Source organism: Protobothrops mucrosquamatus, unplaced genomic scaffold (genome assembly GCF_001527695.2).
Source record: "Protobothrops mucrosquamatus isolate PMUCROS unplaced genomic scaffold, P.Mucros_1.0 scaffold1, whole genome shotgun sequence".
In the NCBI taxonomy this organism is placed as follows: domain Eukaryota; kingdom Metazoa; phylum Chordata; class Lepidosauria; order Squamata; family Viperidae; genus Protobothrops; species Protobothrops mucrosquamatus.
This window is the reverse complement of record NW_015386388.1, coordinates 4,975,729-5,047,817: the sequence shown is the minus strand read 5'-3', so window position 1 is coordinate 5,047,817 and position 72,089 is coordinate 4,975,729. Positions and strand designations below refer to the sequence as shown.

The window sequence follows — 72,089 nt, the reverse complement described above, 5'->3', positions numbered from 1 at the left end:
TCCGCAAAGACGGTGTTCTCTCAAAGGAGTGGAAAGCTACCACACAGCTTGTTGACTAATCACTGAATTTTTAAGAGAACAACTTGACATGGGTGCGGCTCAGTGGGAAGGAATGCAGAAGCCTTGACATCCACGCCTGTCCTGTAATTAATTTTTTTTCAAGTTTCAACAAGCTTGATCTGGGGCTTGGTGAACGCTAGAGCAAGAAGGCTGAGACAAACAAAATGAGTGAGAAAAATTACCTGTTCCTTTCTGACATAGGTATGAGCTATGATTCAGAGGGATGAGATCTAATCTTTTTCATGGCAGGTGGTAAATCCTTTCATACTATTGGTTTTGGGCATATATCCAAACATAAATACACTTATCCCTCATTTATTGCAAGGAACAGTTCCCATAAGAAAGAACATTTTCACAGAGAGGGGATTTTTGATAGGAAAACATATTTATTTAAAATATTCCAAGGCTCAAGCTGAATAAAAACACCATCCAGTCCACTATCTGGTTCAGTTATGTCACTAAGAGATGATGTGGTTGGCTTGCTGAGGCTTAACTTATTATGTGAACTCAGCCAGGCATTGTGATCAGTAGACCATAGGTCAGTGATGGCAAACCTTTTAGAGACCAAGTGCCCAAACTGCAACCCAAAACCCACTTATTTATCGCTGGGTGCCAGGTAGGCATGGTCCACTGGGTGGGCGTGGCTGTGGTAGTCATGGCAGATTGGGTGGGTGTGAGTGGGCATGATCACCTTGATGTTGCTCATGGGGAGGGACATCTGTGGGGGCCGGGCAGGGTTGGGGGAAATCCAGGGGGTCTCTGGCAGGTGGGGCGGTGGGCAGGAGGCTCGTCCTGTGGGGTGAGGCAAGGTGAGGCAGGGCGGGGGTTCCATTGTCACAGGGCAAAGTGAGGCAGGGGCTGGGGCGATGGCTGTCTGACACCATCAGCCCCTGCACACAGAGGCCAGCGAGCGCATGGGTGCTGGGATGCATCCAGCCATGTGGGACCTTGGCGAGTTAGCAAACAGCTGGTTGAAGAGGGACGGTTACCATCTCCGGAGCATGGCGCACGTGCCCACAGAGAGGGCTCTGAGTGCCACTTCTGGCATGCGTGCCAGAGGTTCGCCACCACTGCCATAGGTAATACAGCACAATGTTTAAATACAAGTAATAACAACTTGATAGCAAATTATGATTATCCCACCCGAGGTTTGAACTCAGACACTGAGAAATCCAGCACTTTAACAAAACCGTACTTCTTCCCAGAAAGATCACAGATTTTGTCAGTGTAATTTTCTTTTTTCTTTGTTCCAGGTAAAAATGGCATGAGACTGTAGTGCAGTCTCACTCATGTATGAACTGAGCCATTCTATATTACAACAGTGAATGTGATTTTTCAGTTAACTAAGAGAATGCAGTTTATCATGTTAATACGAATGCTAAGTCAGAGCCAAAAAGCCCCAGTCCATATTATAGTTTAATAGGAAGGAACCCAGATGATATCTGATAGCTAGACTAGAAAGTTGTTGCATGTCTTAGTAGACAGTGCTAAATAGGTTTAGTTCAGCTTTTTTTCAACCTTCCCCTTAAATATGTTTTAATTCCTGGCTGGAATTTCTAGGAATTTTTGTGCATATTTGGAGACTACCAGATGAGGCAAGACAAATTCAGGTATACTAGTGATATGACTCCATATAAGGCAACTTTATGTATACATTGTGGCTTCATAAGTGACATATTTATTGTCCTTTGAGAATGAACACCAATATGCCTGCAAAACTTGAATCTTCTGTCTGCAAAATAAGGCCTTCCCAAAGGAAACTGAACCAATTTTCTTTTCACTTTTAACATGGTTTGCTTTAAGATTAATTCATTTCTGTTCCTAATTGACTTCATTTTTGAAGGCCAAATGTTCTTGTTTAAGAACAAGAACACTTTGTCTAAGGGGCTGCCATAAAGAAGAGGGGGGTCAACCTATTCTCCAAAGCACCTGAAGGCAGGATAAGAAGCAATGGATGGAAACTAATCAAGGAGAGAACCAACCTAGAACTAAGGAGAAATTTCCTGATATAACAATTAATCAGTGGAACAACTTGCCTCCAGAAGTTGTGAATACTCCAACACTGGAAGTTTTTAAGAAGAGATTGGGCAACAATTTGTCTCAAATGGTATAAGATTTCCTGCTTAAGCAGGGGGTTGGGCTAGAAGACCTCCAAAGTCCCTTCCATCTCTGTTATTCTGTTATTCTGTTTTCATGCACCACCTGAGGTTGTCAGATCAATGAACATTGGTGAAGAAAAGAGTCATGGAAGCAATCCATTGCAAAACTATCTGTACTATTAAGCTGGGTATAGTACAGAGATTCCCAATCTTGACAACTTTAAGACCTGTGGACTTCAACTCCCAGAATTCCCCAGCCAGCTATGCTGGTTGGGGAATTCTGGGAGTTGAAGTCCACAGGTCTTAAAATTGCCAAAGTTGGGAACCCCTGGTATAGTAGAACTGGCCACCTTTGAAAATGGAATGGGAGAAAAAATCCATGCATAACTAATGGTCACTCAAAGGGAATGTATAGGCTAAGATTAGGATCCTTGTGACCTGGCATATTTTAGAAACTGACCACAAGCAGATTATGAAATATAATATAGACATAAATAAAACAAACAACAAACTTCAAAAACTTGCAAGTACAGTTACAAACAGCTCCATATTAAAAATGGTTATGTGAATGTGATATAAAGGAGCATAGAAGTTTTGTCTCTGGTATCGTTCTAATATATAAAGATGAACCTTTCCCACTAGCAAGTTACTGCTTGATGATGTACTCATCAAAGGAGAGATGGAGGCATTACTCAACCAACCACAAGCATTTCTCTATTCTTGTTAGTTCAGGAGAGAAAAATCCAGAGACTTTTCTCATTCTATTTCTTCCTCCATGCCCATGAACATTGCACAGAGTCATTGCATGTGTTCAATTATTCTATGTATCCTTACAACAACTGCTCAGCCAAGAAAAGAAAAAGAGAGGGGATAGACAAAGCAAGAAAGGACAGCTGAAAATTACTCTCCAGGTTTTTTTTCCTTTTCTGTAGGTTTGGATATAACATGACACTTGGCTTGTTTAATAAACAAGCTACTAACCCATACCATAAATCAGAATTCAACTTGGAGTTGCAATTAAAAATCAAATGCTCTGTAGATGTGCTGATATTATGATGGCACTGCAGATGTGTCATAAACCATGTTCTTTAAGTCCTTGGGTTAAAACTAAACCATTTTGTTAATTACAGTTGGCTTTTCAGTAGTTAGGTTTAGCCATCTCTTTTTCTTTTTCTTATTGCAAGAATTGTTGTGAATAAATAATTGTCAGTCCAAGAATTATATCTCAGGAGTTCCAGATCAGGACAAAGTGCTATGTATTTTAAACTTCTTGCATTGGGACTTAGTTGAAAAGCTATTCCTTTCTGACCTCATAAATCATCATACAAAGTTTGTACTGAAATATTTCCATTTTGTAGCCTACCTTTGTCATAATTCTTAACTAATCATTCACCTTTAATCTTTAATTTGTGCTCTATCTAAACCAAATGCCATAATCTTACAATCTTATAATGGCAGTATTACCTCTATGCTTCGGTCAGCAAAATATTATACATTACAGAGCTAAAGAGATAGTAAATAAACATAGAACCAAATGTTTTCATTTTACTACTAGTGATATTCAGTTAAATGGCCAATTCATATACTTCACAGAACACGGTTCTGTTAAACATAAATATTTTCCCTAGGGTTATCTTGAATAACTAACTTGTTCTCTATTTTAGTTTCCCGTTTGACATCTCTTTTAAAGAAATCAGAATTAAGATGGTCTTGCATGCATGCATGAATTTGTACTATGCAGTTAATCCCCTAATTTATTTTTTCTCAGTGCATAATTTTTGTCCTGCTTGTGCAACTTTTGACGGATCTGTTTCTGTGACAGGTTGGCATAGTGCAGAGAGTAGAAATATTGCAGACGACACCAAGGTGGCAGGAATAGCCAACACTCCAGAAGACAGGCTTAAGATACAGGAGGACCTGGACAGACTTGAACATTGGGCACTATCTAACAAAATGAAATTCAATGGTGAAAAAAGTAAGGTCCTACATTTAGGCAAGAAAAAACAAATGTACAGTTATAGTATAGATGGTACATTGCTCAGTAGTAGCAACTGTGAGAGGGATCTCAGAGTCCTAGTGGACAATCATTTAGATATGAGCCAGCAGTGTGCTGCAGCTGCCAAAAAAGCCAACACAGTGCTAGGCTGCATTAACAGAGGGAATAGAATCAAGATCACATGAAAAGTTAATACCATTTTACAATGCCTTGGTAAGGCCACACTTAGTTCTAGGTTGCTTCTCTCTTTGGTTATAATAATTAATAAAAGTAATAAAGTTGGAAGGTACCTTGGAGGTCATCTAGTCCAACCCCCTGCTCAGGCAGGAAACCCTTTCAGATAAATGGCTGTCCAGTCTCTTCTTAAAAACTTCCAGTGTTGGAGCATTCACAGCTTCTGGGGACAGGTTGTTCCACTAGTTAATTGTTCTAACTGTCAGGAAATTTCTCCTTAGTTCTAGGTTGCTTCTCTCCTTGATTAGTTTCCATCTGTTACTTCTTGTCCTGCCTTCAGGCGCTTTGGAGAATAACTTGACTCCCTCGTCTTTGGCATACTGCATCCAGTTTTGGTCACTACATTGTAAAAAAGACGTTGAGACTCTAGAAAGAGTACAGAGAAGAGCAACAAAGATGATCAGGGGACTGGAGGCTAAAACATATAAGGAATGGTTGCTGGAATTGGGTATGTCTAGTTTAATGAAGAGAAGGATGATGGGGGACATGATAGCAGTGTTCCAATATCTCAGGGGCTGCCACAAAGAAGAGGGAGTCAAGCTATTCGGGACAAGAAGCAACGGATGGAAACTAACCAAAGAGAGAAGCAACCTAGAACTAAGGAGAAATTTCCTGACAGTTAGAACAATTAATCAGTGGAACAACCTGCCTCCAGAAGTTGTGAATGCTCCAACACTGGAAGTTTTTAAGAAGAGACTGGACAGCCATTTGTCTGAAATGGTATAGGATTTCCTGCCTGAGCAGGGGGTTGAACTAGATGACCTCCAAGTTACCTTCCAATTTTTATTTTTATTATTTTTATTATTATATGGATGCTTCACTAAAAAACAACTAGGTGTGTGTGTATGTCATTATTTATATCAAACATGATTGTGTGGTGAGGGATATAAATGAATCTGTATAATCCGTAGTAATTGACAGACTATTTTGATGTGAGCACCATTAGTTGCCCCAATCATAGTATCTTCAGGAAGGCGCACTGATCTTGGGAGATAAATTTGTGGTTTTATCAGTTTATTTCATTATGGTCAGAAGTACCACTGTTGATTTTGAGGAGAAAAATAAGTTAATCTTTTATATTTCTGTTCCTATCAACTTTACTGCTTTTAAGAAGGGGCATCAGCTTTCTTTATGAGTCTTTTTCATAAAAGGCTTCAAGTATCAGTCTGAAATTTTCCACAGATATTCCTTTTTACCGAGGCATTCTTGGTTGCAAAATAAAATGGAACATAACAAAACGGCCCTGTCAACCATTAAAAGAGGCTAATTTGGACGTTATTCTGATTTTTTTTTTACATTTGCCTCACTTATTTCTTTCAATGTGAAGCTTTTCACCTCGACCTGGTAAAAAGTAAGAGTCACAAAAGGAAGGCCATAATATTGACAGAAGCAGACAAGCTTCTCAAACTGGGTAGTAAGCTATAATTGACCTTTATGCCTCTCTATGACTGTAATAAATACTGTGTATAATCTGATTTATTAGCCTGGTCCCAATCAGCGCTGACTGGGTTACTGATATAACTCCACGCCTGGTTCTTGAAGCAGACATTGTGGTTTCTGCACACTCCTGTTAGAAATCTTTCTATTTTCTATATGTCATTTTAAGCTTATGTATTGATCATGTGGTTCCTCATTTTGCCAGCAATGTGGGCCAGCCTCTTTTGCCTTTGAAGCAGAAGTCTGGCACCATCTCTGGGTAAGAACTGGAATCGCACATATGCTTTGGTTTGCATTCCCATGCGGTACAAAAACTTTTTCCGGTAATTAAAGCAAAGCAAACAACAAAAGGTGGAAAGAGAGTTTAGAATTAACTTTGTAAAGCAGTCAGAGTTAAGAATATAAATAATTAAGTTTTATATTTCCAGAGACTGAGAGCCATTGTGATATAGTGGTTAAATTTCTGGATTAGGAACAGAAAGACCCAGGTGATTTTAGCCCTTCAAATTAGACTAGATTAGGAAACCAAATGAATGTTAGTGATACCTTTATTATAAGTTTATGGTAATAGAATCTTAAAAATTTGAAAGTGCCTGCCCTCTCCCTGACTATATATATACAAGAGAACAAGGGAAGGTCTTGCCAAGTTGCTTCCTCAGGATACAATTCTGCTCTGGATTCAGATTTCTTTTATCTGACTGTTGTCCTTGTAGTGACTCTTCCACTGATAGAAAGTAAGGAAGAAAAAAAAAGAAATCAAAGAAAAAGTAAAAGATGCTAGAAAGAGGGCCAAAAGTTAAAAAAAAAAATAGAAAAGAAAGAAAAACTACAAAGGAGAACCTTCTGATATTCTTCAAGTACTAGCATATTTTAACCTTTCTCTAAAGTTACACCACATAATTTTTTTTATAATCTACCCTAATCATCAAAACCATAAGTCACAAATTCATTTTTTCTTGCCCATTACAACTTCTAATTCTACTTTAATCATAGAAACCACCTGGGTAATCTTTGATCAGTCACTCTCTCTGATTCCTAATCACTGTCAGCTCTACAACAAAATGGGTAATAAGTAAAACTCCTTTTTGCATCAGACATCGAGAGCTTCACTCTAAGTGAGCAAAATGCAAAATACGGGTAATAATAATAATAATAGCATGAACTCTGCAACCACATGGGAAACATGTTTTTTAAAAAATCGTATTTCCAGTCTTTGCACAATGCAAATGATATCATATTCCTTTATCGATATGAGCAGATGCGACAGTAAATAGAGTTCCTTGTGTTAATATTATTTTTAATGAAATATGAATTATTATATACCAAAGTTGGACAATTTGAGACCAAACTGAGAGTAACCAGCTGGTTTCACACTGTGCCTTCCAGAAAAATCTCACTCCCTGGTTCTGTAGTTTCAGGCAATCGACATAGATGAGAGGTTTCTCAAGTACCTATTATGCTACGCTTAGCTTGTTAATCTGCAAATAGTGTTTGCTTTCATATGAGGGGTAGCCCAAGGTATTTTGCCTCCTGAAGCAAAGAATTAAAGAATGTGCCTTCCCCATTCTCTCTCTCTATATATATATATAAAGACCAACTGGACTTGCAAGTGAGAGACACTGTCTTCTGGCACTTGAATGTGGCAAGTTAGCAGAAGTAGCCAAATGGCATATGGCTGTTTCTTAAAAACTGTCCTATTATCTCCCAGTCCCTGCTTTCTGAGGAAATTATTTCAACTGACCACAGCTTTGATTCAGTTACTGTATTAGATTCTAGATTTCTCCTGGGATCCCCAAAGTAATGTCAGATAGCTCTTCTCTAAATCTTTCTGCCTTCACACAACAGAGCCAGCAGGACTGCTATGGAATATGGAATATGTATTTTAGATATGTGTGTTTATGTTTGTGTGTGTGTCGGGAATGCTAGATCCTCATTGCCTTCAGAAAAATAGTTGGTCATATGGCCTGGGACACAACATGTTTCTCCACATCCCAACTGCACTGAGCACAGTAGAGAAGAAACAGACTGGTGATGGTATATAACATTTCTGTTCCATTGTGGAAAGGATATTTTGTCTCATATTTTTGCAGTCTGTAAATTCAAACACAGAAAACAGCCTTAAACGTAATCAAGCCATTAGGCCATCTGGTTTAATGTTACCCATGTAGGCTGACAGAAACTTTGTGGGTCTAAAGATAGTACCTTTTCCTTGACTTCAATGAAGATGACAAGTAAAACTAGCATCTTCTTCAAGTAATTCATGACTTTTGTGCTATGGCTTTTACATATACATTTTTTTAGATGTTTTTGTTTTTTAGGATGATGTCATACTGAAATAATTTTATAAAATCACAGAGCAAAGACAACAACAGGTGGTATATATCAAAAATTTTAAAGAAAATTGTTTATACCTCTTGTCTGCAATTGCAATCTGGTTGTTTATACCTCTTGTCTGCAATTGCAATCTGGTACAGCTATACCCATTTAATCCTGGGTGATTTTAAAAAAATATAGTCTTGTATCTCTATTTCTGCTCATAGCAGACATTCAAGGTTATGAAATCCTTCTATTATCTGACACCAGACGAGGGAGCCCTTGATACACGTTTGGAGTTGCTGCTGATCATTTTTCCCTGAGATCAGATAGCCTGTTGGCATTATTTTAACTTTTTGGCTGTGTTTGTGTGATAGAAAATGAGTAAAAGTCAGAAACTGTACCTCTCAAGACCATAGAGCCACAAACAGGACCTCTGTTTGCCAGATGAAGCAGCAAGCACCTTCCAGATATCTTAAATTAAAACTCCCATTGTCTTTAGCCTGCAGTAAGGCTACTAGGTGGGAAGTCTGCTTCATAATGCTTGCAGGGATGGAAAAAATGGATGAGGAAACTACAGAGTAGTAGAAAAGAAAGTCATGATTCTAAAATAAGAATATGTTATCATTTTAAAAAGCAGGAAAAAATACAAGGTTTGATTGCATAATAAAAAGCCTCTGCATGGAAAGATGGAAGAATGTCCTTATTTTTAGTTCCATCCTCAACAGACAGATACATAGCATAATCCCGTGGTGGCGAACCTATGGCACGCATGCCACAGGTGGCACGCAGAGCCCTCTCTATGGGCACGCGTGCCGTCACCCCAGTTCTAGGCCTTCAGCTGGGTTTTATAAAACCTTTTCGCTTTAGGCTTCTGCTGCCATGTGCAAAAAAAAAAAAAGGTTTAATCAATCAATCAATCAATCAATTTCAACTTCTTGCGGGGAAAAAAAAGACCTCGCAAAGTTGGAATTTATTGATTGAACTTTTTAATCCCACCCAATCTGCCGTTACCACCGAAGCCATGCCCACCCAGTGGGCCACACCCACCCAATGGGCCATACCCACCTGGCACCTGACGATACATAAATGGGTTTTGGGTTGCAGTTTGGGCACTCGGTCTCTAAAAGGTTTGCCATCACTATAATCCTTTTGGGAATGCTCTAGGTTATATGTTTTATATATAACCATGCTTGATTGATATCAAGAGTTATTTTCTTCTTATTAATATGTACCAAGCCAGCAATAATAAGATCCAGAAACTGATTGTAAGTGAAGCATAGTGGCATTTTCTTCCAATGCACATGAAGAAGGTGTCTAATTTGGTGGGACTCTAGATTCACTATCCAGGCACATAAGTACTAAGAATCCAGTTGTGTTATAGGATCATATGGTATTGTTGGGGAATATGGAGAGAACCCTGAAGAAGGAATGCAAGGATAAGTATCAGCTTAGCCCGAAAGAGAGGAGAGGCTGAGCAAGAAACTCAACTGCTTCCATTTACTCTAATATAAAGCAGGGGTGGGAAACTATGGAGAAACCCTATCAGACGTGAATGTTTCTACTAATATATTCTGTAACAATAAAATTTCTACTAGTCCACTAGCCCTTGTGGATTATTACCTTGCCCAGTTTACGTTGAAGACAGAGAGGTACAAAACAAGAAGGAAATTTTGGAATGTAATTTAAGCAAGGCTGAAATGTCAAGCACTTCAGGGAACTTATAGAGCAAACTTGCCTGGAGCCTGCCAACATTTTAGTAGGATATGGGTTGGTCTTGGTTCCCATGTTAAAATGTGTACTGTATACATTCCGGTGCAGAAAGACATATGCAAAACTATATATTGCCAAATTCAGATCAATGAGTTTATGATACTAGACAAAACTGAAAAGCTTGCTAGGAGCTTTTGATGTACCAATACAGGAGAATGAATAACGCATAGTGAAGGATGACTCAGATCAAGAACCAGTTGCTGTGAGTTGATTGTGGGCACCTTGAATCATGAATCTCCTTTCATACGTTAGAGTTGTTGCGCTTATGTAGTTCTTGGATCCCTAACTTGGTGGTACTATATAATCTGATGCTCATGAATTCTTTTTTTTAAATTTTCAAGTAGGGCTTCATTCATAGTTAATTTAATTTTCCAGATTCTTTTATTTTTAAGCAGAAAGTTAGTGCGCTACAAAGTGAAGGGCAAAATTTCTGCATTAGATTTATACTGAAATTAGTTGTTTACTTCTCATAAGTCCCATAGATATTTTTAAACCACTAGTCCTAATGGCAATGGGAAACTACACTAAGAAATAATTATTGCTGCCATTTGTGATCTCTGTGATGTCCCAGGAGCAATGCTGGCAAATATGGTGCCCTTATTTGTAGTGTACAGAACAGGGATTCTCCTGACTTTGTTTTTCTCCCTTCCCATCAAACTTCAGTAGTCGATAGGAAAATGTCTACTAATATCTCTTCTTACATTGGGGTGTAGCTGGAGAAGACATATGTTCTGACAGAGGATTAGACCACTATAATAACTGATGTTGGACTACTTTTGAACATAAATTTAGTGCTATTCCAGATTAGCACTAACTCTCTATCCAAATTAGTTCTAACAACAATTGAAAGACATGGGAAGAGCTGATCCATGAAACTGAAGAGAGAGAGAGAGAGCTCTTCTGCTTAACCATGCAAACTCTTACAACAAGAGGGATGTTTGCAATGTATGGTCAACAAAGTCAAGATAGTGGTTGTGCCAGTGTGATTGAAATTCTGCCTTTTTATGTATATTGTACATAGAAGTAGAATAGAAGTATAACAGAACAGAACAGAACAGACCAGAACAGAGCAGAGCAGAGCAGAGCAGAGCAGAGCAGAGCAGAGCAGAGCAGAGCAGAACAGAACAGAATAGAATAGAATGTTTTATTTGGCCAAGTGTGATTAGACACACAAGGAATTGGTCTCTAGTGCAGAAACTTTCAATATACATGCAAATCAACAGAGTAATAATAATAATCACAATAAGAGAAGATAGCAGAGAAGGTGAAAAAGATAACAATAATACTACAGTCATACAACATGGTTAAATATACTTAAAATAAGACAGAACTATGAGGATTAGGTATTCAGCAGAATGATGGCATGTGGGAAAAATTATCTCTGTTTAGTTGTTTTGGCATGCAATGCCCTGTAGTAGTAGTGATGCATGTGATATACATTTTTAAAGGATCTTTGAATGTATTATCATAGCCACCATTCTGACTTTTTAAACCATACCTTGCAGATACTTCTGCACCATAATTTCTGGTGATCAGTTTTTCAAACTGATTCAGGTCTCCAAGTTGGGAATTAGCTCAGAAACTTGGCAAATGCAGAATGGAAGCTTGACTTGGAAGTACTGGACTCTCCTATTGATTTCAAAGCAGCATGGTCCTGAATCCAGTACCCAGGTGCCTAAGTTGATGCTATTAAGCCACTGGTGCTGACCAATAGGTCAGGGAATTGACCAATAGGTCCCAAGAGAATCTCATTTTCTGGGATTCATTTGTGACATTAGTCCAATGGTTACTAGACCATGGAAGACTACAGCTAAAACAGCAATGATTTTAATTTTTTTAAAGGGAAAATAATAGTCTAAACCAGATATAGACCAGCTAAAGATGACTTTAAGTTGCATCAGGTATGGGTTGTGAATGAGATGAAGAGAGATTGCGAGGTCATATTTATGTTATCATTGGGTGCAAATGGGTTTGGCTTTGGGTCTGAATTCTTGGGCTTAGATGGCTCTGGGTCCTAGCATCCTACAGGTTGCTAGCCAAGATTCATTGAAAATGAAAAAAGTCTACCTTCTTTTTATTGCTTCTCAGTGTTTTAGAACCACTGAAGATCTTAGGAACAAGGTATATTTGGAAATTTGCATTTCATTTTAGATGTCTGCAAAAATGGTTTTTGCATTCTAAGATCATTTCCTTCCAAACTATGCATATTTGTTCCCTCTTTGGCTGACATACGTTTTTCTTTAAGCATTTTCTCCTACTATAATACAGTATTGAGTAATTTTTTTCTCCAAAACATATTTGTATGCAAGTTTTTGTGTGTCTCTCTGTGTGTGTAAATTACATCCTGAAATTGAGAAATGCTCACATTTATATCATATTGAGTTTGTATATATTGTGAAAATATTCACACATTGTTTTTCATCACAATCATTTTATATTCAAATGGATTGATTATGAGCCATCAACAGAGAACATAATATTTCAGAATAAAAGAAAGGAGGTTACATATTTTACAAGAGGTTTTCTCTACAGAGAGTGCCAGCTTTTTGACATTATCAAGTGCAGGCTATGGCATTGATCATAACACTACCTGAAAGGTACTGTAAGTTCTTGAAATCCTGGTGATTTCATGGCCATTTCATACCTAGGTTCCTAGTAATTTCATGGGTATTATCTTTTTTTGGAATTTCTATTCCCAGTCCAATGTACAGCCTTATATGCTGATATTCTTCCATCAAAACATTAACAAGAGCCAAACCTGTTTAGTTTTCTGAGATAAACCAACGTCAGCTGGATGCACCACCCAGCTGAGGCAACTACCTAGAAGGTTGATACAGCTGAATATGGTGTTAAAGATAACCTGAACTTGAGATCATTATTTCTTTGTATATGACTGCCATCTCCTTGAACTTTACTTGGTAGCAGGCTGATAACCAATGCAGATTATTTCACATAGGCATAATGTGTTTAATGAGACACTCCAGTTAAGGACCTGACTATTGTATTCTGAACTGTCAATTTTTTTCGATTTTTTAAAATCCGTTTTGGGAGGTACACATTGGTCAGATTTTATTACACTAAAATAAGTTCCAAATTGTGATACAATTAGGTAATTCAATTGCAGGTGAACTTATGCAGAAAAGGTAGACTCATTTCTTAAAAGCTTTCAATCTAAATCACACCTGTAGGAAATATGAGGAAGTAAAGGATGTCTGACAACAAATACAATTCCCGTCACACTAGCCAAGGTTAGACATGAAGACAGAGACATCTTCATTTTTCAAGTTTGATTCACTTACTTTACAGGCTGTTGTTCGGAAGAATGAGTGTGGTGAGATGGGAAACACTTTGCATGTGAAGTAAGATTACATAAAGGCAATGTACTAATACGAGTACAGTGTTTGTGACACATTCATATAGCTTTTCTACCCAGCTGTGATTGTTGTGAACATGAAGTCATACACAATATAAGGAAATAAAAGGGCACCATTATTTTTTTTCCTAGGTAGGATGGTTTTCTTCACTGGAGAACAGTCATATGTGGTGAATGAACACGCAGCTCCACTCATGCAAGAAAGAAGCCTTTGGGGTGCTGCAAGTACAAGTGGGGCTGCGAGGACCAGCACCTGATGCTCATGTGGCCCAGTTGCAAATTATGTACTGATACTGAACCAGTTAGACATTTTTCTTAAAAAAATCTGAACTATCTCCAACTGAAACTAGATCTCTTTCAAATGTACTCTATGATAGACAGAGATTCACACTCAATCCACATTTATTTTGGGTTATAGGGAGAGGTAGGTAATCTCCATATGCTCAAAAGAGGTCCTACAAAACTCAACCCTATTAGATGCAAATTTGATGATGAGGAATTAATACATAAAAAGTTCAAACCACTGTCTCCTGTCTTCCTCTCAAATTCTTTCAGCCAGCATGGATAATACAAGTCTAATCCTGCAGGCTGACAATACTAGGCTGACCTCTGAGAATTTCAAGAGCTAGTAGGTCTCAATTTTCTTTCCCCCCAAATAATTTTATTAAGAATTATAAATGAGGAGAATAAGAGACAATAGAATACTAAATACAATAGAATACTAAAAAGAAAGAAGTGTGTGAAACAGAAAAAAAGGAAAATCAAAGGAGAAAATAATATCTTCCTCCTTCATTCCAACAGGTAAAAACAATTTTAAAAGCTTATCACTGTCTCAAAATAAAACATACTTTTCCTTCTTCCCATAGCTCATCTCTTAGATAAGGGGAAAAAAAGGCCCACGTGCTATGCCAATCAATCTTTGCCAGTAAATATAAATATGTACTAAATGCTATTACTAAATGTCTGATAAGGGCAACCAGATTTAACTATTTTCTTCTTTTAAATATGGTCAAACAAGCCAATTTTATAAATCTTCACAGATTTTTTAAAAAAATATTCTTTAATCTCTTCAAAAATATCTCAGAGATATTTTGTTGCCCATTTGTGTTTCAAAGCAAAAATTATTCAGAACAACTAACTGAGGAGCAAGTTCAATTAAAGATCTACAAGAAAGTAAGGAGGTCCCACAAGCAGAGTTCCTGAAGAAACATGTTGCTAAAATGGGAAAAGAGGCAGGAGCATTTATTGTGGGGTGAGGGAGTAAAAAAAAGTCAAAGCAGTGGTAGTGCAGTCTTGATCACAACCTTGAATTTTCTGATCTCTCACTGCCAATGGCTCTGATTTATTGTGCTGAAATAGTCAGAAATTTACATGTTTTCCCATTCCTGTATATGTAGGGGAAAATATTTATTTTTGATTATCCCGCTTTTCTTAGTATTCTGTTCCCAGCATTCCCTATATTTCACATTTTTAACACCATAACAATTTTATCAAAATCATTCTTAAAATTAACTTTCTACTTAACAGATACCTCTATTATTCAATTCTTGGAAACAATTAACTTATTCCACCTTAAAAGGAGATGGGTAAATAGATTACTTGTTATGATAGTCACATTGCCTCTGGGATCAGAGATATTGCACAATATCACTTTAAAACAACATTCCTTAATTTGATGTCTGTTTGTGAATTCTAAGACTTGTCCTTCAAGAATATGTGGAGGGCACTAGAAAACTAATACAGCCCAGGTGGCCAGAAAGGCCCAACAGAGACTCCACTTCCTCAGGGTTTTGCGGAAGAACAGGATAGAACGACGACTCATGACTTTCTTCTACCGGTTTACTATTGAAAGTGTTCTCACATATTGTATTGTGGTTTGGTATGCTGGCCTGACAGCCGCGGACAGGAAGGTATTGCAGAGGGGGGTGAGCATGGCACAAGACATCGTGGGCTGTTCCCTGACTCCACTGGATGACATCGCCAGGGCCCGTTGCCTTGGCAGAGTGAGGAAAATTCTCAGGGATGACTCACACCCTGGTTGGTACCTTTTTACTCTCTTACCATCGGGTAGGAGATACAGAAACATAGCCAGCCGTACCAACAGGCTGAAGAACAGCTTTTATCCATGGGCTGTCAGGCTTCTGAATGGGACATAACTTTATAACTTTATGCATGACAGAGTTGTGAGGCCGGCGTGATGTGCAATTAGTTCACAGGGTGAAATAAGTTGGGGGTTTGTAGTCACCGTCAGTTTGTGGTGAGGGGGTTGCACAGAGAGAGGCTCAGGAAATTTCACTGTATACATATTATACTTTGATAATAAAGGGTTTATTATTATTTTGAAAAAAACTAAACCTTGCAAATTTGAAAAATATTCTCAGCTGGCATTGGCACTGATACCTTGATAACTTTTCTATTACTGGAAATGAGAGGTCTCTAAAATTAAATATGTGGATAAATCATTATAAAAATAATGGCCAGTTCTAGCATGGACCTCACCAAGGCCTGACAGAAAAGCATGAAAAATATGAAAGCCTAATAGAAAAGAACTGGACAGATATTGACCATTCATCAACAAGTTTTCTTTGGATGAGTCAGTTTTCCCGGGAAATAATGCTGAATATTTTGATTCTTGTGTTATGATTGCTCAGTTTCCCATTCATTTCTTTGCAGACTGAGTTGCTGAATCAACAAGTTACCAGAAACACAGAGAAGTTGCAGTGTGGCAATCTGGAAGTATAGGCCTACTCTACAAGGCCTACTCTACAAGGCTTGCAGATAGAGCTATAGGATTTGATCAGTATGATATGAAAATCTGTCAGTCTTTCTATTTTTTTTCCAGCCCCGAAATAAGACTTGTACAAGAAAAGACAATATCCACTGAAACTGTTTTATCCTGAGATTCACTGCAGTTCTAGTATAATGATGATGATGATGATGATGATGATGATGATGATGATGATGATGATGATGAATGGATGGATGGATGGATGGATGGATGGATGGGTGAAAAAGCCTCCAAAGTTGCCTGCCATTCCTAATTCTCTTTGGAATTATGCTCTAGCATACAAAAATCAATAATAAGAGGTTGATATGGATTTTTCTTCTGAATATTTAGAAGATGATAACTGTTCTAGAAAGTGTACTTTTGTCTTCTACAGCACTGGAAATAAAATTAAAGAATATTTGGGATGTCCAAGAAGCATTACAGAGCAATGAGATTGCCATGTGTTTTTAGAATGATTGTAAATGCTTTTATTATTCCGGATTTGATTTGCAATCCCTTTTTACTGACTATCACTTTGTACAGAATTATTTGAGTTGGACTGCCTCATGAAGAACAGAGCATGTTCTTGTCCAAACCAAGGTTTTCTGTTTGACATTGTCGGTGGGCTATTCTCTGTTGTTAATACTTTTAGCATTACCTCAGAATCTCATACAAAACTTTACAGTACAAAAATGAAATACAAAATATGATACAAAAAGATGTTGAAACTCTAGAAAGAGTGCAGAGAAGAGCAACAAAGATGATTAGGAATCTCTTAATCCATCAACCTCCATCAGGATGCTCCTCTGTTTGGCACTAAAACACCCTCCCAAATCTGGGAAAACTGAAAATCTTTGCCTTTCCATTTGGCATCATTGTCTTCTCCAGTGTGTTCCTTGCCCTTTCTCCAAAGAGTGCAGTACAAACTCATGCTCCCAACCAAAGACTGCCAATTCCCAAAGAACTGAAATGCTGTCAATCTTTTACCATGAGGAGCAACACTATTGCAGTTTGTGCAATTTGAGTATTCAAGATATGTTAAGGTTATTTTAGGAATAACACAACAGTTTTTATATTTCCTGTCTTAAAAATGGAAGGAAACTGTATCATTGGGATACATATATACACACACACAATCCTGTCTCCCAAACCGCATTAAGGCAAATAGGGCATTCACCATATATGTGGATTTCAGTTCCCTGAATTCTCAACAATGGACATATTGGCTGGGGAATTCTGGAAATTGAAATCCCATATTTAATTGGGGGAGTGTGACTTAGGGACTGCAGGTGCCTCATTTGTAATTTACTGCTTTGTACAGTGACCTCAGCTACTATGATTTAAGAAACATGATTAAGCCCTTCATAAAGCTGCACACTATATAAATCTAGCCATTGTTTTACATTTTGTTATTGTCAGGAATGGCATTTGGGGTTTTTAATTGTCTTTGGCTTCTGAGATGAGAAGGGAAAGTGAATTTTCCAGCACATTAAAGAGTTAGGGGATTTCAGGGGCAAAATGAGTATGTTAAATTCTCCAGAGACTTAGTGTTCCTATTTAGGTCTTTCCTTTGCAAGCCGAATGAGTAAGATAGTTCATGTGGAAATGTGTGGTTTCAGTTTGAACTGTTTTGAGGGCTATGCGCATGAGAAATGATAGGCTGCAGATTTCCCACACCTGCTGTAGACCAAAATAGCTGCAGGTGTTCTGGCTGGACAAAACTTTACAAAGTCACTAATTGTCAGCGAGCAGAGGAATTCACTGTGGAAATCAATAGGAAAGATTTCAGGGCAAGTTTCAGATGAGCACAGTTTCTTTCTGGCAGCTGAACCTAATGGACTGAGCTGAAAGTATTGTCTGGTTCCCAAGAAGTACTGAGTTTGCCAGGATGGCAAATACAGCTTGAAGTCCAGCACAGTGGCAGCGTTAAACCTGCTCCCAGTACCTGGCACTCTAGGTGAAATCATGGACCATTGCTCTCACCTAATATGTAGTTTTATTCCTTTCCCCCCCTCCTTTTGGGCTTTGGCACCTTACTTAATGTGGTTCCCTAGGCAGTTGCTAGGTTCACTTATATGGGCTGGCACGCTTGGTCAAGACATGAAAGTACTAAATGTAGCTAAACTGCAACCAATGATCTGCCACCTATCTGTTCTTGGGTAGATTTTTGTATGCTCTAATTCAGAGGTGTTAAACTCCCGGCTCACGGGCCAGTTGCATCATGCGGAGACCGCACCCAGCCCAGCTCCAGCAATGTGACACGGCGAGTTTGACACCCATGCTCTAAGTTCTCAACTTAGCTAGCATTGGCCAGCTCTGATTGCAGAAATCAGATGATTTAGAATCTAAAATCTTCAGTGTAGGTGGTTCTATCCAAGGTGTCCAATCAAGCAGTTCTATGCTTCTCCATCACTGTATGTTTATACATTTGACATAATACTAACAATGTTTTTAATCAAGATTCCAGATCAGGGCTAGAGACACCAGGAGCAGTGGATATGATTCTTTGGTACTAGGACCTATATTTCAGAATCAATTGTGCCTGGTTTTTTAAATCTGTTCCTCGCTCTATTTTTTTTTATTAGAATTCGTACTTCAGGGTATAACAAAGCAGTGGTTATGAACATGTCCTAAACAAACTTTAGAATTACAAAGCAAGAAATTAATAGAATCCATTGTGTCCATTTCTTGAGTCTTCATAAGATTGGCATCATTAGGTATACTGAGAAACAGTGGTTGATGCAATAACACATAGGAGCTTTATCAATGAGGAGAGTTGAACCCAAGGATCCCTAGCCTTAGTCTGGTACTCTAAGGCAGCCAACTAAAGCTGTGGCCTTCTGTTGCATATTGGTGGGAGGTGATGGGAATTGTAATTCAACAAAATTCTTCACTGTAAATTGTCTCTACATTTCCTGGTCCATAAGGAGAAGTTCAAAAAACATACAAGTCTTTGATAAAAGTACTGGGAATGAGCCTTAGCAATGATTTACAAATCAGTAAAAATCCAATAGATTTCAGTGTCTCTGTTAGTGGGGCAAATTTCTGACAAGTCTTTGATAATGACAAGAACAATCTGTAAAAAGAAGTTCCTTTTTTTGAAAATTTCCTAAGAATGTAAAGTTTTTGTAGAAAACTTTGCACAACTTAAATAATTTGTAATATAATTTTCCCTTCCTTTATTTTAACATAATTTTCCTTGATGTTATTATTGATTCCCTGTTGTGAGTTATTTCAATGTAAATTTTACTACCAGGTTACCAGGTGGATCAGACAGGAAACATGACCAGATGAGTTAATTCTATTGTATGAAAGGCTACATTAGCAAAAACTTGCAAGTCCAAGTACAATCCTCCCCTTGTCTCCTTTACTCCCTGAGAAATTAGGGAGGGTCTCTTCTGAGCCAATGCCCTGCCCAGTATCCAGCTGTGAACTATGCTGTCTCTGATCTGACTGCTCCTAGGCAGCGTCTCTGAGACCAGTCTCCCAAGATTATTTTCACATACACAGCATCAGAAATTCATTTTGAAAGTATACCTTTCTATCACTGTGTACACTTTTTTGAGATCTTTTGCAGGTATCTTTCAGAAACAAAGAATGTTTAGGGGCAAGTTTTTGGACAAAAACGATCATGGATGGATTTGCTCAGCACTGAATTTCATGTTGCAGCAGATTCTGCTTTAACGGATTACTGCCCTTCTTGGTAAAAGAAATCTGTAACATTTTTTTCAGAATTCATCTCTTTTCCAGTCAGTCCCCAAATATTCTTGGGTGCAATTAGGAAGGAAAGATTCAGAATTAGGGATGCCATATTCTCCAGTAAAAGCTGAGTTGCACAATGTGTTGGAGCCCCACAAGTCTACATGCTGCTATTGCTAAAGAAGGAATTCAGAAAAAGGTAAATACATCCATTATAGCTCACCTTTTAACTGTGATTCACCTAGATGAGATAGAAGCTTAGTGTGGTAATGGTGGATATTCCTTATCACAGTTGTCATGAGCTTGAGCAATCAATTCTGTTTTGCATTTTCCATCACCACCCATTCATATTTGTACATATCAGGCACAGATTTCACAGACATTTGTACTTCTCTGCAATACCTTTATTTCAGGAAATAATTTGAATATAAAGATACAACTTTCCACCAGCAAACAATAATGCAAGAACCATTTGCCTTGCACAGTTGTGCTCTTTTTTGAATTAAGGATCAGGCCCCCAGGGTTTGACAATCTCTACATTTTTTAAAAAAAATCAGATCTCACCCATATTATTATTATGGGAACCACAGATAAACATCAGACCATCACAGATGAACCAAGGTCTGAGAGGATTTCATTTCCATTTAGTAGTCCACCATCTATTCTATAGAGCCGTATTTCTTAACTTCAGCAACTTTATGTTGTGTAAACTTCAACTTCCAGAACTTCCAGCCAGCAGGATGGATGGTGAATTGTGGAAGTTGAAGTCCACACCTTTGAGTTGCCAATTTTGAGAAAAACTGTTTTAAATCAAGGATGGGGAGCCTAAGCTCTCCCTATAGGCAGAACTGCACCCCCACCAATTCTATCCAACATAGACATCAGCAATACTCCACACATCTGGATGGTTATAGGCTCTTATTAAATTAAAGTATTCAAATATGAAATTTTACACATAGAAACGGATTTTAAAAACTAATTACTTTCATTCTTTCCTATCACTTCCCTACACCCTCTTTATTGTTAAAAGTAAATTTGGAAACAGATGCTTCTTAAAACAATAGAATGAAAGTTTTAGAATAGGGTTCCCCAATCTTTCTGGCTTTGTGGATTGGTGTGTGTGTGGGAGAAGGCGATGGTTCCACATAAGTGGCAGATACATGCACCTGCCATTCGTGCAAATGGAGAGTGCACATACACACACCACTTCCGTGGCCGGGTTTTGAACAGCTCAAGGCCCGGTAGTGGGCCATTGCCTGGGGGTTGAAGATATTTTACGAATCATCTAGTCCACTGTTTCTCAATCTTGACAATGTTGAGATGTGCAAACTTCAATTGCCAGAATTCTTCTGCCAGCATGTTGGCCGGAGAATTCTGAGAGTTGAAGTCCACCCAATTTAAAATTGCCAAGATTGAGAAACATAGATCTAGTCAAATTCTGAGTAAAATAACAAATTCCTTTGCAGCTTTCATAAATAGGGAAGAATGTAACATTTATAGACATCCTGAAAAAATTGGGCCAATCAGGAAATAGTCTACCTTCACTTCAACAAAACTAGAGATCAGATTCTGGAATATGTTCTGTTTATCAGAATATCGAAACATAGCCTGTGGTTGCCCATTGGTAAAAAGTATGCAACCTGTTTAGACACACTCAAATCCTATTACTTTCCTATATTTAAGAATTAGCATTGAAAAACAATGAACCATTTGTGTAGAACCATTTTTTCCTTTCCACATATAGGCTGTGATCCTTAGAATAGTGGTCCCCACCTTTTCCATCTTGGCCCAGTGGGGGAGGGGAGGGGAAGAGGGGATGGTTCCGTGCATGCAGTAGATAAGTGCACATGTGCATGTGCAGCTCCATTTGTATGAGTGGGGGATGTGCATGCCGCTCACACAAATGGAACTTCATGTGTGAACACGAGCTCTCACTGCTTGTGCAAATGGACCTGTGCTAGAGTGCCTGGTTCTGAACAGGCTGCAACCCACTAGTGGGCCACAGTCCGTGGGTTGGGGACCCCTGCCTTAGAAGCTCTTTGCCTCAATTTTCATGGTTATTTGCCTTGAAAAGAAAACTATCAATTGGCAATTGCACCTTACATATATGACTTTGTCATTTAATATATAAGTACAGAAGCAATCTGTAAAATTTGCAATCTATAAGGTAGCCTTCAGAACAGTCAACATTGCAGATTTTGTACAATAATTGCAAAAAGCCTCAGGCTTTCTATAGACTCTCATTTATGATGTGATGGTTTCCCCTTTGCAGGACTGTAATTTCGTTGTCTTTCCCTGGGTGCATTTTACACATAAAAATTCTGTCATGTTCAACTACCCCCTTGAGCAATGCTAGTCCTGTTTCTGAGGCATACTTGAATGTTCACTTGGGGGGCCAAAAGGGAAACACAAAACTACCTTTTATAGGACAAGGTGTATCTGCAGGAAAGAGACAAATACATGAATAGGCCACTGAGGAAAAAAAAAGTGAGATTGCAGAACTTGGCTTTGATGCCTGAGATGATGAAAGCTCTGGGGAATGCACGGGAAAGAAAGGGCTTTTGACATAACGCCCCCACAGTGGGAATAAAAGCAGCCGGGAATGAGAGAGAACTCTTAGTTTTTCAGTTCTTTCAGAATTTTAACAGAGCAGTTGTTTAAGTGGCTCCATTCCTTGGCAAGATGTCCACTATCATCAGGCACTACACTAGCACTTCCTCCTCCTCTATGAAAGGACCTGTAGGTTTTAGTGGGGAAAACCTGGTCCATTTTGGTAGAGGTTGCCATGCCCCTAGCAGTCATGGTGGAGCTGGTGGTATTTCAGTCACTAATGCTCGCTGTGTCTCTGGGATTGGAAGCACCTTGGGTGGTACTTACGGGGGCAGCAGTTACTACAGCACCTTTGCTGGTGGCCATGGTGGGGGCCTTAGTGGAAGTCTTGGAGGAGGATTAACTGGTGGTTTTGTGGGTGGAAGTGGAAGTGATGTACTTCTGGCTGGGAACGAGAAGGAAACCATGCAGAACCTCAATGATCGCCTGGCTGCTTATCTGGACAAAGTGCGGGCATTGGAGGAATCCAATGCCAGCCTGGAGGTCAGGATCAAGGAGTGGTACCAGAAGCAGGCACCTGGTCCAGACCGTGACTACAGCTACTATTTCAGGATAATTGAGGACCTGAGGAGCAAGGTATGGCAAGAAAATTTCAGGGCGATCCATAAAGAAAAACATGCCAATTATCTGACTGTAAGTAACAAGTGCCCACAAGCACTTGTTAGCAACAGCATTGGGCAGAGTACTTTTTTTAAAAAAAAGATACTGTAGCAGATAAAAAGCAGTTAGCAAAAGTGACTCCTTTGATTGGTTTCTCTTTTTCAAGTTGGTCTTAAGGGACCAGAATTTAATTGCTACGTGAGTGGAGAGGGCTAACGTTTTTCTTGTTAATCCCCATTTTTATTCCTTGTAATTTCAGGACAAAGCATTCCTTTACACTGTAAGATGTTAAATGATTAATCTTTTTAGTGTGTATGAACATCAAATTGGTGTTATGATTGAGTCAATATTTTTGGACAAAGGTTGACTTTGTGTAGAAATGACATAGCCTGTTCATCCCACTGTTGTGTTATGGTCTCCGTAAATCTGTGCAATATAAAACTGTATAAATATAAAATACACTTTGAAAACCTTAGAAAAGCATAATAAATAAGCCTTGTTCATTATAGGGAAGGTAAAAAAATATTTCTATCTAAAGTCCAGCTAAATGTGGGACAGATGGAGTGAAGACCAAAAAGGAAGTAGACACGGCATCAAGGGAGGGATAAATATAAGACCAAGCATATTTATAGGTAAATATAGAAGTGAACAAATCTTAGTTTGGGAGTGTAGGTTTTGATTACCTACTGTAGATTGTAGTACAGGCAATTAAATGAGAATTATTTATGTCTTGAAACAATCTGCTAATATGGGAAGCTAACTTTGATAGCTTTGCACAATCCATTACATTTTAAGCTTGAAATCTTTTAAGATGTTTTATTAGCTCAAAAAAATCTAAGTGACGTGTTCACAGTGAACATAGTAACAATGCTGTAGGAACTTTTATTTGAGATACCCTGGCAAAGTTTCAGTAACCTCACAGAGGAAAATGCTGTTTTTTGGGGGTGTGTGTGTGAATCAATTTGGTGCAGAAAAAAAAATGGGCGAGTGCTTCTTCTCTCCCTCTCTTGGACATTCAGCTTTATGCTACAGAAAAAGCTAAAAGCATCTTGCATTTGGATAGGGCATGTTATTCATTTCCATAGATTAATCCTTTATAGGGTTCCTTTAAAAAAAATACCATATTGGACAAGTGGTAAATATTTCTCTACATTCAGCTCAGTTAGTTCAACTCCAAGGCATCAAAGTGTCTTGTCTATTAAAGGGAAGGTCAACTCAGAGCACCAGGGAGGTGGAACAAATGAGGAGTTTTCATGAATGAGGTGGCATTAGTCTTGCAGCTCCAGGAGAAATGTTGTGCTTCCTCTGTGCTTTCTCTAAAGTAGCAGGTGAACTCAATAGTTCAAGTTGCTGATCAGACTTTTACTAAGCTATGATGTTGATTTTGGAGCATTACAATCACGGTAGAAGCTCTCTCTACTTAACACTCTAAAGAGTTGAGGATTACAGCTGTTCTATGGTGAGGGACATAGATAATCTGTATGCACAGAAATTTCAAATGTGAAGATATTCCTATAGAAACTCTTCATTCCAATCAGTCATTTCTATGCTGCTTTCAGATTGTTTCTGCCACAGTTGAGAATGCCGATGTCCTCTTACAGATTGATAATGCAAAATTGACTGCTGATGATTTCAAAAACAAGTAAGTGTTTGGAGGGTTGCCATCAAGGCCATCATCATGATAGGACCAAATATTGTCTCTTGTACATTTTTCATCATCACTCAGTCATCCCTTCTGATTTTAGGTTTGAGATAGAACAGGCATTGCGCATGAGTATTGAATCTGACATCAATGGCTTGCGCAATGTTCTGGATGATCTAACCTCAACCAGGATTCACCTAGAAAAGAATCTTGAACTTCTCACTGAGGAGTTGCTTCACTTGAAGAAGAATCACAAAGAGGTAAGATATACCGCTGCCACCATCACATAGCATACACATTGTTAAAATGGGGAGTGTGAACTTGCAATTAGTTTATACTTTATGGTAATCCATAAAATATTTGCACCCATAGCAAATGTTTTGTGAAGAGAACATATAACAGACAGTGCCCCATTGAAAAGTTTGCATCACAGCTGTTGAATAGTTGAGTGCAAAACAGGTCTTTGGATTTGTGATTTTATGTGCAAAATAAGACTTTGACCTGATTCACATATGAACATGCTGCATTTGATTTGCCTGCTCTTGACTCTTCATTACTTGATTTGGCAATTCAAATGTGTACAGGTAGTCCTTGACTTACAACAGTTCATTCAGTGACCATTCAAAGTTAAAACGGCACTGAAAAAGTGACTTATGACCGTTTTTCACACTTACGACAGTTGCAGCATCTCCATAGTCATATGATCAAAATTTGGACCCTTGGTGACTGGTTCATATTTATGATTATTGCTGTGTCCCAACGTTGTGTGATCATCTTTTGCAACCTTTTGACAAGCAAAATCAATGGGGAAGCCAGATTCACATAACACCATGTTACTAACTTAACAACAGCAGTGGTTCACTTAAAAACTGTGGCAAGAAAGATTGTTTAATGGGGCAAAACTCACTTAACAAAACATTATCTTGGATAATTGCTCTAGTGCTTATCTTGGGTAATATGTTAATTTTGGGAGTCATAATTCTTCCTAGTCAGGAGATTTTTTAATTTTTTTCTACTTTTCAATATGTTTTTAAAATTTCTCTCTGTAACTTATTATAATTATTTTGAAATATATCTTTATTGCAACTTGTCATACAATCCCAGATATTACACTTTTTGTTATCAGGCACCTGGATTCTTTCTGTGCAGAATCTTTTATTAATTTTAAATTCAGAAAATTCACCAAAACTGTTAATTGTTTTCATCACCTGTCACAATAATAATAACACTGGTATTGTCAAAAATCATCATCTGTCAATTGCAAAAGGCAGCTTTACTGGGAACACCTTCACCCTGCAATCATACTTTTAACATCAACAAAGATCCACACCTGCCTATCCCAGGTTCTTGCGAAGAACTTGATAGGTGGTTAAAAATGCCAAATTCAGTTTTTACATTTGGCCGACTGTGTGACAAACCATAATAATTTATTAAATTTATATGCCACTTGATTCGCACTAATTGTGGGCAGTTTAGTGTTGTTAAAATCACTTAAAAACAAAGAACAATACAAAAACACACATACAAAAACTACAGGACAAAACAGCAATTATGGCAAAGAAAAACCAGTCCAGAGGGGAAGAAAGGAGTGCCAGCTGTCCTGGCCAAAGACCTAGACAAAGAGCCCATGAAAGCATTAAACACCTGCCAGCAAGATGGGAGCCTTTGATTCTTGTATGTTCCAGAGGGCAGGCAAGGCTACAGAGAAGGTGCACTTCCAGGATCCTGATAGATGGCATTGTTTACTCAATGAAACCCAGAATGTGCCATGCTAGCCAGATCAATCTGGTGGGCAGATGCTATGGGAGACAAGAGGTCCCACAAATAACCAGGGCCTGTAATGATCAGGCAGCGACCAGCACCTTGCATTGCATACAAAAGCCAACTGATTACACTATAGCGAACAGAACAGACCAATGTATGTTTGTGTGAATAACTAATACTATATCATTTGCATAACATTTCATTTTGTATTCCTTTCCTTGAGGCTTGATATCTGTCAGTCTTTTTGAATCTTGTCTTTTAATACTACTCAATCAATCACAAATAATAAAAGGAAGAGTGGAGGTCTCTTATAAAGATATCTTTGTCTGGTATCTTGATTATGGAAAGGTTTGCAGAAGATGTTCCACTGTCTGTAATCTTTGAGGCTTGCTGTTGGTAACCGTTTTCTATTCAGCTTTGGAATTCTTCTCCAGGATTGATTTTATTTAATATTACTAATAAAAAAAATGCCATTACAAGTTATCAAAAGCTATCCCTACATCTAAAAAGATTACTGATGCTTTATTTTTCTTGGTATGAATATATTCCAAAGTATTTATCTGCTATTTTGGGAATATAACTTATTGATCTATATGTATTACTTCGGGAACATACTTCCCTAGATGTTCAGCAAATATTAAGGAAAACATTTCTTTGTTTTCATCTTGGTTGCCATCTAAAGTTGCTTGGGTAGATGGATGGTCAAATAAACTAGAATAATAAATCAATCAATTAAACAAAAATTAAATAACATGATGGATTGAAATCTGACACATGCTAAATAAAGTAAACCAACATTACTTATTTTAGAAATACTGTAGACACTGATATTATCCAGGCTAACAGGAGGACTTTTGGGGGGGTGTTTCTCAAACAGGAAATGGGACTTCTTCAAAGCCAAATGGGTGGAGAAATCACTGTGGAAATGGATGCTGCTCCTGGTGTGGATTTGACGAAGATCCTGGCAGATATGCGAGAACAGTATGAGAACTTGGCAGAAAAGAATCGCAGAGATGCTGAGCAGTGGTTCTTCAGCAAGGTAGGGGACTTCCTTGAGACAAACATACTCTCTTGAAAGCAAGTTGACTATTTTGATATGTGCACCGTGACATTTCAGTAGTCCTTTCTTAACAGACTGAAGAGCTGAATCGAGAAGTTGCCATCAATACGGAACAACTGCAGAGTGGCCAATCAGAAGTCATAGAACTGCGACGCACCCTTCAAGGCCTAGAGATAGACTTGCAGGCCCAGCTTAGCACGGTACAGGAATCAAACCTGCTTTTGTTTTGCCCTCTCTGTATTCTAAGTAAGAAAACTACAGCATTGTGCAAAATATGTTTCTGTTTCATTGAGAGAACAAAACTGCCCTCATTTCTTCCCTGAGTTGCTCTGTATTCCTGTGTTGAAAGATGCCTTTTCCCTTGTGAATGAAACTGCTTTTTTTCTACTGCATTCTCAGCCTGTTGAGCATTCAGCTGATTTTTACTGTTGAAGATGATATGGAGTGGTCCACTTATGTTGCTGCTCTCTATAATATATCCTTCTATTATACTCAAGCCTTTTTGACTTCCCAATCTAAATAAGCACCAGGGGAGAAAACCCTTTATGACATCCTCACTAAGAATGTATTCCTAGTGTGGAAATCCAGGGAAGCTGCTGTCAGCCCTGTAAACTAGACCGATCCAAGAAAACTTTGCCAGGTAGATCAGAATTACTTTTACTGTAATAGTTATGGAAACTGAATCTTGCAAGTCTGAATTTGTTTTCCCCTCCCTTACCCTGTCTTCATGTGAAGTAGAAGGGCCTGTCTGTTTTCTCATATTAGTTTCTTGAAATGGGCTCAATCCATGCTTATTTGACTATTGCCTTGATAGTGTTTTTTTTTCTGTCCTCCAAGGCCATTTCCTATGCTCCCTATAGCTCAAGACTTCTGGAAAGTTAACTGGGATATAAAAGTTGGGACATTCCTACATGCTCTTTGGCCACTTCATAGTTAGATAACTACCCGCAATGTCAAACTCCTCTCTAGAGAACTTTATCCACATTCTCTGTTCTTTCAAATAAAACCTGAAAAGCCAATTCTTTCTTTATCAAACAGAATGAAAACAGGTGGCAAAAAATGAGGCAGTTTTTCTTGCCAAACACTTATTTGTAGTTACTATACATATAAGAATGATATATTTTTGACAACAGCATCAACCTACATGCAAGAACCTCTCAGTTTCTATAGGTAAATTGTTTTCAAAGAGTGTCCTGAGACTCCCTGTGGGTAAGCTATCAAGGCAGGCAGATTTCTTGAGTGAGTGAGGGGATACATATCCTCCCACGATTCATGTTTTCTTAAGCAATGCACCAGGAAAACTTGGTAGAATCTTATACTGAATTGACATATTGTGCTAAATTAGAGATGGGCAATTGTGTTAGGCTGAAGATGTATTTGACTTTTGAATGATAGTCTGGAAATAAAACTACCAAAGGAGATAAAGCTATGACAAAGAAGTGGGTGAGGGTAGGACAGAAATAAATGTCTTTTTAATTTAAAAAAATTAAATTAAAACATCAGATAAACACTGTACAAATAATGTGAAGAATGTTCTTATCCTCTTATAATATAGAGGAAAACTTAGTGGCTCTGGCAGCTATATCCAATAGTTTCGGGGGGGGGGGCTCCATGCACTTTTGGATTCTGTTACACTACTATTATGTTAATCCATTATGAGATTGATTTGCTTTTGGTTTCCAATAATATGTGTACCCAACCATTCAGCTCAATAAATCATAGTTTGTAACCTAGTGTTTTGTTTTGCCCAGGCTGCAAGGGCTTGTTTATCAAAATAGGAAGTTTATATTCCTTTTTATCACTGACCTTAATTCTTCCCTCTTCCCAGAAAGCAGCACTGGAAGGGACTTTGGCTGACATAGAATCTCGCTATAGTCTTCAGCTTGCTCACATCCAGGGTCTGATCATCAATGTGGAAGAGGAGCTGGCTACCTTGAGATGTGATATGGAGCGCCAGAACCATGAGTATAAGATTCTCCTTGATGTCAAGACACGCCTGGAACAGGAGATTGCCATGTATCGTCACCTGCTGGAGGGAGAGGAAGCTTAGTATGTCAAAAGGATCCCATCATTTGTACTCAAAATGGCTAATAGGGAAAATGGTGAAGGTTAGAGGACTACCAGAGTAAGGTTCACTGAAGGGTTCACCAAATGTAGGGTTTCTGAAATATATTCTGATGCCTACGTAGGACTAACAGTAATTATTTAAGATGACTTTTGTAGCTCTTCCACCATTTCAAACTTTTGTTAGTACATATTATTGATACACTAAATTGGGCAATTGTGATTGCAATGGTTGTACATCAAATACAATTAATGACAAAGGTGGTGCTCAAACAAGATCTTATTCTTTATTCTTTGCCTTTACTAGTCTATCAATAGCGTACTGGAACACAGATGAAAATGTAATGATTATGACTAAAGTGTCCAGCACTCTAAAATGCCTCTTGTAATTTTATTATCAAGAAATTATCATGAATTAAATCAGACTTAGATCAAGTGTCATTTTTCCTTCTTATTAAAGACTAGCAACTTTGACAATTACTTCTGCATTTGTTTTTTGCATTGCTTTTTATGTTTCTCTAATTGGTCTTTTTTTTTCTTCTTCTTCTTTTCATGTAGTATTTCTCCCCAGTACTCATCAGCCATAGAGGGTAAGAATCTACTGGAGTTTTGATGTTTAATTAGTCTGTTGCCTGAATCTATTCTAGTTTTAAAAGTTTCCTTCTTGGAGAATCTAGATCTGCAAAATAAATAGACAAGGTGATGATTCAGTTGTTGCAACCAAAGCAATGGCCCATCCATATCATCTCACCCACACCTCCCTGCTTCAGCTGCAGATTGAGTTCCTTGCCATTGGTGAAAGATGTGTCCTCACAACATTGTCTATACAGTATATCAGATGTGTCCTCACAACATTGTCTGTACAGTATGTCTATACTACCATTAAGTCAGCTGAGTCTGAAAAAGGCAATCTATTAGGAAACTAGCATTTCCCAATTGTTAGGCAAATATTCTATATTGCATGGAAAGCAACTAAGGAAGGCAAAACTGCTTGCTTCCATCAGCCCTGGGGCTATGTTCAACTACTGACTATTTCTGTGTTGACTATCTAAGTCACGGGTGTGAAACTTGCCACGTCATGTGACGTGTCATGTGACATATCACAACTTTTTGCATTGCCAGAGCTGGCGTGGGCGTGGCCTACGCTACGCATGATGCAACCGGCCCGTGGCCAGCAGTTTGACACCCCTTATCTAAGTGAACACATCACCCCACTTGGCAGCCAGTGGTTTTTGTTTTTTTGCTGTAGTAGAAATTCCCATTGGCAATTTCTGAAATTTCACAGCGTGGGGATCCTGGGCTCTGAGATCTGCACCAGTGAGCTGCAATAGAAGGCCTGCCTGTCAGGCTGCAGCTACAACTGCACTGCTATTATGGCTCCATGCTTTCATGCTTCATACTTTCTAGCTAACACGGGCAGCCATGGAGGTTTTTAGTGCAGGATTCATGCTTGTAGGCAACAAAATTCTCTTCCCTGCTCCTCATTCTACAAACAGGTACTGTGGAAACTGTCACCACTGCCCTCACGGAAGCATGGCAATTTTGCTGACTTTATTTCCAAGGCACAGCACATCAAGTTTTCTCAAGTGGCAAATTGGTCACCTAATTTGGGGATAGAAGGAAAGGATATTGGGGGAATGGGAAGATCCCTAGGTTGATTAAAACATTGGCTTTCAAATGGCTTTAAATTTTATGTGTTTGAAAAGATATTGTAACATACATTGGGACACAACTTTGCCAATTACCATTGTTTACTCTTTTAGTTATGATTGTAACTATGATTGTAACAAACTTATGGCCTCTAAAAGCATGCACCAGAGGGTCATCTGTCCTTTGAGCAGATCTGTCTTTGAATCCCCTCTTTCAGACTAGATTTACTGTATCTCACCTCTCCCATATCAGAGCTTTGACTCTGGTAGAAGAAAACTGGATGCACAATGTCAATGGCTGATCAACAGGATCACATCCTTCCTGATCCTCCTAAGAGAAAGAAGACTTGAGCTGATGCCAGAGATGTTTTCAGAAACTAAGAAGACCCACTGTTGGAGTACTCTGCAAAAATGACACAGTTACTTTGCCTAAGAAAAATAGAGAGGGTTGAGTGAAAAATAGGAGAAAGAGAGGGGAAAAAGACGTATTAAGGAAAAGTTGAATAAGATGAATCCCTGTTGCATTTATAAACATGCATTGCTGGGAATATATATAGGTGTTTTGTTCTCACTGGATCTAGCAGGCTAACTCTAGCCAGCCTAAGCTCCTTTGCCTCTACCCTGATTATTATTATTATTTTATTAATTGTTTAATTAAACAGCCTGGTATCAATACTGCCAGACTAGAAGCCGGAGGCTTAAAGCAAATAGGTAGATGAAGCCTCTCTTCTGCCCCCTGCAAGCAAATAGATTATGCTAAACTACTCAACCTCAGTTCTAACATGAAAAAGTATCCAAACATTATTTAATTATCAAATAACAGTATAAAAGCCTTAGAAACCAGCTCCATTCTCTGTAAACAAAGCACTATTCTTGAAATCAACATCCAATGAACTTTCAATCAATGCATAGCATTAACTTTTCTTTCCAAATGGTAAAACATTCACTATAATTGTTCTGAAAAAGAAATCACTTGGGTGAAACATTAGCCTTGCTCCCCCCTCCCCGAAAATACTGTTTAGCTGCGTGCTGGAGAAGAGAATGGTGGATGGTGGAATTCTTTGTCACTTTATTCTCTTTTTTGCAATTAAGTTTTGATTCCTCCTCTGTCTCCCTGCAGGATCCAAAACCACCCGTCAGATTCGCACAATTATTGAGGAGATAAAAGATGGAAAAGTGATCTCGTCCCGTGAACAAGTTCATGTCTCTGGGAATTAAACCCACAAAGTGAACTTATCAGCTTTTCCTTCTTTGTGAAGCTCCTCTTACTGCTAGATTCTTGCTCAATTCTTTTTCATCTACAGTTTGAACTTCCTTTGGTTTAATGCACAAGCTCTAATAAAGCTTTGTTTTCCTCCATTTCATTTAAAGAAAATGATTTATTTAACAAATTCCTTAAGTTTTTAAAGATCATCTTCCTTTTAAGGTAATTGACAGAATAAAGTACTAAAACAGAATCTCTGAAATGGATTTTACAATGGAGAAAAGTTAATAGGGCATTGTTGCCTATTTCATATCGCCTTCATTCTTTTGAAACCAAGAGGTACAAGCTTTCATATGTATTTACAGAATCTATAGCTGCTTTTACCTGCTCCCTCTCAATAATTAAATGTGGTTCCATATCATGACACTGACATAAAGTTCTTGATGACTCTGCAAGATAATCAGCCAGGAAATATTTATGAATGGAGACAATGAAACAGACAGCTATATGTTCTTAATTACAACACATATAATCATAATATTAATCATGGTAATATTTTTTTCTAAAATGTCCCAGTTAAAACCACTGTCTTGCAATTAATCAATTTAAAGTTTTAGTTCAACCTCCCCCAACCTACTGCTCTCCAGATTTGCTGGAATACTGTATCTATCCCATAAGTGCTGGGAATTGTGAGAGTTGCAGTCACACACATATGGAAGGACACAAGCTTAGGAAAGACTGCTTTAGCTAGTGTAATCTTCAAATTAACACATTGCTTGCAAGCTGAACAGTTACAGTATCACTCTTGAGTAAGTCCTTCTGCAATTGCAAAACTTGTTTAGTTTATTATAGGTTTAGACCAGAGCAACATAAAAATAGTACAAACATAATAAAATGATACTTTCACACTGAAACATAATATCACTAAAATAATATACCAGACTTACCTAGCTTGAAGAAATGGTACATTCCCCATAGTTATACACATTCTTGTTACCCTATTTGAGTTGGTTTAATATTGAACCAGCTCTGTCTTGATAGTAGATGAATTCCTGGAGAGACACCATTCATCATAATGGACATTTATGGCCTCAATATCCCTTAATTTAAGTGATGGTCATAACAACATTTGCTTTTGAAAGACTCCAGCTCTTACGTTAGGAATGATAAAACTTCCCCCCAAAATGGAATGGATATCAAGAGATCACTCAGTTATATGTTTAATGTACTAATAGCAATATACATGATCAAATAATGACGAATTAATGCATGCAAGCAGTGGCAGAGCTAATCTTTTCTGAAATATAATGTGTAGATTGAAGAGTTCTTATGTTGGATTTTTTTTTGAAATAGACTTTGCTTGTCAACATGTCAATGCAGGTTTTTTTTTAAAATTTGCTTTGGGAGAAAACAGAAAGAATGATTCATTCCTATGGTCCAAAATAATTTGCACTTTGCAGACTGGTTGAAATGTACATCATACAATATTTATTGGCTAGGATTCAAGATAAATAGAGATGAGTTCCAATGGCCTTTGAAAAGCAATTTTGTGGGTGGAGATCTTGGCTAAGACCATTTGTGGCAAACATTTCTCCAGGAGAAAGACAGCTTCTCCAGCAATTTCTCCACCTTGACTGGTGGAATTGGTACAGTGACAGTAATATTGCTACTGAAAAAGCTCAATGACAATCATTGTTTCAAAATATTTTTGCTTGGGATTTAACTGAAATGAGTAGACTGCAGACTGTTGAAGAGATGAGGGTAACCACCTGGTCACCAAAGAAGGGCAAAACTACTAAATCCTGTTGCATTAGAATTTTCTTTTTTCTTAAAAAAATACTACAATTCAAGTAGCGAATTCTCTTTTCCCATATGGAATTTCCAGCCAACCTGGCTGGAAAATTCTGGGAGTTGAAGTACATACAACTTAAATTTGTCAAGTTTGAAAAATATTGTTCTAAATCTAAAACATCATTCCTCAAGCTGATATCCTCCAATCAAACAGAGACTATCTCCAATGGAGGGAAGGGCAAAAAATGCCCTCTTTGTAAAATGCAAAGAGAAATGTATATGAAGAAAGTTCCCACTGTTGCTGTCATAGACCTGTGTTGCTTTGCCAATGTTTTTTTTCCTGTCCATGCTTATTTATAAAATTTATTTGCTTTATAAATTTATTTTATAAAATTATTTTTCTTCCCATTGATTCCACAAAATCTTTGTTAGATAGCTACAGAAGGACAGGATAACATTTGTATCACTACAAAAACTACACTGTGATTCTTTTATCAGAAAGTTAGCACCTGGAGCCTTTTTTTTTTTTTTAAAAAAAGTATGGCTTCTGCAAACTACTATTTCATAGCAATGAAGCTTTTCTTTTAAATAGGATTGTTATTATGAATACAGCGATTTTTACTATCAGCCCTTCAAGAAAGGCAAGATCAGGAAATAGGGTTGTTAAGAGTCTTAAATGTACTTTAGTGCTGTCAAAAGCTGACAAAACTCCTTTCTACTTCGATACATACTTAACACAATCAAGGTGGATAGTTGAGTTTCCTTCTAATGTTTTCTACTTTCTCAGAACTCAAATATATTTTCTGTTACAGCTTAGCATTCTCCACATTCTTCAAACCTAAGGAAATTGTAAAGCTGCAGAATTATAGACACTTGTCAATAAACTAACCGAACATAATGAGATTTAGTTCTGTTAATGACTGAAATTCCAGTGTAAATAAGTAAGTATAGAGTAGCTTGCAGATAATTTCAGATTGACTCTCATCCAAACCACTTTCATAACCAAGCTCTTAAGATTCATTTGTAGAATTGCATAATTGTAATTGTATTACTCTAATTGCTTTATAGGAGTGGCAAGAAATTTTTCATAGTCAGGGGCTATACTTTCAAAGTATTACTCTTTTCTTTCCTTTCCTTTCCTTTCCTTTCCTTTCCTTTCCTTTCCTTTCCTTTCCTTTCCTTTCCTTTCCTTGCCCTTTGGAGCAGTTTCATCTTAGGCAGGATTGTAAGACTGTACAATCCAAGTGGCTGGAGCCATAATTTTCTATTTTTCACGTGGGTTTTTTTTGTGGGACCTAAAGTTATTTTTTTTAAAAAAACATTTAAAGCTTTTTGTAAGGTGCAAAATTTTAAAATAGTAGAATCATGAGAAATCGTACCCCCAATTGTCAGTGATTTGTCAGATTTCACTGGTGCTGATCTGAAGCAGTTCAAAATATAGCAAAAGTGGGCACAGGACCCCATGCTGCCAATTCTTGTCTTACAACAATAACTCTTAAATTGATATTGGGAAAAACATATAAATAAATCAATATAAAAGCTTTATAACACAGATTAAAACAGCCATTCAAAGGAACTCAGACTATAGATAACAGATAAAGCAAATGAACTGGAACCATTCCAAATTAGGGTCTCTTTCATTTTTTATTTGAAGTTTCCAAAGATGCTATATAGCATCCCCCCTCTACTTTCTTCCAAAGTGATTATAGATTTGTAAGTATTTGTAAGCATTAGGAGATTTGAGACTTTCAAGCTGAAGTACAGATATAGTGAAGAGAATTGCTGGATATGAATATGATTTATAGTCAGAACATGTCTCAACTGTTCTCAAAAGCACAGCAATTAATAATTCAAAAGTGAGCTGTTAACTCTAATAGAAAAAGAATCTGTTTAGCTTAATTATAATTCAGTACATGCTGTTGGTACAATTATTGGCTAAAAAGGAGCCAACAAGATTCTAAAGACTTATTTCAATCCATTTATCTTGATGTGTAATTTTAAGAGAAGATTCTCACATCCATGGTCTCTTTGCTTTGCTATTAGGATGTCTTTTCAAGCTACAGCTTTTCTCTTGTTCAGAGCTGTCCTCATTTTGAAGGAAGCACCATATAAAAACATATTATTTGTAGCTGCTGGGTGGAATTGTTTGGACCTGTTTTTGAAAATAGCAAACCAATGGTAGGACATTCATAGAGCACTTTCATACATGCTCGTCTGATCTTGCATGTGTGTATGTCATGGAAAATGGAATCAGGAGATCTCTAAAGAGATCTAAATAAAACATGGCAGATGCTTTGGAATGTCATGCTTAACATGTGAATAATATAAATGTTCTATATATTGGCTATTTGTAATCAGTGGTCCCACACTTCTGTGCATTATATCAGCTACCAAAACAAATTGGGAAATAAGACTTTCTTTTTAAAAATCAAAGAAAAAAACAAGGAACAAAGTTGAGCTTCCTGCTTCTTTGATTAGGTATTCAATCACAAGATTTTCCTCAAATACTGCTCCCTTTATGACATGGTTTATAATATAGCTTCCTTATCAGATGGTCTTAATAAAATCTTCTGGCTTCCCTCAATAAAATGTCTTCAAGGATTAGAACAAAGTGGATTTAAATTCATTGTAGACATTGTGGTGAATACAAGCATGGGGCACATTCCTCCTTTTTACCCAGGATCCTTCAGCTCTTTTCCCAGAAGCAATCTATATATAATGCAGAATGTGAGAATCCTGGGTATTATAACTCCTTTGCAAACTGGCATGGAAGCATAATGTTTGGCAGTGTTTTCCAACAATGTCAAATAAAGTTATGGCAAGTGTAGTTTCCAGCCCTGTGCTGATTATCAAATATATTGATGTTATAAGTTTGAACTCAAACATAGACTGGCAGACATGAAAAACAGCACACCTGAATTAGAAATTAATGGAAATGTTGTTTAGTTTGCTTTCTGATACTATTGCACTTTTTACACATTTCTTGATAAAGATGGTATAGGTGATTTTAGATAGAAGAGATCTGAGAATGTGGGAGAAACCAAATCTGGTAAAATGTGCTAATCCAGGATAGGACTTGGATTACTGAACTCTTAAAAATGTGACTTTGAATCTCTGTGTATTCAGCCAGATTCACAATGTGGAATAAAAGTTGATACATTTTTTTCCCTGTCAGACATCTGCACTTTACTGTCAGAAGAGAACTTTGTTCGCTATCTTTTAGAAATAGTTTTAATTGGATTTGGAATTGATGAAGATGTCTGAAAAATTTATTTGGACTTTTTAAAAATAAAACCTTACCAGAATGTGCACATTTCTATATAAGCAAGACATGAGGAATTTAAGAGCTGAAACATCTGTATTTAGGAGAAAGCAAAAGAGCAAAATTAATTCATCCCTATGAATACATCATCTTGATCACCTCTTAAAGCCCATTTTCTCTCACCTGAATTTGGGCTGAAAACTAGCCACTTATAATTTTTGAGTTTGAGTTTGATAGTCATATGCTCTCAAAAGGGCTGTCTGAAAACTGAAACTCTTGAACAGGAAAAGCCAGGTTTCTCATTAGTCCATATTTTCTGGGCATGGGGCGAAGCTATCCAGAGTTGAGACAAAAATTCTCAGCCATATTCAACCTTCTTTATCACTAATAAAATGAACAGATCCCTGATAGTTAACAATGGGGAAGCTTCATGATAAGAAGACCCTCATCAGTGCCTACTTCTAACCAAGCTCTGCAAAAAAGAAACAATTTTGGTCTTACACCCTACCATTGAGGTTTATAGAGTTAATAGGAAAGCAAAGTCTATCTAGCTATGTTTATTTAGAACAGCTTGTTGTACATTCTCTAGGGTCAAGAGACAATTGATTATTGTTTTGTTGGCAGAGTTTTCATTTTACATTTCAAATAAATTTGAAGAAAGCAAGAAGCCCCAAAAGGAAGCCTAACATGTTACACATAGAGAGCCTTTCTTACATCCTTCACATTTTTTAAAAGGTTCTCCTGGGTGAAGAATCTTTTTCTCTGAATAATAGATGATGATGCATTTAGGAGGAAAAAACGGAGCAGTAAAATCAAAAGAAAACCCCACCCTCTCCCGAGGCATAATCTTTATGCCAGAACATGACATCAGCATGAATAAATGCGTAAAGGGAAAAGGATAGTCCTGGAAACTAACTTTGATTCTGGGGGTGGCGGTGGTGGTGATGAAATCTTGAGGGAATGCCAAATATTTGTCTGTTTAGCAACACCTCCATCCCTGATATAAGGCAGGAATTCAGAGAAAGAGCCACTATCCCTCTTAAGCTCTTAGAATTTAGCAGAGAAATCTGTATTGTGTGGCTCCATTTTTTGGCAAAATGACCACTTCCATCAAGCAATACACTTCCTCCTCTTCCTCTAAGAAGGGGGCTTCATGCAGTTTTGGTGGGGGCTCTTCCCGTCTCTCCTCTGTCCCTTTGGGTGGAGGATGCAGGACTTCAAGCATCTATGGAGGAGCTGGTGGCATCTCTGTCTTTTCCTCTCGCTATGTCTCTGGGGTTGGCAATGCCCTTGGTGGTGGCTATGGGGGCAGCAGCTACTGTAGCAGCTATGGTGGTGGTTTTGGCAGTGGCTTTGGTGGAGGCTTTGGTGGAGGCTTTGGTGGAGGCTCTGGTGGAGGCTCTGTGGTCAGTAGTGATGTCCTTTTGACTGGAGGTGAGAAGCAAACTATGCAGAACCTCAATGACCGCTTGGCTAACTACCTGGATAAGGTGCGGGCATTAGAGGAAGCCAATACCAGTTTGGAAATTAAGATCAATGAGTGGTATCAGAAGCAGGGACCTGCTCCAGACCGTGACTACAGCTCCTATTTCAGAAAAATTGAAGATCTGAAAAACCAGGTAAGACTCAATGCCTATTAGAGGGAACATTTTCCCTGTCTGGGTATAGGAATGCATTCTTAAGGCCAGAAAAAGTAATTTGGGATTCAAAGATTCAAAACCATACTGGTTTATAAATCTAGAAAAAGCAAATATAATATTCAAAGTCTTCTATTGATTGCTGTCTTAATTCTCTGTCATAGCAATGCAAATGAAAAAAAAACTGTGTTATTACAGTTCTCTGTGTACTTGTTCCATAACTCACACCTATGTGACTTTGTCACAATGTGTCCCTGCCTCTTGCAATTCTTGTAGAAATCTAAAATTGCCAGTATTATACTCCATAGCAAACTGTAGACAGTTTTTGCATTATTATGGTGTTAATGTGTGCTTAAAACCATAACTACAAAAACTTCTTAGGTGCATGCATCTCTAAGTGGTACACACTTTTTCAAATATATTTTGTGCCAGGTTAATCCATATTCTGTATCCAATGAGGATAAACTCTGCAGTCATATGCATTATCTAAAGAAGATTATAATAAATTTTATTTGCATTTATACTCTTTTGCAAAATTAATTTCAGTTCTGCTTATCATGGTACGAGGGATGGAGTGATTTGGCCTGCTATTGCAAGGCAAAATTTAGAACAGTTCATCTGATTTCTGATACATTGAACATGTTAATGACGTGTTCCTAGAACTTCCAATGGGAAACCAGGATGCATGGATGCATCTGAGTTAAATTTTAGTGGAAATTTTTATATATCCGTAACAATATGAGAGGTTTCTATGCTGGATTTTGAATGAATACTTGTACTTCATTACCTAGAAAGGACAAGGGAACACCTAATAGATATAAAATATGCTTGTACTACAAAAGGTACTTCCTGCTGTAGAAATGTGGTCCATCTTGCTATTGTGGGCAATGGTATGAATAAGTGACCTATGTGCCTCTAGGACTGCTAGTCCAGGAGGTCACTATGGATGGGTAAATTCAATATCATTTTCCTTTTTCTAAACTGGCCAAGTTTTAAATCAAGTGGTTCTTAGAAAGGAAGGATGTACTTAGCTATCAATCAAACAGACAGCAGTCCTCTGCAAAGGTAGAAGGTATGGATAAGTGGTTACCCTTGTCTTTCATGACATTTAGAATAAAGGTGATTAATAAGGGAGAAGAAATGGATTTTTTTGCTAATTAGATCGTCCCTAAGAGAATGGCAAATGGAGATCCAAGGAAATAACACTGAAGAGCAGATTGCTCTAGGATATGAATTATTTAATTCCAGTTGTCTACTGATGGAAGCTTCCTTAAAAAATTGCAAATGAAGTCTGTACCATTCTGAATATGAGCCTGATGATGCATACTGGATGTTACTCACGCTCCAAGCTTGAATTCCCGAGAACGCTTCAGGGCAGGGCTCTGATACAGCTCACCTTTTGTATAGTCTTGTCTGATAGATTCAGACTCAGGTACTGAGTAATAATAACAATGATTTTGTACTAGACTCAAATGAGGGATTAGACAGCTCTTTGAACTCTACATTTGCTAAACAAATAAAGATCAATACGACAAATGTATTACATTTGCCTAGCGGATAAATACTTATCCTGATAAGTATCCGCTCATATTTCTGCTTTTTTCTATTTACTATTTTTATTTCATGATTGCTTTTGTCCTATATACAGTTAGGATGGTATCATAAATGGCAACAGCAGTGATGGGGAATCTGTAGTCTTTCGTATGTCATTGAAATATAATTCTCAACATCTCTCACTATGATATAGCCATGGTAGCTATATTACTGGGATTTGTAAAACAGCAGCCTAAAGTTCACTGCTTCTCTATTCCTGAGTTGGTGAGTTGGATTGTGATAGGAAAGCCTCTTAAGATTGCTTCTTAATTTACCCTTTCCCTCCCCTAGATTTTAGCAGCTTCTATTGACAATGCTAGTGTTCTCCTTCAGATTGACAATGCACGGTTGGCTGCTGATGACTTTAGAACCAAGTAAGTTGTTTTTTTTAAAATTCATGGACAAATGGGAAACAATAGCATCAAGCTCTTTTATATAGCTTGCTGAATAGATGGAATTTTGTACACACTAAGTAACTGGATTTTGACTTTCAGATTTAAGACATAAAAGTTAGATTAAAGAATGAGAAAAGGGGTCAAAACAGGTAGTGATACCTGAAGATTTGGGGTCTGGTTTCCACTGAGAATAAGCAGACCTCAGCTTCACTTCTTAATCCAAGTTTAGGAATACAGGTCCCGCATGTCCCAAGTCATCCTTAAAAACTCTGGATGGTCCAGGAATCTCCCACATTAATTAATTTTTAAAATGTTTAATTAAAAAAAAGTATGGCTGCAATTCTATGAGATGCAATGCTCTTTAATTAGATCTTGAGAGATCTTGCCCTTGAATGCAAAAGTCTTGCAAGATTTCATGTTCATATATGCGATTTTGCATTGCTACATTAGATTGTGCAAAATCTCAAGGTAAGATTGTTGGAATCTTGTAACACTTGCAGCAATACTTTTTGTTGTTGATATTGGATACTCAGACATTTCATGGGATCATATACTAGTGCTCAGAATTGTCATTTCCATTATATATTTCTGAGATGAATAAATATCCTTTGGAATTGTACTGCTCTGATCAAAATATATGCCAAAATGCACATTTTTAGAAATGCAGATATTTTTTGACAACATATTTAAAGTTATATATTATAATCAACTTTCATGCTTTGAAGATGATTATGGATTAAACAGAGCCTCTCCCCTCCCCTCCCCTTCCTTGGATTTGTAAGGCCACCCAATTCAGAATACTGAATTGGAGTACAGTATTAAAAAAATATAAAAGTCAAATTTTGAATCTTTTTTCAATAATATGGGAAGAGTGGTGACACAGACATGCTTCTTAGGTTCCATCAGTTGGCATATTTTCCCAGTGGGATCTGGAACACACCATACCTTTAAACTGAATGGGATTGGCAGATGCTATAGGTGATAGATGATCCCACAGGTAGCTAGACCATGAAACACTTGACAGATGATTACTAGTAACTTGAATTCACTGTTCACTGTTCATGTGCAGTTCCTAAAACAGAATTGTTTACCAAAACATGCCAGTGATTCTCCAGGCTGCTTGATCCTTATGTGATCTTCAAGAGCAGTGCCATGTAGAGCACATTGTAATAATCCATGTGCAATGTGACCAAAGGACAAGAAATTGTCTGAAAGGTGTCTGATTCAGAAAAGGGTGCAATTATTGCACAAGATGGATTTGTACAGAGGATTTCTTCACTACAGCTACCATCTATTTTTCACACAGAAGTGAAAGTATAGTGGTGACAATAATTGATCAAGAGCAAGTATTAAAACAACAACAACAAGGACTACCCTGGAGCAGTTTAGTACTCTGCTGATATTCTGAAACTCTACAAATAAATTTCAGAAACTTGTGACCATCCTGTGTATATTTGAACTTCTTCCTCTATAGGTTAAACAGGATATGACATCTGTCATGAACTAATTTTGAATAGGTAAAAGGCCTATAGTCTATGATTTAAACTCTTTTCTGAACAGTACTGCTTTGGTGTTGATCAGAATCACCACCTTTCTTTATAGTGTTCATAATTATAGAAAGTCTTATCAGTGCAAAATGAGAATTTTCTCTCCATTGCAGATGAAGCTTTTGCTGTCACTTTTGGTCAGGAATCTGGCAGGCTAAAGAATTTCTCTTTCCTGACAATGTATTTAAACAAACAAACAAACAAACAAACAAACAAGTGAAGAGGATAAATAATAGTTGCCATTTGGCTTTCACTGAATCATATCTTTCAAGACACTAGGGATTGATTCAGCAAATTTCAAAATTTTAAATGAAAGCAGGAACATATTAGCCATTACGAGAATCAATAGGAGTGGCATTAACTTTAATCTTGAGAACAGACTTTTAAAATCACAATACTAGCTAAGACCTGAATAATGGCAGATTAAAACTGAACAACAGTTTTTCTATATTGATTTTTCTAAAACATCTTTGCATTTATTTAATTAAACAAAATAAAGGGGGAAAACAAAGCAATAGAAAAAAAGAAGGAAAACAATGAAAGAAAAGCAAAACAACAATTATACATAAAGGCTGATCATACATGTTTATATGTATATGAAGTTTCATATAGCAGTTTCCACAAAAATAATCATATTTTATTTTTATTGTTCATTTAATCATGTCTATAAGCAATTTGTTCATTAGCTGCAGGTAACATTGGGACTTCAAAATGGATAGGTGGTTTAGCTCCTTGTTGAATTTTTGCATTTCCAGGTTTGAAACAGAGCAAGCTTTGCGTCTCAATGTTGAAAGTGACATCAATGGACTGCGCAGAGTCTTAGATGAACTGACCTTGTCTAGGTCAGACCTGGAAATGCAGATTGAGAATTTGAAAGAGGAACTGGCATATCTCAAGAAGAACCATGAAGAGGTAAAACATCAAGACAGCAATAAAACTATCCATCACTAATGAGAGTATAGGGAAGTTGTTTGAATTTTTTTCATATACCAGTTCAGGTCATTTAACCAACTGCAATTGGATATTTCTTGTTGCCAGACTCAGGATTTGACATCTGAATTTCAAATTATATTACTCCATGTTTAAAACAGCTTGGACAATAAGCAAATATTTTAATCATAGACTTTAGATGGTCGTCCAGGAAGAGACTACGGTCCAAAGAAAGAAACATGAGTCTACATTAAAACTCATGTTCATACTGTATGTAAAAAGTCCCAAATTCAATTGCTGGTATCTCTCAAAAAATAGGTGAGGAAAAAATATTTCTGCCCATGAGCCCATATTAATGGGCTCATTCTCACAGCATAGTACAAAGGTGACTGGCAGACTATTTTGTGTCCTTGGGACTTTTGTCTCATTCCCAGCACAGAGCTGAGGAACTGAAAGTCACCTTTTGCTGTTTCAGTGTTAAAGGAGCGTTTTCCCTCTTCTGACACAATATGTCCTGTGGATGTGATCCGTGATGCTTCCTTAATAATGTGGTTGCTGGTATAATCATGGGCTGGAATCTGTTCACTCTCATTGACCACTTGAGTCAGCTGTGTTTTTTGAAAACTGTTTTCCAATATAATTGGAGTCAAGTCCAATTGGAGTCACTAGGAGTCAAGTCTCCTCCCTCTCTTCTCTTGCCATATCTCTCAGTCTTGATAGCTTGGGCAGGAGAAGAAATAAAGAGTAAACAGAGATAGGATTCTTCATCCATCAAGTAGCCAATGACAGAGATCTGATCCTTTCTTAGTTTACTGGGTCCCCTCCCCCCCAATTCATTATGTTGGAGAGACTTAATCTCTTCAGCGCTGGGAAAAAGCATTCAATAAATGCTGAAGAAACCAATTTGGTGCTGCAGTTAAAGCATTAAATTAGAAACTGGGAGACTGTGGGTTCTCGTCCCACAGAGGGGGAGTTAGGCACAAGGTAACTGGAAGTGAGGACATATCTGTGGGCTCACATTGGAGATCTCATGTTCTGTGCTTAAACAGCAAGAATTTCTCAATGAACATGTGAATGAAAAATACTGTACATTGCTTTGCTCTTTGTGTTTTTGGTGGCTTTTCTTTTTGAATTTGGTTTCGGTACACTTTGCTGAACCAAAATAAAAAGAGTCAAGAAATTAAACAGACACTAACGTCCTCGAAATATCTACTTCATAAGAAGGCAATACATGTTAGACAAGTAGGCTGAATAATACAGCTTCCTATGAAGCTTTGTGTAGAAATGCATATGAATGATAAATATTTTCCTTCCACAGGAAATGAATGCTTTCAGAAAGCAAGTCAGTGGAGAAATCACTGTGGAAATGGATGCTACTCCTGGTGTGGACCTAACTAAGATCCTGACAGACATGCGCGAACAGTATGAGACTTTGGCTGAGAAGAACCGTAAAGATGCTGAGCAGTGGTTCTTCACCAAGGTGTGCTTTTTAAAAAAAAATAATCAGAGGACCTTTACAGAACACAAGCCACATATTCCCCAAAAGATGCTTAGTGCTCTACAATAAGTCTTCCCCCCTTTTTTTTCTTGTAGACTGAAGATCTAAATCGGGAAGTTGCCACCAATACAGTACAGCTGCAGACAAGCAAAACAGAGATCGTGGAACTTAGACGTACTATTCAAAGTTTAGAGATAGATCTTCAAGCTCAACTCAGCATGGTATGGGAACACTTAAAGTCTAATGACATTTCCTCCTTATATAGTATGTATAATCTGTGATGTAATTTTGGTTGTTTCAGTAATGGAGTTGGGCTAGGAAGAATCATAACTTAAAATAGCAGACTATCTTCTCTTGCTAACATGTACTTCTCATTAAAAACAAAACAAAACACCTGTTATTGAAAGGAAAGAGATATACAGAATCTAATCCAGAAAAGTTCAGCTGTCCTCATTAAGCTTAGTCCTATTAAGAATAGAAGAACAGTTTTTTTTTCTATCTTCAAGATCAGGTGAAGGACTTTATTTTCTCTGCTGAAGCTGCCTGGCTTGATTCTTTATTTTCTATTCATTTTCTGAAGAATGTGGAATTTACTAGGCTTGGTTTTTTTTTTTTTTTTTTTAACGTATGAGACACTTGAATTTCCTTAGTATTTGAAATAGTACATGTTATTCACACAATAGCACTAAATATGTCTGAAGCCCTAATTCAGTTTCCTCCTGCTCTTCTGTTTCCCCAGAAATCAGCACTGGAAGGCACATTGGTGGAAACAGAAACTCGTTATGGCACTCAGCTTGGCCAGATCCAGGGTATGATTACCAACGTGGAGGAGGAGTTGGCTGCCCTGAGATGTGACATGGAGCGCCAGAACCATGAGTACAAGATTCTCCTTGATGTTAAGACACGTCTGGAACAGGAGATTGCCACCTACCGTCGTCTTCTCGAGGGAGAGGAAGCCCAGTATGTAAAAGAGGATGGGGTGAGGTGGGGTGGGGCGGGGTTTGACAAAGATGGCTGGATTGGGAAGGTTAAGCAAAAGAAGTGATCTAAAATGACATATATGTATGGAATGCAGTTTTCAGATGGGAACATATTTATTCCAAGTTTCCATCTTTAATATTTGTTTCATTCCTAAGTAAACAGTTTTCCAGAAATCTTGAGCTTCTTTCTAAGAAAATCCATCCATTGGTATCCTAGTCATTATTTTTAAATATTGCCAAAAGTTTCTTTACATAAATATTTTATTATAATAATACCTAATAATGTTTTAGCAGACTATTCTATTTTCATGTTTAATAAGACATATTTATACATTTTATACTATTGCCTCATTAATTGCATTGTGCGCTAGCAAAACTATCAGGGTTTCTAATTGGCCCATGAAATTCTGTATTTCTTACAGCATCTCCTCCCAATATAATGCAACTAAATCTGGCAAAGAAGGTAAGAATGGAACTCAATTAAATTGTATCCTAATTTTCATTAATTTATTGCTCTCCAAATTGTATTGGATTGTAATTCCTTTGATCAACAGGTCATAGTAATTAGGGTTCATGGGAATTGTAGTTAAATACATCTGGAGAATTTCAGATTGTGAAAACTTTCTGTGCATACTTACCAAGAAGTGAAGTCAATGTATAGAGAAGCGTAATGCCCCCCCGCCAAAAAAAAATAGATGGGGAATCAGTCATAGACCCAATTCTGGATATTTATTTTTAAAATCAAATTATTGCCTAGAAATCTGCTAAAACAGGAAGCAAGTAGGTAAATGGATTCTTTTGTGCATACCTTCCTGTAATTCAGATCATACATACTGAGCATGTATAAAATAATACATGCTAGCTAGCTAAATAAGTCAGAAGAAAATATTTCAAGAAAATAAAGTATGCCAAATGTTCATCAGCTTGAGTGATATTCTACTAATTATAATATTCCATGATTTTAAGTGTATTTCAGACTGTTCATCCTTAAGGTTCATTCTCACATATCCCTTTTAAGGAATAAACATATTTCTGAATGAACATGTGTGTTACTGTAACAGTTTTATCCTGTTCCCAATCCTTCCTATTACTAAGAACTCCACTGTAATATTACAGTCTTCCCCAAATTAGTGTCTTCCTGACACAATGCCACTGCAACTCCCAAATTTTCCTACTTGCATGACGAGAATACTTTAATTCTGGGACCCATCATAGAAAGTCTGATGCAATTCCCCCCCCCCCTTTGAGTTATATACTGTAACAGAAGCATTGGTAGTCCAGAAAAATGGTGGATTTGGAAGCAGTAACACTTTTTGGTTCTCTACCTATAAGAAGCATAGAATGCAGGGGAATCCTTTTAGAACAACCTCCTAATTAATTGAAGGTTCAACGGAAGCTTCTTGACAGCTCCAATCGTTTCATTATTACATTACAAGCTGAGGTCAGCAAGTATCCCTTTGGGTTTACCTGAAGAAAACATGCCCTTTATGCCTCTTTCTCTTGCAGTATCAAAAACAACTCGCCAAGTCCGCATGGTTGTTGAGGAGCTTGAAGATGGGAAAGTAGTTTCTTCACGTGAGCAAATCCAAAAGAATTCCTACTGAAAAGGATCCTACATACTCCAGGATATATCTGAAAAAGTAGTTGTAGTGCATATTTTTGTGTAGTTGATAGTCTGTAGTTTGTATGTTCAAATCAAAAGGGGAACAAAGTGATATAATTATCTGGATTTTTCAACAATAAACTTGTATGTCAGCAATTAATTCATTTGTGAATTTTATTTGCCACCCATCTCATAGTTCAAAGTGACTCTTAATAAAGACACTGTTTTCCTGCTCATGCAAAACAGGTTCTTACCATGGAACTTATTTATTCAGAGAATGTAAGCCATGTTAAAGTTTTGGCCAAGTGAGTTCAGAGAGGTCTTTCCAAAATTAGCCTACTTTCTCTTCTGGGTCAATTGTCCAGTCAGTTGTCATCTTTCTCTGGATCCAATTTGTCCATACAACTGTTTGGGACACACGAAAAATGCTGTTTTACCTTCTCATCGTTATATCTGCTTCAAGAGGACAGATAAATGTCGATGTATTTGGATTTTCACTTGCACTTCAGCTCTGCCATCTTGACAAGCCTAAATTTTAGCAAAAGGAACTAAGAGTAAAGGCAGGAGGATTCAGGCAGTGACATTGTCAGCAGGTCCCAATCATGCCCATTTTTTGAACTTGGCCTGGAGCCTCATCAGTGGTAAAATTCTGATTTATACTTAACAGAACATCTAGATTTCCACTAATCTCAAAGAGTTGTGTCCTTATAGAGATGAGTCACATTCTCTTTTTCCATCTCCATTGTTATGTAACAATAAACATATTTCATTTCTCAAAAAAGAGATTAAGCAAGTGTAAAAACATTGCCCTTTGCCTTTCCTTCTAGACCCTAAAATTTGGGGCAATTCTCTGTAGTTGTCAGACTAGCAAGATAGTTCAGTCATGAAGCACACCCAGAAGAATTAGCTCTGTCTTTATTTTAAGGTTTTTTTCAAGTCTGAAAATTCATTGAATGAAAAAACATGGCTGACTTATGAGGTCAATAAGATGCTTGAAAGCACGAAATGTGGCTTTTAAATCCAGCAATATGCTGGCACTTAGAACAGCCGGAGCTAATTTGAAAAGTGCCATAAAAAGAGCAAAGCAAGCCCATTGTCAGAAAATTCAGAACTTTTTTTAGGACCCAACAAACACCAAGTGTTTGTGGCAAAGACTCCAGGCCATTACAGATTATAAAGTGGCTCCATCGAGATACAAGAGTGACACAGACTCCTTAAATGAGCTGAACACATTTTTTGGAAGATTTGAGGCATCAAATAGCATCCCTGCTAGGAAAGCTGTGTCCCATCCTGATGAGCAAATGCTTAACTTTGAAGTCACCTCTGTTCGGAAAACATTGCTGAAAGTTAACATCCGGAAAGCAGCAGGCCCAGATAATATCCCTGGGTGTGTTCTTACAGAATGTGCAGATGAGCTGGCTTGTGTTCTTACAGGTATTTTCAATCTCTCATTGCAGCAGGCAGTGGTCTCATCATGTTTTAAGACGGCCATTATTTTGCCAGTGCCAAAAAGGTCCACAATTATAGGACTCAATGATTACTGTCCGGTTGCACTGACATCCATCATTGTGAAATGCTTTGAGAGGCTGATAAAGGACATGATTGTATCTAGCCTCCTGCCAGCATTTGACCCACTTCAGTTTGCTTACCAACCAAATCGCTCTACAGAAGATGCTATTTCTTCTGTTCTCCATCTGAGTTTGGAGCACTTAGAACAGAGATCCCCAACCTTTTGGGCACCAGGGACTGGTTCCATGGAGAGAAGTTTTTCCATGGACCGGAGGATGCGTGGTTTTGTGTGCTGCCTGCATCTCATGGATGGAGCTTTGCTTGTTGGTGCGACCAGTTGCTGGCATGCTGCGGCCCGGTACTGTCCATGGACCGGGGATTGGGGACCCCAGACTTAGAGGAAAGAAATACTCATGTGCGAATGCTGTTTGTCACCTTTATTTCAGCATTCAATACAAACATCCCCCAGCATCTAGTAGACAAACTGGGCCTTTTAGGCTTAAATATTCCTTATTGCAACTGGATTCTTGATTTTCTCACTGATAAGCACAGTATGTGCAAGCTGGAACAAGTATTTCTAACACCATTTTCTTGAGCACAGGTTCTCCTCAGGGCTACATCCTAAGTCCACTGCTGTTTACCCTGTTGACCCATGACTGTTGTGCAAGGTTGCCACCAACCATATTGTGAAATATGAGGATGATAGTGGGCCTTATTCAAGGTGACAATGAGGGTGCTTACTGCAAGGAGGTTGAGGATTTGGTGAACTGGTATAAGAAAAACAGCCTGGTTTTAAACATTGGTAAAACCAAAGAGATCATTGTCAATTTCAGAAAAGGCAGGCACAGCCTCACTTCTCTGTGCATTAATGATTTACCTGTGGAGATGGTTTCCAGCATTAAATTTCTGGGTGTGCAGTTAACGAGTAGGCTGTCTTGGTCGCTCAACAGTGAGACACTGGTAAAGCAGGCACAGCAGCACCTGCATTTCCTGCGTCGCATGAGAAAAGCACACCTTCCTTCCCTTGTCCTGACCACTTTCTACAGAGGGAGGTTCGAGAGCATCCTGTCATACAGCATTACAATCTGGTTTGGAAGCATCACTGCTTCAGACATGAAGGCAGTGTAGAGCGTGGTGAGGATGACAGAAAAGATTATTGGCAGTTCCTTTGCCTTCCGTCCAGGACATGGCATATAAGCACTGCTTGAGCAGGGTCCTTCTGGGAGGAGGCCTCGTGGTATCCGAGGCAGAACATTCAGATTCATTCACAATTTTGTTCCATACAGCATTAACCTTGTGAACTCTAAAGCTTCCTCTTTCTGCTATGTATTCACGATGGACAGTAATTAAATATTTATATGTTATGTATATGTTAGGGTGTAGGTTTATACATATGTTGTATATAGCATGTTTAAATGTGTGTTGTGTATGTGTACACATTTTTAATGTGTGCCAATGTGCCCAAGGTAAAAAATCACAATAAAGTCTGTCTGTCTGTCTGTCTGTCTGTCTGTCTGTCTGTCTGTCTGTCTGTCTGTCTGTCTGTCTGTCTGTCTGTCTATCTATCTATCTATCTATCTATCTATCTATCTATCTATCTATCTATCTATCTATCTATCTATCTATCTATCTATCTATCTATCACTACTTGCCTAAAAAGTGTAAGAGGGTCTCTTCTGAGCTGTTCGACACATCCTCTTTCTTTCTGCATTCTCAGCTGCCTCTTAGTCCGCGAGGAGAAGGGCGGGATATAAATTTAAATATAATAAATATAATAATAATTTGTTTCCTATTCAGTGGATCTTTCTCCTGTCTCCCAGTGTCATCCACAAATACATTATACTGTACATCCCTACATTACAGTGGTTATTGAAAAGTAAAAAGCACTTCCATTCTGCATAAAAGAGCCTTTGCCACTCCAAATTCTGGTTATACACTACTTTCTTGGATTGCAAGCAGAAGCCAGGAGACTTTTTCATGGGGGAGGGGGGTGTTGAGCCTTTTCTTTTCCTTAATAATTTTTGTTAATCTATTTTCAAACAAATAAACATAAAATAAAAATGAACAATTTCACCATATGCAAAAACAAGAGGAAAAAAATATCCCAGAGATAAACACGTTAAATAAAAGAAACCACTGAATGCATTAATACCCCAGTGAGCTTGAAGGCACTTATTGACTCATTTCAGAATCTGTTACCACACAAATGTTTGTACGCTGAGCAGATCCACAAAATGGGAGCAGGCAGCACATATGGTTCAAAGAAATACATACTAATATACATTTCAAATTTCTAGAGATTCACAGCAAATTTTAGTGACTTTGATATATTCAAAATATAGCTAAAAAACCCCTGCATGTTAACATACCTGATAGCTTAGTTTTGAGTAGAAATAATTAAAAGCTAATATGACATAATTTTTCTTACATAAAAAGGAAGATCATTTATTGTGTGTTCTCCAGAGGTTAATACAATGTTTTCAAACTTGGTAAAGCACGTGGACTTCAACTCCCAGAATTCCCCAGCCATCATACATTAATAAGCATCTTCTGATGATACAATATGATATGAAGGAACTTGCTTCAAAATAGGATAAATTTGCCTTCATTTTCAGCTTGGCTATTATAACAATACATTTTCTATGTTATGGGGTTAAGATAGATTAAAGATGTCAAAGGAGGATGCCATGATATTTGCAAAATTTTAGCATTAAATGAAATATTCATTTCTGGTAAACTATTTGCACAAACTTATTTTGTAGATACATTTTAGAAGGGAGTTTATGTACTTAAACTTATATCAGGGCAATCTGCATCACAAAAAATAACGTCAGAGACATTGCCATTAAAAAGTTATGCAAAGCATTTACATCAGTGCATTAGTAAAAAATAGGTTCAAAGGCTCTATTTTTATTTTTATTTTATTTAAAACATTTATATAGCTGCCCATATTATGTCAAATTATGGGTAGCTTTTAATCAAAATAGAACAGAACAGAATACTTTATTTGGCCAAATGTGATTAGACACACAAGGAATTTGTTTCCATTGCATAAGCTCTCAGTGTATATGCAAAACAACAGAATAATAATGATCATAATAATGATACTAATAAGAGAAGGTAGTAGAAAAGATGAGAAAGGTAATAGTAATACAGCCATACTACATGGGCAAATATACTTAGACATAAGACAGTAATGTGGGAATTAGGTGTTCAGCAGAGTAAGGACACGAGAGAAAAAAAACTATCTGGTTGTTTTGGCATGCAATGCCATATAGTGGCGTCCTGAGAGGAGGAATTTATATCCAGAATGTGAGGTGGTTTATAGGTATTTTCTCAGCTCTCCTTCCAACCCATGCAATATACAGGTCTTCAATGGAAGGTAGGCTGGTTACAATTGTTTTTTCTGCAGTCCTAACTATCCACGAGTCAATCGTGACAGACTCAATCATTCTTTGTAGAACTGTATCAACAGCTCCTGGGGCAGTCTGAACTTTCTGAATTGATGCAGGAAGAACATTCTTTGTTGTGCCCTTTAAATGATGGTTCTGATGTTAGGTGTCCATTTCAAATCCTGGGAGATTTTGAATGTCTCTACTATTGACACTGTGTTGTCTAATACAGTAAGAAGTGGGCTCCTCCAAAAACCCACTCTCATCTGTATGGTTATAAGCCTGTTCAGCTCCAAATTGTTCCAGCTGCACCACAGGGCCAGTTGTTCAACCTCCCATCTGTATGTAGACTCTCACCATCTCGAATGAGACCAATGACTGTTGTATCAACTGAAAATTTCAGTACTTTAACAGAAGGATCCTTAGTGATGCAGTCATTGGTATAAAGAGAAAAGAGTAATGGAAAGAGCACATAGCCCTGGGGTGGGGGTGCCTGTGCTAGTTGTTCAGGTATTTGATGTGATTTTTTCCAAGCTTCACCTGTTGCTTTCTATCAATCCGAAACAACATCAGTAAAACAGCACAAATCTATTAACACCGTAAACATTAAAAAATGATAAATTTCTAACATCTTCATTAAATCCTTTTGTCACCTCAATCTATCCCACTGCCTGGGGGAAAAGTCAGATCTTAAGTGCTTTTTGGAAGACTAGAAGAGTAGTGATCTGCCATATTTCATGGAGAATGATGAAAATAAATGCAGATTTTTAAAAAAAGAAGCCATAAAGACATTATAACATTCAGCCTATACTCAGTGAATAAGAAATAGATAAAAAATTCTCCTTCAAATTGAGGTTGACCCTGATTACTTCTTTAATATTTCCATAACTGGGGTAACAGCATAGAACAATATAGATTTAGAATTTGTTTTGTTTTGTTTTTGGCTTCTAAGCTAATTTAGGCAGCTTAATCATAAGATTTCCTGGTGGCCTCTCACCCACATACTAATCAATCTAATTCTGCTTATCTGCTAAGATTCACTAACCTACTAATGAAAAAAAGTAAAACCATTCAATTTCTTGATACTTTGTTATGTAGATTAGAACAGGAAATTGTGTGCCACCCTGAGGTTTTAATTATAACTTCCACAATCCCCAACAAGACCTGATGGGAATTCAAGTCCAGACACATCAGCTTGCTTATATTTGGTTGAGATGATTTTTCAAATTCTTACCAAATATGTTATTCAACAATCACAAGAAAGTATACCAGAAATGGGCAGCTTGGCCCTTATATGTATCAAAATATTGATTCCTACTTAGCATGTTCCCAGGCCCATCTGATAATAAATAATATAAAAATGAAATTAAAATAATACATTTATTTGCAGAAATGCCTTTGTCACCGAAAATATCCTTGGTTAGTAGAGAGTCGTCAGATGAATCAGTAGGCTTTGGGGTAAATGGGATTTATTGTGAGTGTCTATAAAAACCTAGCTGGCATTTTTGTGAGTGTACCTCAGAAAAGTTGGATTGCTTTTAATACATGCCAGCTTAGAATAAAACTTTCATTGTAATAGTAGTCCTAATTTAGTGACTAGTTGGTGAGCATACACAGTTTTGACAGTGATAAAAAAGTAACATTACGACCAATTCTTACATTTATGACTTTTGTAGATCTATAAAGCAAAGGAAACCTGAAGTAAGATCATGAGCACAGTTGCTTCATTTAATGAGTGAATTGCTGATTCCAACTGTGATTGCTAAGTGTGGAACTATCTGTATCCTTTTAGTGATGTCTTTTAGAGCTGTCTCTTGACCAATGTTATAAAATGGAGAAAGTCTATTCAAGTGGAATGGAAAAACAAATTTCCCAGATTTGGAGTTTGTAAGTTTGTGTGTTTGTCCCAAAATAAGTGGCTGCGTCATGGCTGCATCAAATCCCCAACCGCTTTTATTGTACGTAGCATGCACAACATATATAAAAAAGAAGGCAGATTTTGATCATATAGCCATCTTGATATTTTTTTACCCCAGTTGCAGACCCTCCAGCACAACAGAGTTCACTCTTCTGTCTGTTACTACTTAACTTAGCATCCCTGCAGCCATTATACAGAATACTCTTTCAAGTTAAGGAATCAGGAAACCCCAAGAACATGTTTGCTCAATTAAACATATCAGCTATGCCACAACTCTATGGACTTTGATGCTTTCAGATGGTGTGATTTCAGACTTTTGGATGAAAGCCTTTGCTTGCTTGCATATGCAAAATGATGGTCAGAAGAAAGTGCAAGTCTATCAAAATGAGTATATTAAAAACACCAGTGAACCAACCTTTGCACTGAAGGAAGCTTTGAAGAACAAAAATATCTGAGATAAACTAAAGCTTCATTTGTAACTGTGATTAGGATGATGATAATTATTTTGCTGCAGGTGAAACTGTGTCCTTAATATGCAAACTAAACCAAACACACAGACAGGTTTACCTAAACATCAAAAGAAAAAAGAAAAGAAAAGAAAAAGATAGCACTGCCCAGCTTCGCTTCCCTTTACTGACTACTGAGAACTAGAGAAAATGCTGGTGATAATGATCTTGAGATGATGGAAATGGAATCGTACATAGGCATTTTATACAAGCTACAATGTGAAAAGAATAATGAAATGTGTGTCATAATATCACAACACGATGTTTGGCCTTTTGTACCAAGTATGCAGGTTGTGTGGTATGCATCACATTTCCACTTCTGCCCCTTCCACCTTCCCTATGGATGTTTGTGATCTATGATCCATCATGGTCAAAGATGAGAAGGGGCACATAGAGAGACTTCCTGCTACTTAATCGGTTTATTTTACGGTACTTTTCAAATGAACTTAGTTTACTAAAAGTGTTGCATAGCCCTGCTGTATGTTTTCTGCTCTGAAGGATAGGACTAACTCGAACTGAAGAAGCTTCTTGGGTGAGAAGTGAAACATTTTCAAAGGAAAAAAAAACAAGACAGTCTAATTGCCTTTTGGAAAAAAGCACCTTTGGGACAACCATGAACTGGATGATTGAGAATCACCATAGACATCTAACTCGAATCTATTTTCAGCAGTGATGTTAAGAATTCCCCTTAAGGTGACAGTTCACCTTCAAAGGTTTGTCCTCCTGATGCTCACATGTATAGGTAGCATTTGTCCCTTTAACCTTACCTTTCTTTGCCTACTCTACCATACACACCCAGTAGACTTATTGGCTAGACTTGATGCTATGCAGTCTATGGGTTCTGGAGGCAAGCATTGTAACATGTCTCTTCAATGCAGGTTTCTATTCCTCTTTAGAGAGATTAGCTGTATTAGTTCTGCAAGTTTTTATTATATTGTCTCATGTATCAATCCGGGGGCTCTGCCCCTGCTAAATAACTAATGAATTAGGTGGACGAAGAAAGTACTTTCTACTAGTCTCTTCTGCTAGCTTATAACCAGGAAGGTACGTAAATTATATCCATTGGCAGTGGCTAAAAGGAGGAGTTCAATTTAATGCTGGAACTGTTAACCTCCAATTTCTATTGTTATCTCTGCATATGCTTGATTATTGGTTTTTTTTTTAAATCTCTAATATTCTCTATTTTTACCTTGCAATGGTTTTGGTACCTATCAGTTTGTGCAATTAGCCTAATTTTATTCAGATTGAGATAGGAGATTTGAAGATGGCATAATTCACATTGGGTTCATGGTTGGAACCTATTTGATTCCAATTTGGTTCGAAAAGAGATGTCCACAGTTTATAATGCAGAAGCATCCAAAAGCTAGAAGGGATGACCTTGTTTATGATAAGTAAACTCTTTAGCAAATACAAATCTTGTGACGTCTCATCTAGGTATCTTCTAAAAATTTCACTGCAATAAATGTTTAGCTCAAGAGATAGTAGGGTTGACAAAAAGATATCACGGCAGCATCCAAACAGAAAAAATTTGAAGTTTCACTGAACAATGCAAAAAATGTCTAACTTATATACAGGTAGTCCTCAAATTATGACCATTTGTTTAGTGACAATTCAAAATTGCAGTGGGGTTGAAAAAAGTGACTTTTGAATGGTCCTCACACTTATGCCTACTGCAGTGTCCCCACAGTCACGTGATCAAAATTTGACAACTGGCATGTATTTATGATGGTTGCAGTGTCCTGAGGTCAGGTGATCATCATTTGTGACTTTTCCAGATGGTTTTCGATTGTGTGTATATATATATATATTTACTTCATTTTGTCATGTTCTTTTCATCTGCTAAATAAGCAATGACTTTCAATAAGCAAAGTCAATTGGGGAAGCCAGACTCATGTAACAATCATGTGGTTTGCTTAATGACTGCAACAAAAAAATTATAAAATTGATTGTGCCACTCTTAACAACTGATGGAAATCCTGGTCCCAATTGTGGTTGTAAGTCAAGGAGTGTAATGCTACAGAGAAAGAGGTTGCTTCAGAAAAAAAGTCACTTGTAGTCTTGCCACCCCATTCTTAAAAACAGAAAACTTTTAGCCATCACTATAAGCCTGCCCATTTATTCATTGCTGAAAAACTTGTCCGAAACACACATTTAAAAGTACAGTAAGCTTTGATCAAGGTGGTGCATTGATTTGACCCAGGAGGGGGTCAAAAGAATTCACATGACCATAATAATCATACACCTGGAGCCTGGTTCCTTTCTTATATTTCTTACATATATTGTTGTGTTGGCAGCATTAACACTGAAGTGTAACATTCCATTAGCACAAGAGATTATAAAGGAGGTCCTTGTGGCTGGCTGGCCACATTAAAGCAAGCTGAGATCTGAGAAACTGAAAGAAGCTCAAAGGAAGATTACACTTGCCACCCCAGGAGAGCTCTGATATGCCCCAAAGGAGGTGATGGCTCATTAGCCAACTGTTATTTATTTTATGTTACAAGCAAAAACCAGGCAAAAAAAAAAAAAAGCCTGAGTCTTTACGAAATCATTAAAGAATCAACCTGACCTCAGAACTGAGAAGCACTGCAATAACATGGAAAAGGAAGAAAAGGACAGGAAATTACGTTATCTTCTATTCTAAACAAAACTCCAGAAAACTAGACTTATTCCACATTCTTTAATCAAACTACTATTACTAAGGTTATGGAGCCCATTACAACATACAACATTTGCTACTCAATTGTTCTGCATATTGTAATGGTATGTGGGAAAAACCTTGAGAAATCAGGTCATTCCCACAAACAGGCAATATGTCATTCCCAAAAATTAGAGAATGGTCAGATATGAGCAGTCAAGACTGCAGAGGGAATATGCAGGTCTGTGCAGTGAAGCAGCTACAAATTTCCCGAATTCCATTTCCTTGGGAGTATCAGAGCCTGACATTCTTAAGTTATCCCACTTGAGTGCTTAATTGACAAAATATTGCCCTATGAAAGTGGTGGCGAACCTATGGCACGCATGCCAGAGGCGGCACTAAGAGCCCTCTCTGTGGGCACGCACGCCATGCCCTGGAGATGGCAACTGTCCCTCTTCAACCTACTGCCTGCTAACTTGCCGAGGTCCCACATGGCCAGATGCATCCCAGCACGGCTGGCTTCCCTCCCCCTGTCCCATCCCTCCTGGCCTCGCATGCTTTCCTTTTCCCGGGCATGCACTTGTTGGCCTCTGTGTGCGGGGGCCGATGGTGTCAGGCAGAAGCCACCCCGGCCCTTGCCTTGCCTCATGGCAATGGCACTCCCACCCTGCCTCCCCTCACCCCGCAGGACAAGCCTCCTGCCTACCGCCCCACCTGCCAGAGACCTCCTGGATCTCCCCCAACCCTGCCCACCCCCACAGGTGTCCCTCCCCACGAACAAAATTGAGGTAACCACATCCAGCTTGGCCACACCCACCCAATCTGCCATGACCACCATAGCCACGCCCACCCAGTGGGCCACGCACACATGGCACCCGGAGATAAATAAGTGAGGTTTAGGTTGCAGTTTGGGCACTCAGTCTCTAAAAGGTTCACCATTACTGCCCTATGATGCACAGTTTTGCTCAGTTGAAGGTTACTAGATAATGAGGGTATTGGTAGTATATTGACTATTCATTTCTCTACATATTCTGTCTTTTCAATCATTAAGTCCATCAATTGCTAATTCATTTTATCCATTTTCCAAGTCCATAAAAGGTTTCCAGTGTTTTATAAAAATAGTAATTATTCCCTCTCTAACCAAAGAAATCAGTTTGGCCATTTCTGGCCAATTTCAATCATCTTTACAGCCATTTCTTTTTTGTAGGTATTTCTACATTTTTTCATCTTTGTGCATACAGCTAGCCCTCAATTTACAAGTATTCATTTAGTGACTGTTCAAAGTTACAGTGGCACTGAAAAAAGTGGGTTATGACTGGATTTCACACTTATGACTGTTGCAGCATCCCCATGGCCACTTGATCAAAATTCAGTGCTTGGCAACTGACACATTTTTATGATAGTTTCACTGTCCCATTTGCAACCTTCCCAGCCAGCTTCCTACAAGCAAAGTCAATGGGGGAAGCCAGATTTGCTTAACAACATGATTCACTTAACAACTGCAGTGATTTGCTTAACAACTGTGGCAAAAAGCTTATAAAATGGGGCACAACTCACTTAATAACTGTCTCACTTAACAATGGAAATTTTGGGCTCAGTTGTGGTCGTAAGTCGAGGACAACTTGTATAATAATCTTGCTGCCATTAATATATATAAAATCAATCATCCATAAGACTTTTCTATCCGTAAATCCTAATACAAAAAGTTCCAGTTTCATCCGAATGTTAATTTTAAAAATTCTTTGCACTATCATATGTACTGTTGCCCAACTTTTGTTGTTTTTTCACAAGTTCACCTTGAATGGTAAAATGTCCCTTCATCCTTTTCATATCTCCAACAACAATCGCAGAAAAATCATGACACTCTACACTACAGAATATTTAAGTATAGTTAATACTAACTAAGCTTAGCGCATTAATTCAGCTGACTATATATGATGTATAAGCACAGCAAGGGATCAATATTTTCATTGCTACTAGAATTAGAAAGTAATTTCACCTTCTTATGAAAACAACAGGCGCAGATCAAGGAGAATTCTGTTAGCTTTGCTGGTGAACTCTTGGAGAGAACAAAGGGAGGTAACATCACACACAGAGCCATAAAGACTATAATCCCAATCTAAATAAGAAACCTTCATTAAAATCATTTTTGTTGAGGAGAAGCAAACACTAGTCTGGACAGGTGGAGTCCTTCTAGCCTTCAGGAGTGAACATCAACTTTAATAACATTTAGCTAGTATAGCCAGTATTTAGGAATGAGGAGAGCTTTGTAACAATATTTGAGGCCCCAAATTTCAGAGTCTTGACTTGGAGTGCTACTCTAACTGGTAACTCAGCTGTGCTCAGAACCATGGTGGCCTACTTAGAATCCTACCTATAGCAACACCATATAATCAGGCGAGTGAGAGATAAATTATAAAATAAATAATAGTGTTTTAAGCATTGTATTCAAACATTGGCCACACCTCTCTTTATGAAGTTTATGTAGGTAGTTATATATCAGCTCTCACAATAACTACTTCTGGAGACCTGAGCTGAAATCCCTGTAACACTCTTTGGATGTGAAATTTGGACTTTGAAGAAGCAGGTCATGAAGAGTATTTTTTTTTATAACAAGTTTTATTAATTTTTCATTACATCCAGGTACTTAGGAAGCAGCATGGTGATAGGGTAAACAATAGTCCAATAACGGAATCATTCATATATATGTCAGGTTACGTCATTAAGGTTCCCTCTCTATTTCTCTTAATTATTATATCATATTCAAGTTAATACATTTCTAGATAAAGCTCAATCAATCAATACATTTATCAATAAAATTTTACTTATACATATCCAAGTCCTGTTTTTAAGTTTTACTTAATTCCAATTACCATGTTCCAATTTAGCCTTTAATAACCATAATGTTTAAACTTTGGGTAACCCTAATTTCCCTCATTCATTACAAGATGATTATCGTATCTAGAGTACACATATTGTTCTGAAGATTACATTTATTTCACAAATATATTCTATTTCTCGTCCTGGTAGCTCCTCATTTACTAATAAAATACCTTTCATTGTCACAAACCCATTTCCATATTACAATTCAAAGCTATAAAATAACAGTTAATTTTCATTTCCATTATAAATCTAAATCCTAAATGTCAAATCTCAATATCTCTAAAAATCTCCTTAACCCATTAAGTGAAATTTTAAGTTCCATTTTTAAATCTAACTCTGGCTTTCTTTTTGTGCCAGGCAGGTTTCCATACCAGAACCTTTAAATCCTCAGATGGATCTCCCTTCATTCCTACACATGTTGTTTGAGTCAAGGGAAAACATCCAGTTATCAATTTTTCAAAGGAACTGGCCCCTTTATAGTTATTAGGTTGTTGCCCTAATAATTCAAATCTCCATGTTTGGTTTGGAATGTTTATCATCAGTTTAATCTGGTCTACTTCTTCTTCTTCCAGTTTTGTCTGACTAGAATAAAAAGTCATGTCCGGTGTTGTGAATTGTTATTTGATTGTCTAAGTTCTCAATATATTGTATTTGTTGATCAGTTCCTGTTGCTTTTGGAGTTACGGTACTTTAGTTGAAGTCAATGTTTGATTCTCAAAGTTCTCAATAGGTTGTACATGTTATTGTGTAGCATCCTCTTTGATGTTAATTTGTTCCTCTTCTGTTGTTTTTTGGCTTGTAAGTTGATCAGTTAGAGTCTGGAGTTCAATTTGTAGTTTTTGGCTTTCACTCTGGTGTATATTAGCTCAGTGGCTTCAAGGATTTATTCAAGTGTGAGTTTATAGTTAAGTTGTGGGTAAGGTTCCTCCATTTCTATGGTGATTAAAGATAGTCTTTTAGTGGAGGCTATGTTTAGTAAGAGTCAGCCAATGTCCACCTCCACAATTTCTAAAAATTGTTTTCACCACCCAGCTGTTTCCAATTCTTATCCTTTTCTTATCTTTTTCTTAGATAATGTGGAGGGCAAATCAAGGGAGTCAACAGACCTCGCAGTCAGAGAAATTCAGTTGCTGTACCAGGCCTAGCCACAAGATGTCCTCAGTAGGCTATGAAATCTTTTTCCAAACACCAATTAGGCTTTTATTCAGTTAAAAAAAAGGAAAAAAAAGATATTTTTCAAACTTAATAGATAGATAAGATGATAGGTCTCTATAATAGGAACTTTTTGGGACCCCAAAGTATATATAAAAAAAATCCAGTTATTTAGTTGTTGAGATTAATTATTCTTTTCTTTTCGTTCCAAAGCTTAAATTCCCAAAGTATTCAAACAGCGCTGTATTAAGAGCGGGAAAGAAGTTTCAGGAGGCTTTCACAGGAAGGTAGTTAGGGTAAAAGAAAGGTAAGTAAGGGTCTCACCCAGATCTTCCACGGTGCTTTGTTGTGCTTAGTAGGGCTTTTGGCTGGTATGGCTAAGAGATTGGCCATGTTAATGGCCAATCTTTTCTTTGTCGATCCAAAGGACTGCCTCAGGTCAAACGGAAGGGCTGTCGCACTTCCATGATCTAGCAAGGGTCCTCCTCAGTGGTGGTCGCCCCTCCAGGGCAACTTTCAATCTTTTCCAGGATCTTCCGACGAAGGGAAACTGGACGGCGGAGAGAGAGCTTTCCCCGCATGTCTGCTGACGCCACAATCTGGAACCGAAAGCCGCAGGTCATGAACAGTATTGATGCTTTTGAATTTGATGTTGGAGAAGCCTCCTAAGAATTCTGTGGACAGTCAAGAAAATAAAGCAAGCAATCATTGAATAAATCAACCCCAGGCACAAATGATCAGACTCACCTATCCTATCTTAGACAAAGACTTAATTATCTGGAAAAGACTCTGAAGCTGGGGAAGGAACAAGAAAACTATAATCAGCAGCAAGGTGGATGAATTCAGTTACAGTGGTGATGAATGCACTGAAAGACCAGGTTAAAGATAGATCATCATGGAAAAATTAATGAAAAAAGGACTAGGGATGACATAATAGCAGCGATCCATTATTTGAGGGGTTGCCACAAGGAGAAGCAGGTCAACCTATTCTCCAAAGCATCTGAAGGCAGGACAAGAAGCAATGGATGGAAACTAATCAAGGAGAGAACCAACCTAGAACTAAGGAGAATTTCCTGACAGCTAGAACAATTAGTGGAACAACTTGCCTCCAGAAGTTGGGGATGCTCCAATACTCGAGATTTTAAAACAGATTGGATAACCATGTGTCTGAAATGGTATAGAGTTTCCTTCTTGAGCAGGAGGTTGGACTAAAAAACCTCCAAGGTCTCTTCCAACTCGGTTATTGTGCGAAAATCTCTCTCTCTCTCTCTCTCTCTCTCTCTCTCTCTCTCTCTCTCTCTCTCTCTCTCTCTCTCTCTCTCTCTCTATCTATCTATCTATCTATCTATCTATCTATCTATCTATCTATCTATCTCTATCTCTATCTCTATCTCTATATCTATCTATCTATCTATCTATCTATCTATCTATCTATCTATCTATCTATCTATCTATCTATCATAACAGTCAGTAATGACTCAATGGTCCATAATCAACCAATCAATCACAGTCAATCAATCAATCAATCAATCAATCAATCAATCACGAGTCAGTGGTTCATTAACTCATAAAGACATGGTTTTTCTTGTTTACAAAGAGATATGGTTGAGGTCTAGCAATAGAAACAGATAATCTGTCTAAGAATAGAAATATCACATTCAAATCCAATCCAAGTTGAATTTAACCTTCTTCAGCTAGATTATTGCTCTTGCTCTACAATTTCCTGTGGTTAATAATAGTCAAATATCACACTGACTTGATTTATACAAACTGTTTTCCAGTCCCCAAACCAAGAAAACCATGGACAGTAAAGCAGAGTTCTTTATTGTTCTACACCTTTAGACAGAATCTTGCCAACTTAAACAGTCTGCTATCTTCATTCAAGCATATATTCTGAGAACTATTAGGGAGTGATTGTCTTCCTTTTCTTTCTATTTCACAAAATATCTGAATTGAGCTGCCTCTTATTCATCTGGGAGGCACCCTTTCCCTCCAGGGAATCCAGCCTATTACTTTCCATCACAGCTGTAGTCCAAATTACCTGGATAATGTTAAGCTGGGGAAAATGAATTAAATAGATCTGTATATGGATCTTGCTTTTCCACAAATGTGCTTATATTAAGAATTGCACAAATGTGCATATTATCAATAAAGGAGAATATTTATAGCTTAGGGTTGAAATGAGGGGTCTTTGGTACTCTATGAGGTTGGTTTTTTTCTTGCAGACATTTCATTAATCAAACTAGTTAACATTGACAGTGCTAATGAGGAGCACCTTCTCCTCCTCCCACATTTTCTCTAAGGGTTATATTTCGTTTAGAAAGTCCAAAACTGCAAAAATTAGAATGTATTTCTGTTTTTGATGTATTTGATGTGTCAGCTACCTAAGACACAAAGAAGGGTGATTAAAAAAAATACTATTAAGGAGATGAAGGCAACGTCAGAAAGGTGAAGATAGATAAATGTAAATATCAGCTTTTCTTCTAACGATCTGGATAGGAAAGTTGCAAATAGAAATTGTTGTTAGTCAATTTTAGATTTTAGATTATTATTATTGCATATGTTCCTGAAATAAAGATTTGTTGAAAAATATTAAATTGAAAAACCAGACTTTCTTTTTTTTAAAGTTTTATTAATTTTTAGGAATTACAATCTTTAGAGCTTAGTAAACAACATATTGTCTGGGTTCACATATTTAAGATTAACTTCTTCAATATAAATCTATTCAGTACTGCACAATCCAGTATTTTTTCTCTGATCCTCTTTTCTTCCCCATATTTTTTCCATTTTCCCCTCATTACACATTTACAATTCTTGGTACTATTGATGTATACAAAGTTAGATATAAACATCTTCATCATATTTTATTAATATTATAGAAATAACAATAATATCAATTCATAAATCAATATCCTTTTTTTGGTACTCTTGTTAAAGTTTGATTTCCCATCAATATTTAAAGCATCTTTATCAGTTATGATATTCTCAATATTAATTACATTTATATAGCTAAAAATTTTATTCATATCAATCCTCCTCTTATTTTCATATTTCTCATTTCAAAAGAAAAAGAAATGCTATTTTAATTCTAAATCATATTTTTCATTATAAAAGTCTAATTATATCTAAGGGTCATCCATTCTTTTAATCATATTCAAACAAGTATTTAAACATATGATGCCCCCTCTAATAGGTCAAATCTTCTATTTTTTAAAATCTAACTCTTACTTTCTTTCTTTGCCAAGTAGCTTTCCAAGCCAAGGCAATTAAATTGCCCAGAAATTTTATTTTTATTTTTATGAAAGTTGCTTCACATGAGGAAGACAATTTAGGTAGGGTATTTTGGGTGGGGGATTCTGCCCATTTATGTTCCTTAAGCAACTCCCACCTTTCTTCTCCCTCAATTTCTCCCCTCATCTTTTGTCTCCCAAATTGTAACATTTCCTCTGACAGCTCTATGTTCCATTCCCCAAAATCGTTTTCCTTGTCATCAGGTGCAGACTTAAAGGGTAAAGGGTCTTCCTTGCAGACTTAAAGGATAAAGGGTCTTTTGCATTTTCATTGTTATGGGTAAGTCTTGCAATATTTTATTTGTGTATGATAGTTTATATTTCCTTTCTTTCATCTCTTCCATCTCTAGGTCCATTTTCTCTGCTTCATCTTCCAATCTCTGGTTTATTTGTTCATACTTTGTAGTTGTTATCTGGGAACTTTCTAGTTTTAGATTTAATTTGGAGGTTTGCTCATTTATATTATCTAAATTATTTTTAGTCTCATTATGGTTTATTTTTATGTCCTCTTTGTATGTAACAATTGTTTGGTGAATTAGTTGTAGCATAGAGTATATTTCTTTCTGAAAGGTGTTTGTTTTTTCTTGAGGCATCATTCCTGAAGATCTTCTAATATCACCAGTCTCAGTAAGAGTAGAATAAAGTTTCCTCTAGCTTTCTGGTCCTTATATGTAGCCTTTATAATCCAACAGATTCCAGAATATAGGTCCAGTCCCAAAAGCAATATTTTATAGTGATCCTTTGTCTCAGGCATCCAAAAATTGTCAGTCAGGCAAGGTTATAATCCACAATGTTCAAAGTGTTTAAAGTGTTCAACCTCCCTGAAAACAGCTCAAAAGTCTCTCCTAACCAGATGTAATCAAAGGTCAAATTTTTCTTTCTCTCCCACTTGGTCTTGAGATTAAAAGTCCAAGCTTAGTAGGTGTTTATAGTCCAAAAAAGTCAGGGTGATACATATGCCAGAATATTTTCCTTTCTTGCCAGCAGTTTTCCCTTAAGCTAAGAGTCACCAAGCAGCAGGAAGCTAGTTATAGTGGTGTACTCAAATACACTACTAGATGTCATTCAAAATCCATTTCCCACTCTTAAGACAAAAGATTAATTTCTTATATTTCACCTCAATTTTTTTCCCCAAAGAGAAAATCTTAACAATTATCTCAGTTCTCAAATTTCAAAACTGTAGCTTTATGTTACTTGCACTTTAATACGGTGTATTTCTATCCCCCATAGAAATTAAAATGCCGCTTCCATTCACATTCAGAGGTTTTTAGCTTCTTGGGAGCCTTTCCCAGGAAATTCAGTTGTGAAATAGTAAAGAAAGGATCAATATTCTCACCCAGTTCCAAATATTCTGTTTATGATGTATTAATTGGTGCTTTTCTTCTTCAGTAGCCAGTCTTTTGCCTGGTGGTTTGAAGGGCTTTTCTTGGATTGAACGGAAAGACTGCCATCTCTCCATGATTGAAAAGACTCCCCTCCTTCTTCATTGCCTCTTTGGGGAGACTTTAGGCCCTTTTTAGGACCCCCAGCAGGGCGAAATCAGGTGTGGGAGGCAGAGCCCTGACTTTCTGTGTCCGTCTCACTGGGGCGCAAAACCCAAAGTCTAAAAACCAGTCTTTCTGATGTTGGAACAAGTAATTTCATATACATGTAGACCTAAGAAAATTTGGCAACCCTATAAAGGAAGCCATTTCTCTTTAAATTTTCCATGTTGAGTCGTTAAGATCAATAAACAAGAGGGAAAAGGAGGACTTCTTTATTCTTTGAATTGCTACTTTTTCAGCACTGAAGAATCTCTCTCTCACTCGCTCTCTCTCTCTCTCCCTCTCTCCCTCCCTCCCTCCCTCCCTCCCTCCCTCTCTCCTCCTGGAATCATAGGACTGAAAGGGAATTTGAGGTCTTTTAGTCCAACTCCCTGTTCAAGGCAGGAGTCCTTCTTCCTTCCTGGACAAATCGTTGTCCAATCTTTTCTTGAAAATCTCCAGTGATGGAGCATCCAGAACTCTGTGAGGCAAGCTGTTCCATTGACTAATTGTTCTCACTGTCAGGAAAATTTTTCCAGATTGGATTTCCCTCTGACAAGTTTCCACCCATTGATTCTTGTCTAGCTCTCAGGTGCTTTGGAGAATAAATCAACCTCCTCTTCCTTGTCACAAACTTTCAAGTATTGGAAGATAGCTATACTCCTTCTCTTTGTTAGGCTAAACATACCTACACACATTCACACATATTGGTGAGAGAGAGGTTTCCTAAGGATGGACTCCAGCATGGGTCTGAAAGCTTGGAAAACTAAACCTCTGGTCTAGCAACATTATTCTGGAAACATATATTTGCCTTCATTTGTAAAAATATCTAGTTCCCTTAGTCATTTATCACATTGATTAGCTTCCAGATCCTTATATGTGTTGCTGTTCTTTGGACTTTTTTCTAGGACCTAGATAAGTTAGTCATACTTATCATATCTTATAAGATATCATCCATTCGAGGTAGGCTGAGGCAGGGAACAAATCAATATGGGATTACTTTGAGTTTCTTGCTCATACTTTCCTCCTCTGTGTCAGGACTTTTTCTGCACATTCATAGTTTCTTGATCTCTAGGATCAACTCTAAATTCATTTACACTAGATTTTCTTAAAAATCATGGAACATCTCAAACTGTCTCAATGAAAAACATCTGTGATTTTTATTTCTGTTCATACTCAAGGGGAGTCTAGGTATAATTCATACAAGTCTTCCTTAATATCTTCTTCCTGGGTTGATCATCAATGAAATAATGAAAAGAAAGTAATTAATCTGTTATTAGATAACAGAATCTAGAGAAAGAGGACTTGTCATTTTACAGAAATATTGTTTTCCTAAAGTTGAGCAATCATGACACCCAGCTGAACTGGGAAGATTTATTTATACCCAAACATAAATCATAAGTGGTCTTGTAGAAAAAGGAAGGAACTTGAAATAGATTTTAAATTTTCCCATTACAAGCTGACACATTGACCTTTTGCCCTCCCCCCCCAGACACTCTTGAAAGATGTTTTGTTTCTTTTTTCACATATTTTATTTAGTGAAACTTGTAATGGAATACTTCTTTTTTCTTGCTATGGAACGTGTTCATTGATTTTGTGTGTCATTCTTAGAGTGCTTTAGAAATTGTTTTATTCTCTTGAGAACACAAAGTTTCTATTTAGAAAGTAAAAAACAATGTCTTTGACTGTAATTTCCTCCCTTTTCATTCTGTGTACAAACTTTGGTTGGAATTTGAAATAGAAAAAGAAAAAATTAAAGATTGCATAATAAAATGAGCTAAGAATTTTGGTTATAACACCAAATGGGATGAAATTCATGTGTTATAATTAAAAGAGAATTTCTATCAAATATTGTACTGTTGATATGTGACTCCAGAAAAATTATATAAGATGTATAAAGGTATTTCTAGTCTCTGTTGGAATTGTGAAAAATATGAAGGAACATTTTATCCATTTTATCATGTATAGTGGATTTGTGAAAAAAGCAAAATAATTGGATACATCTACATATGATAACAAAGGATTTAAAAATTAATATTGAGAAGAAACCAAATCTCTTTTTATTATAACTTACGGGGAGCCAATTAAAAAAAGTCACAGAAGACTGATTTTATTTACACTAACTGCAGGAAGATTATGTATACATAATAATGGTGAAATACTGAAACTCATATAATGGAGGAGTGGATTGTGAAAATGTCAGAAATGGCAAAACTGTTTTTGCCTGTTTGGGGCCAAAAAAATTGAAAGACTTGATATGCTTTATCGGCTTTTTGTTGAAAATGGAAAAAAGTGAAATGATGATTTCTGGATTTGAGGACTGAAAAAAAACTGGGGCTGAAGGGATTTTTGTAATACTTAAGAGGGAACAAGGAAAATGAGTTTATAATTGTTGAAAAGAAACTTACTTATTCTTCTTTTATCTTTTTTCTTTTATTGCCTTGCTTTTTGCACTTTCTGTTTTTCTTTTTAATTTTCTTTATTTTTATATTTGCCTTTAAACTGCGCTGGACTATCTAGTTTGCAACTTCCTTAACTTGGGGCAGTTTTGGTATGTCTGGAAGATGCTGGGATGGGGAAACTGGAGGTAGAAAAATTTGTCACGATTCCTAAACCTTAATTAGGTTTAAATTTAGATATATTTTTTTAAATGCCTCTTTTATTATTTTTATAAATATGTCAAGGTAGCAAAGATATCTGATACTCTGTCCTCTTCCTCTTTTCCCCACAACAACAATCCTGTGAAGCGAGTTGGGCTGGGAGAGAGTGACTGGCTCAAGCCACCCATCCAGCTTTCATTTCTAAGGCAGAACTAGTAGGTAGGATGTGATTCAGTAAAAAAAAAAAAAAAAAAGTTGTGTTACTATTGATAAGTTTCTCTGAACTTAATCTTTGTTACCTATATTTTCAGAAGAAGCTTTTTAAAAACAGAGAAGTTGTTAAAGTAAGCTTTTAACAAAATTTAAGGTCACAATCTCTTATATACAATGTTCCAAAACATAAATGACCATATTGATGCAACTTTCAAATCCTTAGGTTTTCTGCAGTGAATTTTTAACTATGCAAAAGTTTAATCCAGCGTGGCTGCAAAAGTCATCCATTCTGATGGCTACTATAAAATTCTGCTTGTAGAAATCCACAGGAGGTATCTTTACATTTTTAGGTCCACCTAACCTGGTTTCGATGGTATTTTATTTTTCAGTTGGGATCAAAATGGAAATAATATGTTTTGGACATTTGAGAAAAACAAATCCTTGCTAGTATCCAGAGGGAAAATTACCTGTCTGACTGTGCTGAAGCTAAGCCTATAGTATGGAGAGTTAATTAGCTTCTGCTTTGCTCAAAAAAATGGCCAAGAGCCTGAGGTTTATTTCCAAATCATGACAATCTTCCATCCCAAATCCTTTTAATATATTCTTACTGAGCTGGTATTTCTTTCCACTGTTTTCCCCCCAAGTGCAGAGGAAAATTAAACACCAGCTTCAAAAGCACTGGGTGTTGTACCTTCATGATTGTTCAGCAAGAATCCCTGGGGCTGCATTCTCAGCTGAACTTGAAATGCTGAACTTCCATGATTTCTATTCCTGATTTCTAACTTCTTTTAGTTTAAAGGCCTTCTTCACTGCAGAACTGAAATGCTATCTGACCCATTCTGGAGTGAGCAGAAGACTATGCTGGCTTGGAATATGTTGTTCCTTCTACTGATCCTTATCCTGCCTGCATTGCTTTTTTATTTTCAGTAAAAAGTACACATTCTCCAGAGCATAGTGGGCTGTAAAATACAAATGATAATGCTATATTAATATAATCAGTTCATCATTCCTTGGCAGCAGCCATTCTTTCAAGTTGTAGTAGAAGGAGCAATGACAGGACACTCCATCAGGTTCTCCTTTCTCAACTGCTTCCAATCCAGTAATTTATTTAAAAGGACCAATTGTACTCTCTGGGCTCATCCCTTAAAGTAAGCATGCCAAACATAATTGAACTTTCATGTCATTCTCCCAGATTCCATCAACCAATTGCCACAGAAAACCAGTTCGACCTATTTGGGGCTCTGTGATTCAAACACATTGTGTGCTTAGATAAAGAACTCATGTTCATGTGCATTTCCCCCACTATCAGATTCCATCAATAATTTTGCTTTTCTTTAGATTTGTTTTACTCATGAGATGTAATGCAGTTGCTTGAAAAGTTTTCAGATTTTAATACTAGAACATTATTTTGCTAAAAAACCCAGCCACTTCCACTGGAGTAATATATTCTATTATTAATGGCCTATGCAGGATCTGATCCATTATATAAATTCCTCCTTAGGACTTTTTCATGGAGAAAATCTATCTATGTGGCCACCAAGAATCAACAACAACCTCATGGTACAAAACAAATCAACCAATTAGCGCTAGAACAGAAGAACCCATTTTTCCCATCTGAAGTACTGCCAATCAATATTTGATTAACAGGATGATCTGTTCCTCATTTGCCTGGAAGTACGAGGAATGGAACTTCTCTGTAATCCTCTACTATGGGATTTACGTTTGTTAAAAAGATGAAATTTTGCTCCCTTGGCTCTCTTCCCTCCATGGATTTTACTCAGCAACTCAGTCTACATTGCTGTGCAAAGCTCAATTGACTGCCTCTTTGGCAATCATAAAACAAAATCCAGCCCCATTACACCCCTGGATTTTATGACAATGACTTTCCTAAATCAATTCACAAAGAGTATGGATGATGAATATCTGTCTTTTCAACTTCCATGGGTTAATAGGAAAGTGTTGCACTTTCATTTTGTCCAAACTTTCACCAATTTTATGTACAACTCAGAGATTATATAGCCAACAATATTGCTGAGATATAATGTTCATAAAGAGAATAAGATTAATATCAAGGTAATGGCTTTGCCGAAATCAAATAAGTCAACAACTAAGAAACATATTTGAGAGTCAAGTTATATTAGCCAAGCCATATGCATCTCAAGCAAAACCACAAAACGTTGACGTTTGAATTATTTTAGTGAACGAGAAGAATAGTAGAGATTCAAATCAAAGATGAGAATAAATTGAGAAACAAGATAAGAAACAAAATGGAAGGCATCCAAGCTGCTTTATAGATGAGCAGGTTCTAGCTTTAGGTGGGCAGCTGTCATAACACTGTCATAATACTGCACCATCACTCCCATACAGAAGTATGGAGGAGATCTATAATCGATTTGCTGCTTGAAATTCTTATAAAATTCTCTGCTTCATATTTTGATAAGTACTGAATTTTCACATGAATCATGCCACATTATTTATACTTTCATGAAACAAATGCCATGTTATTTTTCAGTTCTTTTATAGCTTGTTTTATTATTTGGGGTCAATACTGTAGTGTGATACCTGTGATAGCATCTGATAACCTGCACTGGCAGAAAAGGATTTCTGAGTATGATTCTGATGCAGGCCCCTTTTGCATCATTAGATGGGAAAATACACTACCAAATAAGAAGGATTAAAGTATGAGAAGTGAGAACTATATAACTGGGTATACTACATACATATCTAGGTGTAGTGACATTGAAATATCATTCAGTGTAAATGAAGAATACAGAATACAGATGCTAGTATGAAACAGTCAGGTGATCCTTGCCTCATTTAGAGATCATGACAATGATGCATAATCCAGGTCCTGAGTTGATGATTTCACAGCAGGGAAATGAAATGAG

At 37.3% G+C, this 72,089-nt stretch overlaps 2 protein-coding genes across 3 annotated transcripts; both read left to right on the top strand.

Annotated features, from left to right (window-relative positions):
• Window positions 1-22,433: 22,433 nt before the first annotated feature.
• LOC107303123 (keratin, type I cytoskeletal 14-like) lies at window positions 22,434-32,358 on the top strand. 2 transcript variants are annotated; one of them, XM_029287354.1, is made up of 8 exons: window positions 22,434-22,937; window positions 24,521-24,603; window positions 24,707-24,863; window positions 27,245-27,406; window positions 27,502-27,627; window positions 29,256-29,476; window positions 30,418-30,434; window positions 32,261-32,358. In XM_029287354.1, exons 1-8 carry the CDS (start codon window positions 22,434-22,436, stop codon window positions 32,356-32,358), a joined length of 1,368 nt encoding a protein of 455 aa, XP_029143187.1. The 2 variants fall into 2 exon arrangements, with proteins under 2 accessions (XP_029143187.1, XP_015687806.2); XM_015832320.2 differs by lacking the exon at window positions 30,418-30,434 and adding an exon at window positions 30,050-30,081.
• Window positions 32,359-38,431: 6,073 nt separating this feature from the next.
• LOC107303095 (keratin, type I cytoskeletal 14) lies at window positions 38,432-47,736 on the top strand. The gene is made up of 8 exons (XM_015832287.1): window positions 38,432-39,016; window positions 40,919-41,001; window positions 43,325-43,481; window positions 44,818-44,979; window positions 45,093-45,218; window positions 45,737-45,957; window positions 46,400-46,440; window positions 47,484-47,736. The coding sequence occupies exons 1-8, from the start codon at window positions 38,495-38,497 to the stop codon at window positions 47,579-47,581; spliced, it is 1,410 nt and encodes a 469-aa protein (XP_015687773.1). The 5' UTR covers window positions 38,432-38,494; the 3' UTR covers window positions 47,582-47,736.
• Window positions 47,737-72,089: the final 24,353 nt, after the last annotated feature.

Excerpts from the sequence above, each read along its gene's own strand:
- LOC107303123 (XM_015832320.2), top strand. The coding sequence starts at position 22,434 with ATGTCCACTATCATCAGGCACTACACTAGCACTTCCTCCTCCTCTATG. Across the intron at positions 27,628-29,255 it reads TGCAGGCCCAGCTTAGCACG|AAAGCAGCACTGGAAGGGAC; the intron begins GTACAGGAATCA and ends CCCTCTTCCCAG. Across the intron at positions 29,477-30,049 it reads CTGGAGGGAGAGGAAGCTTA|TATTTCTCCCCAGTACTCAT; the intron begins GTATGTCAAAAG and ends CTTTTCATGTAG.
- LOC107303095 (XM_015832287.1), top strand. The coding sequence starts at position 38,495 with ATGACCACTTCCATCAAGCAATACACTTCCTCCTCTTCCTCTAAGAAG. Across the intron at positions 45,219-45,736 it reads TTCAAGCTCAACTCAGCATG|AAATCAGCACTGGAAGGCAC; the intron begins GTATGGGAACAC and ends CTGTTTCCCCAG. Across the intron at positions 45,958-46,399 it reads CTCGAGGGAGAGGAAGCCCA|CATCTCCTCCCAATATAATG; the intron begins GTATGTAAAAGA and ends TATTTCTTACAG.